This window comes from Gymnodraco acuticeps, unplaced genomic scaffold (assembly GCF_902827175.1).
Source record: "Gymnodraco acuticeps unplaced genomic scaffold, fGymAcu1.1, whole genome shotgun sequence".
Taxonomy (NCBI): Eukaryota; Metazoa; Chordata; class Actinopteri; order Perciformes; family Bathydraconidae; genus Gymnodraco; species Gymnodraco acuticeps.
Window position 1 is genome coordinate 4,283,076 of NW_022990238.1, and position 66,556 is coordinate 4,349,631.

Genomic DNA, 66,556 nt, shown 5'->3' on the forward strand with positions numbered 1-66,556 from the left:
TGCGCAACTTTAACCAAAATGCTCGTTCACATCAAGCACGTCAATTTGCGTACACGTAATAGCACCGTGCGTTCATGACAGCATGGTAATGGATTGTTGTTATCATGGATTTGATATGAACGAGGCGGCAGTTAGCAGCTAGCGGCTAGCTAGTAATGATGCTAATGTACACATCAATCGTTATGTACTTATATTACGCTGTAACAGGATCTAGTGATATCCAACAGAGCTTCATTTAGCATGAAATTATTATTGCACTGTAGGCCTATATATATATATATATATATATTATATACAGTGCAATAAGCTTCTTAGTGCAATACGAAGCTACAGGGACGTTAATAATATCGGTAATATTAACTTTATTTAATACAACATTTACGGTACAAGATTTAATCATACAGCCCATGTATGATAATGAATTACAGCAAACATGTGCAATATATCCATTATTACAGCTCCGTGGGATGGCAGTAAGACGATATGGATCCGTTCTTATTGTGCATCCATGGGTAAAGATAAACGCAACTCACATTGGTTTCTCATACAGCATCTCTGTAAACTACGTGTATTCACTGAATTTCACTCTCTGCCTTTAACGGCTCGTTGTAGCTCCAATAGCTCCAGCCCCACCCTCCCTGGGAGCACAGTGTGGTCTGATTGGTCGGGACACGTAACATGAACGTGCCGGGCGGCGCGGTCCCGTGGGTTAGATGCGCGTTCATAATGCAGAGGGAAATAACTCTCAGAATAACGTTATTAGCTAATTTTTACAACTTGAGGAACGAATGTTTTTAATAAGGGTTATACAAGTGTTCATACTGGGTAGTTTATTTAGTTTTAAAAAAATTATCCAACGAGTTACAGACCACTCTTTCCCCATGTAAGTCAATGGGAACAAGTGTTTCCGGGCCTGGCAACCAAACGGAAGTGTAGTACCGCCGTTTGGCCAGCACGAATATTTTCATCTGAGTCCGGCGCACTTCCTGGGGGCTTGGGCGGGACAGGCTGTGGCCGTTTCTCAATCTCGAGGATACTGGCTTCCAAGCCAATATTAGGATGCTACGTCATCGAGTGCTGCCGAAGGACTGTTCCAATCTCCAGCATACTTGGAATTCCACCGAGGCCGTGTCCTTGGTTTGGGGGAAATTTCGAGGCTGCACATGGGTAGACTTCGCGTCCTTCCCCACAATGCTTTGCGCACGGACCAATTTCAAAAACCCTTGCGGAGAATGGCTGAACTGACGCAGCACACATTTAAATGTAAGTATGTAGTGGCGTAGAACATGTGTTGGTAAATATGTTACTTTGTTACATTTGTTTGTTATCACCAAAAATGTGTTCCGTGAAAGTAAAGCAAGTTCATAATTAGATAGACAATTTAGGATTTTACAGAGAGGGTTATTTGTGAATAAACGACCCTCTGTAACGTTTGCATTCAACGGGAGCACTAGAGGCCGAAAACTTTAAAACGTAATTATAGCAGTGGCGAGCCGTGACTTTTATACCTAGGCCCTCTGACCCCCCTTCCCTCGAAACAACAACAATGTCATCACTATCACTGAAGTTGGCAGTTTGACACTGAAGCTTCGAACGGAGCTTCAACCCTGGACTTCCTATTCCATAGAAGCAGTGCTTCGAAGCTTGCTTCAAATCACGTGACATGTGACGTCCGAAGCAGCAACTGCTTCATTTCCTGAATGAATCACTTGACTGGTTCGCGGTCCATTCACGCGATTCAATGCACTGCCTCGTCTCGATTCTGACAGGTGACAGGTTGAAACAGTTTCAAATTTGAGCGCTTCAACACTTTATGACCGCTCTAAACAATGCGCAATGTGTGGGTTGTTGTCATAGTTTGCGTTGTTGCTGTTGAGTTGTTGTTGGTATTGCATTTGAATTGTAGTATCATTATAGAGCAAGCCAGGAAGAAAGATAGGTCGTTCTGGCTCGGGAACAAAAAGACAATTATCAGTAATATAAAAACAGTTCAATATTTCAAGGAATAGATAGCCCAGTGTGTAGAGCCGGGGGCCCGAATGCGGAGATGTCCTCCGTGCAGCTGGTTCAAAGCCCGGAATGGATGTATTTTAATCATTGCTTTTCAACTTTAATAACTGATAAAAGGCCCTCTCCTCCCAAAAAAATGTCCAGCACTCTCTAGTCTCTTCTCAATAACCCAATACACACAATTATCAATCTTTAATTGCAAATAGAACATGATATTCAGTCTTAGTGTGTGTGTGCATCGAATATTTTTCAAGGTAAAGATACGTTAAACCCACTGCAGCCTTGCATTTCGCCAGGAGAGGTCGCTGTAACTGAAGCTTCGAGAAATCAACCTATTTCCGACACAATTGTCCAAGTGGTTCGATGCTTCATTCAAAGCTTCATTTTGCCATCACTAACTGAAGTGAGCCATCATGAACGAACTTATGCTAATCTATCGATCATAAATCTATCGTTTAGATTTATGATTAGAAAATAATAAAAGTAGGATAGACATGTGGATATTATCCGGCTGAACAAAACGTGCATTTATCTAACAGGTTCGTTTTCCACAGACCTTATTTCGAGCTATTTTCCAAAATCCTCTGGAGAAATCCCACTGCTTTCTGTCGAGGGAATCCGAGCGAAGCTTACTTCCGGGTTTTAGGACGCGTCACTGCACCACTTGCATAGACCTCACAGCGGGCGGAACTTGTCATAAAGTCCGCGAAAATAAAGCCCGCCCATTTAGAGGGAAGATATGATTGGTCAATTGTACTGTCATTTGACATTACTCTCTCATTGAGTTACTGTAGCGGGCCCTCTGTGAATCTACAGAGGGACCAACAAGCCCTCCCGTCTTCACATAACTCGCAGAGACGGCATTTAACCCTTCACATTCCAACAGAAACTGAACAGGCAGATTCGAAGGATTTATTTATTTGGAAATATTATTTTAAATACAATTAAATCAAGGTATTTTGGTAAAACTAATGAAAAATGTAACAACAAAAAAATATAAAAAGAAATATTTAAAAAAAAATGTTATTTTTTTAATGTTTTCAAATATTATTTTTTAGAATATCTTAGGCCCTCACAGAGGGCCTAGAGGGCCCTGACGGCTCGCCACTGAATTATAGGTCGTATTAAGCGCTTGAACAAACGACATATTTGGTCGTAATAAGGGCTTGAACAATCGACCCATTTGGTCGTATGAGTTGGAGGACTTGTTGATAGATAGACATCGTGAGGTATTTATTTTCGGTACAGTTTATGTTGAAACCGTTAGAGAGAGTGGCACACTTGTTAGCCTGTTCCATTCTTCATCGTTTTCCGAAGCCGTGGCTTGGAAGTATACTTGCTTAGTTTCTGAAGGAAGTGACTTGGAAGTACGCGACTACCAAGCAAGTATCCTCGAGATTGAGAAACGGCCTGTGGGTGTTTTCTCAATGTCGAGTAAAGCTGCTCTATAGCCACTATGTCAAGCATACTACGTCATCGAGTGCCGCCGAAGGACTGTTTCCAAGTCCAGCATACTTGGAATTCTACCGAGCCCGGCGTACTTCGTAGCGAGAAAGTCTCGAGGCTGTATACTCCGCGGTCTTAAAATCCCCACAATGCTTTGCGCACGACCAATTTCCCCAAATCTTGGCGAGAATGTAAGGCGCACACAAACTCCTCCAGCCAGGCTGCGGATGTTGTGGTGTTTGTGTGTGTGTGTGTGTGTGTGTGTGTGTGTGTGTGTGTGTGTGTGTGTGTGTGTGTGGTGTGTGTGTTGTGTGTGTGTGTGTGTGTGTGTGTGTGTGTGTGTGTGTGTGTGTGTGTGTGTGTGTGTTGTGTGTGTGTGTGTGTGTGTGTGTTGTGTGTTGTGTGTTGTGTGCTGGTTTGGGCTGTGTTCTCTGTCTCCAGCGGCCCTGGGCTCATAGGGAGGGGGGGGGGGCATGGAGCTCCAACAAGCCGTTTAGGACAAGAGAGTGCATACACATACAGAGATGCTGTATGAGAAACCAATGTGATTTTGGAAAATTGCACAATAAAATCTATTTTAGTATACCTCAACCAATGGAATATGATCAGTAGAAATGGCCATGACATTGGACCTTTAAAAGTAGGCCTAGATCCAATTGGGGTGCCTTAGTTCAACCTGGTGGGGGACCACTAAAACATTACTTGTGTTTTAGATGGAGATGCTGAAAGTAACTTTAAAGCCAAAGTCTCTGCTCCATAGTTTCTCTTGGAATAAAATCACACTGTATATTTTACATTTATATATTCAGTTTAATATGTAATATTCCATCTGTCAAATACTCTTGTATATATAATACCTTGCTTTATATCTTGTTATTGTTAATTTGTAAATTCAACATATATATTTTCTACTTTCTTGTTTTTTTCTTGTCTTTTAATTTGTATACAATGCCATGTATTTTTATGCTGCTGCAACAAAACAAAAATCCCAAATTGGGATCAATAAAGTACTATCTTATCTTATCATATCTTATACTTTAAATGTACTCTGTTTACAGTCCATGTCACTGGGATTGACTAGAGAACAAGACATGTAAAATACTTAAATGCATAATTTCTCTATGTTCTTTACTGGACTGAGTAAACATGTCAGAATCAAACATTGGGCTTACTAATACTCTTGCTTTTGAACTGTGCAAGGCTGATATGCAGTGAAAAAAGGACATGTGACGATAACCACTGATCGACTTTCCCTTGTTGTAATGTTGTTTTTGATTGGTTACATGATTCTGACAGTGATGAGGCCTTGGTACAAGTATCTGCTGTGGGGTGATGACTGTCCTCAGTGAAGGTTGCTTTCCCCAACTCCTTTTCACCCTGACCCTGTGTTTTCTGACATCCTTGTAGAGAGAGATTTTGTAGTTATATTGGAAGAGAAAAAAATCCAAACTGCAAACTCCTGTTCATGATGAGTAACATCTTCTTTTTTTAAGGAATGCAAATCTAAATAAAGGCATACAATTGAACTTTAAAACTGTGTCACTATACTTTGATTGTTATTTGCAACCGGAAATGTCACATTAGATATCTTAACTTAAATAAATGTGTTGTTTGGAATATACAAACAATATTTATTTAACCTGAAGTATTTAGCTGTTTGAAATGATAATTATGTGTGAACTAAATGGTCATTTTATTTAAAAAGTAATTTTAAGTATACATTTGTTTTGAGTTACCTAAACTGAAATGTAAGTGTACTACACTAAATAAGCATGTTAGTGAAATAGCTAGATCACTTTAAAAGTAAAACAATTACCTGACTGACTTACCTTCCTTTACCACTTTTTGACAATTTTGAAATGTATAATTTGTTGTTTCCCATGTGTACCATTGTAAGTGCATTGGCACGTAGAAGACACCAGATGGAGCTCTTAGCGAGGCTGAGTTACAGCAGTGAATTCCTTAGCGGGTGTAAGATAACACTGAGAAAATACAACGTTGCCGTAATCTCTCAAAAGCATCTAAAACATACAAATGTCTATATGAAAACATAAATGAAAGACATATATTTGTATCTTTACCATTTACTTTTTTTTAATAGATTTTTAAATATGTATGATTGCAATCCTCCAGTTTCAGACGCATTGGTATTTTCCATACATTATAATTGTATTTGTATCTACTAGAATTTAGCACCATACTACAGCAAATCCCACTGTTGTAGTCAACTGCTGAGATGGAGGCGAATAAATTGTATTTAAACAAGTAGTAAAATAAACGCCTGTGTGATCACGCCTCATAGCCCCTAGATTTGGTTATTTATTGAGCGTCAGCCTTGATTTACTACATTTCCCACACTGCATTGCTGCGCAGCCGCTTCTTGTCACTGCTGTCGCGCTCTGCCCGCGGTGAATTGGTCCAGCATCCCTGCGCAGGCAGTGGGGCAAATGTAGATGTAAAAATATCATTAGAAAATATGTAATCGTGTGGAATAGGTTTTCGGCGTTGGCAGCTTGCGATGAGGGAAGGAAAACAGGGCAGATTGGATTTTGTGTTGCACCTCTGTGGAGCACGGACCGTTATATTGAGAGAAATAATGCGGAATATTTCCCCCAGTAGGTGTTAACGCAGAAAATTCAAGATGAAGAAGCAATTCAATCGGATGCGACAGCTCGCCAACCAAACGGTGGGAAGGTAAGCAAACCCTCTCCGTGCGCTATTCTAGCCGGGCCAAAGGGAAGAGACCCCCTGTTTGGCCCACATAGGATGTGAATCTCATCCATGCAGATATGATTTCTATTACATGTGATTAGGCTGATTATATGGAATAGACAATGGTCAGTACACTCGTTGAAATTCTCAAGAACAATAGAATTCCCCATGTTCATGTTGGTGCGTAATGTCCATTGCAGAGGCTACCGCATAGGCAGCGTGTAGGCGCATTGCCCCAATGCAACCTGCCCACGGAAATACATAAAATAGGCAAAAGACCATCGCATTACCAACATTACGCTGATACAACATCCTCTTTAAGACGAGATTTCCTGTTTCAAGTTGGTAAAACATGTAATTGTGAAGTTACGATGTGATTAAATGTACCTCCTGTCACCGAACCTGTCAATAGGTGAGCGTGATGCAGACTGATGCGGTGTGGGCTGCGACGTGAGGGAAACTGGGAAAAGGCGCAATGTTTTCATTACGCAGTAATATCAGCTGTGAGCAGGGAAGCACCTCGCTCTTAGGCGTGGGTTATCCAGTCCGTGCATTCCTGAAGGTCGTATTTCGCATCTGGTACTTATCTAACATACTTTTGCTTGAATAATGCGATTATATTAGCACCCTTTAAAAAAAAGAAAAAAGGAGGCTATCATGTCTCTATAGTTCCCTAAAACAGATCTATCTGAGGTTAATGTGGGAGGATTTTCCTTTCCTCTCCTCATCTCCTGTACCTGCCCTGCATCTGTGGTCCTGAGTTCCCCTGCCACCTACAGAAATAGATGCGACCTTTTACACAGGTCTTATGCGTTTATCACTCTCCCCCCACCCTGTTCGTTCACCTCACAGGGAGGCAGAGCAGCTTGTGAAGCAGCACTGAGCCAGAGGGTGTTCTCTGCTGAGTGTACAGGGGGGGGGATTAGGAGCAGGAGGTTTGGGTCATTATTATTACAAGGCTGTGTGACTTGCATGCACTCCGAAGGCTAGGAGGGAGGCGACACACCTTGCTGCCTCTGTTTGGGCTATCATTGTCAGCTGGTTCAGGCTGCTTTATCTAGCTCCATTCTTTTTTTAAATAAATGTTCTGTATGACTCATTATAATGTGTGTGGGTTTGATTCTGGATATGTGTGTGGGAAGACACGGTGTTCATGTTAGCAGAGAAGGCAGTTCTTCCTTGCATGTGTTTGTGTATGTATGCACTTATAGCCCTATTTCCATGAACATCCCACATGTACTGAAAGCCATTGCTGTTATGAATATAATATCACTCTCACTCTGTTCTTTTAAGAGATGCAACAGCGAGCTGTTGAGGGGATCTGCCTGTGAGATAATAATCACCAGCAGCATTATGGAGTCAAGATTTTCATTTCTAAACCCTAACTGTGGGAATTCACAGTTATCCACAGTGAGGAACAAAGGGGGTGAAACAACAGTTCATTTGAGTGTTGGATTGTGGCAAGAAGTATCAGATCTGACCCGGTGACCTTGAGCAGTGTCAAACATTGGTGGTGTCACAGGGAAAGATGTTTAAAAAGAAAAGCCAAAGCTGTGCCATAGAAACCTCTGCTGGTTAGTTAAATGAAGCCACAGTTTTCCTGGTATATTTGCGACATAGTATATCGTTGCTGAAACTAACAATTCTGCATCCACATGTGCAAAAATGACACACAATTATGGTATAATAATGTGCTCTTCAAAAACTATGCTGTGCTTGTTCTTTGTCATCTCATCTTGCATTTATTTGAAGACTATCTTCAAATGTAAGACACGTTCCCCTCTTTCGATAAATCGAAGCAGTTCAAGAGGTGCTTTACGTTTTGAAATGGCTGTTTCTTATGTTTTCGCCTGAAACCAACAAGGGCGATAATATCCCTTGATAGTACCACCCACAAAGGAGATTTATGTGAGTGTGTGTTTGCATATATAATGTAATGACAGTGTGTTTAGATCCACACACATTCCATGGTGTGTTAGTGCAGGATCAGCAGGCAGGGGTCGGACAAATGTGTGTAAGTGCAAATTAATGAGGCATTTTATGTAAACATTCAGCAAGCATTCCTATCATGCTACTACTACTACATTTATTTTCCAGGAGGAAGAAAATGCCCTCGTGTTTTTAATCATTACTTAAACCGTCCCATGGGGAGATTGTGTTTAACTGTGGCTTTGGGTTTCAACTTTAACTGTATTTTTATCCTCTGGTCCATAATTGTTCATTAATGGTTTCACTTACGCTCCATTTGTTCTCACTGAGGCTTCAGATAATGTATAGATCCTTCTGCTGACTCAGCCTCACCCATCTTGGGAGTAGAACAGGGGGTTACCCTGTTGGTTAGAGCGTTTGACCCCCCTGAACCTCAGCAGTCTCAGTGCTCAGAGCTGGTAATAACGCTGACCAGTCCTCCTCGCCTTTCAAAACAATTCAACAAGACAAAACTGTCCATGTTGGAAATGCTTTGATAAGAAGAATCTGTTTGTATTAGCAGACGTGTGTCTCTGTTATGAGGTAACAAATAGGACCGTAGTCTTTTAATCTACTCAGGCATGTATTATCACGTCTTAAATGGTGTCCTACCGCATTGACAACATTACCATGAGTCTCTTTTATGTGTGTCTTCTATATGTGATGGAGATTGAAGGTCTTTTCTAGTGGGGGGTTGACGATCAAGTTTGCTGTGTCAGCATCTCTCTGGCTCTCCGGGGCTGATGCTGCTCGCCTGGGTGAGATCCATGTCATGTGACCACCAGCTTGACCAATCGCCTCCGTGAAGCAAGACTCCATACTGGAGGATGTGCAGCCATGCATACTCTATAGCTAAAAGAAATGTGTTATGGCACAGTAAGAGACAACAGAGTGTAACAGCTCTGTGAAGAGAGAGGTCTTGGGCTTCTGTTTGTGTGCATTTTGTTAGATCTTTGTGAATTAAAGCTATCATTGTTGGTAGTTCAATAATTGGGTTTGTCTTAAATATTCATTGAATTGTTTTTCCAATGCCTTCATACACACCAAACAAACCAGGAAATGGGTGCTTTGTTCCAGCCAGCTCCCACCCTCCATTTCTCTTGACCTATTTATCTATTCCCGACTCACTGCCCTATCTAGGTCTAGGACAGCCTGATATAAAGATCCCTTTAAGAAGTCTCTACATCTGTCAGTGATTTTTACACATGAAAGAAAGGGGAAGAGCACACTTAAAAGGGGAGCCATTGTCTCTGGCATTTACCTTCTGACAAATGAACATCCATTCTCCCACTCCGCACACTCACCTGTGTGATTTTCACCAGTACCACTAGTGTATGATAATAGCATTCTTCCTGCTCATACCTTTAGGTTTCAGCTCCTCATCCACTCTGCATTCATCAGAAAATGGCAGCTATTTGTGGGCTGGCAGATGGGTTAAAAAGGATTTCTCTCTCTCCCGCATTGTCTCACTCTTCCTCCCTTTCCCTTCCATCTGACTATGTGACGCAGTATAGGTGAATGTGTTGCCAATAAGCTTGCATGCCGGCCTCTCATAGAATCTAAGTGTCCATACAAAGTAGTTATATGAGTGGGTGGGATGATGGAAAGAGGAAAAGGACACATAGCAAACATGTGTGTGCATGTTTATGTACACTTAAGTGGGACGTTTGCATTTAAATGTGTATGCACTTAGGTACGTGTAGTACTCCTTCACTCTCATGTTAGCTCAAAGACAGAAAATAAAGATTAATCTTCTAATCTTGTCAACACATTTCTGTATGAACGTCTTTTCTTGTTGTTCCATTGAGCATAGCATTAACATATGCACCTCATGGCAAGAATGTGTGTCACCCTCTAAACGAGCATATGGTAGCTGACAGGTAACATGAGATGTAGGAGGTATCCCTGTTGAATGCCAATGCAGCATCTCATTCTCATCCTCTTCCTCCTCCACCTTGTAGCCTTGAATCGCTGGCGTTGCAAATGACGACAACACTGTGGAGATCTCGGAGCGAGTGGCCTTCACAGAGCTGCTTTTCTGGGTTTACTTTAGTATAGTTTCTGGCTGATTTATACTTTAATGGAACACTTTCAGCATGCAGTTGAACAAGACAAAGCCCATCCGGGGCAAGAGTTTTATGTATTTCTGAGGCAGTATTAATCACAAATCAGATATTACTTGTGTCATTGTATCTTTTATTTTAACCAAGACCATTGCTAAATTGTAGAGTCATTCAGTGATAGTGTCAGAGGTCTTTGTTGATAACTTACCCAAAACCCTGTCAGTGCCTCTCACAGACAGCATATTACAGGATTGAATTAGTGATAGAGCCTTTGTCAGGGGGCCATTTTAGCCATCAAAAGAGAGATGATGTAATATCTGACAGAAGCCCTGTTTCTCCCTTTCTGTCACTCATTCAATCAAAGGACTAACCTCTTAAAGAGCCCCTGTACTGGTAGTCAACTCCAAAATCGGCAAAAGTGAATTGTGCATGTTTGTAATATGATAAACAGCATGGCACACACTGATTTTGTTTTTGATATTTGATTTTGTTGTGTTACAGATGTCGGGGTTGACCTAGTCTGCTGCTCATAATGTCACCTACTGTAGAGCCTGACTGAAATGCAGCAATTGAACCAGATGCCATTCAATCTGCAATGCATTCAGGAGCAAGGCAGCATCTAAAGAGTGTATACATTTACATGTATTATTAGTTTTCCTTTTGATAAATAAATCCAATAATAATACACTTGCTGGTGAGGTAGCTTTATATTTTTTCTTCACCAAAAGAAACATTTTATTAGTATAAAAGCAGTGTTATATAGAGCTGTAAGAGTACTCAGAAATAGGTCATTAGTGAGACATCAGAATGTTATTCGCATAGTGTTTTGTGCTCTGCTTATACTGTAAGGCTTATTATTTCTGTTCTGTACAACCCGAGGCCTTCATTCGGTAAACTGCTGCATTATACACTGCAGTAAGAGAGTGGCATTGTTGTTAGAAATAACTAAGTTCTCCAAAGGAGACGGGCAACTCCCTATCGAAATGCTCACTTCCTTCCATTCAGGAATGCCAATAGGCAGAAAACAGGAAGCACTATTCCATTAATAAGAGTTTCTTATTGTTAATTTAAAGTCTTGCTCTTTGATCAAAGAAGAAAGTACTCCATCTCTCTTTTCTGTGCAGTAAATGTTAAATCTTGTACTTGCGCTTTGGTTGCTTAGATACGCTCATTTGGTATTGGCTGTTTTATCACGTTCGCTCGGCTTTGCCAACCCACATGTTACATTTTCAAAAGGGGAAAAGAATATTTCCTCTTTTTGAGAACTGACGACGACCTATGGCATGGACAATGTTTCCTTGATCATGAAGTAAAACATTGATCTTTTTGCCTCCAACTTAAATGATGCTCTCTTCTGGAGATCTGGCTTGTTGTTCAGGGGCAGCGTGTTTGTGTTGGGGCAGATGCCAAGTGTAAAACACAGTGTAGTCAGTGCTTCTTGTGGAGATTATTCACCATGAGTAAAGTTATTAGAGATAACTCACTGCTTGTGTTTCAAGTGAAACGTTGCTGAATGCTGCAGGCTCTCTCTCTCTCTCTCTCTCTCTCTCTCTCTCTCTGGACATGTGTGTGTCTTGTGTGTGCGCGCATGCTCGTATGCATGTGTGTGTACACTCCTCTCAGTTATTCTTGCATACTTAACATATCTGTGACCTAGTTTGCTGGACAACTACAGTAAGTGGGTTTTTCTGTTTTAGTAACCTTGAGTCCCATTAGCCCTCCGCCTTGTCATTTGGGAGGAAACCGAGTGGGCCTCTCGACGCGTTTGCACGGCAAAGGTCTGGAGGGAAAAAAACAGTAAATGGAGGAATATTTAGAGAGCATATAGCATGAAAATAGTTGTGTATCAGTGTGTGTGTGTCACTGTGTGTATGTGGCTGACTGTGCATCTCATGCCAGTGCTCCAGGCCTCGTGGTGCCCTGCTGAGGCCCAGGGCCACCGTTCTGCTCCACTACCCCCCCTCGCAGCGCCGGATCTAGCATCTATAGCTCAGCTCTAAACCGGCCCAGGAGTTAGCGCTTTTGTTAGCCAGGCTAGCAGTGTGAGCAAACCAGAGCATGACCACTTTCCTATTGTTCTGACGAATCAGGTGGAACTGTGAACGGAAGGTGTTACAGCAAACAGTTGGCAAGCTGCCATGGCGAAATGTTCAAGACTAGGGATGTTATTTAATTCACAGTTTGATTATGTCAACATGGATTATTCATGCTTTCATTAACCATGCACAGTGCTGGGGGGACTGGGCACAAGGGGTTCCAACATTAACATATTACTATACGTGTTTATTAAATAAGGAATATTTGTATAATGTGCAGCTGATCTATAAATGATCAACAGAATATTTGGTATTGTAGTGCCGAGAGATAGGGAGTCGGAGGCGGTGCAATGGAGGTGCAAAAGGGTAATTTATTAGAGTGTAGAAAAGGACATGTTGTCCGGTTGCAGTCCGGGAAGAAGAGAGTGAAGTCAGGAGGGCACACAACATATATAGATAACAACACATATATGTCCGTGTGGGAACAATAGCCCCAACTGTAGTTCCATGTATGAATTATGTCCCAGTGTATTAATAGGTGGTCACCACACAAGCCCCCCCAGAATTCAAACATGGCAAAAAAATCCTCGCGTCCGTGGAGGAAGCACCACAGGGGCCGCAGGTGAGGACCGGGCCATGGAACGGGCCACGAAAGGGGGCCGCAGGAGAGGGCAGGGGCCCTAACGAGGGCGAGGGCACCCACACCGGGGGCGGGCCGTCGTAAGGGGGCCGCAGTAGGTGTCGCGGAGAACCCAGCAGGAAAGAGCGCAACCCGGCCGCAGGCATACGCACAACGGCGGCGGGCACGAAGTCCTCGGCAGGCGTCGAGGTATCCCCGGAAGAGAGGAGCAGTCCCCCCGGGAGGAAGGAGCGCAACCCGGCCGCAGGCAGACGTGCAACGGCGGCGGACACGAAGTCCTCGGCAGGCGTCGAGGCATCCCCGGGAAGCAGGAGAGCAACCCGGCCGCAGGCAGACGTGCCGCGGCGGCGGGCATGAAGTCCTCAGCAGATGTCGAGGTATCCCCGGGAAGCAGGAGAGCAACCCGGCCGCAGGCAGACGTGCCGCGGGCGGCGGGCATGAAGTCCTCAGCAGATGTCGAGGTATCCCCGGAAAGCAGGAGAGCAACCCGGCCGCAGGCAGACGTGCCGCGGCGGCGGGCATGAAGTCCTCAGCAGGCGCTGAGGCATCCCCGGGAAGCAGGAGAGGCCAGACAGGGTCCCGGAGCGCGCCACCCATGGGCCGATGGAGCATGGGCGACGTCCGGAACTGTCGAGGCGAGAGGGGGTCCAGGAGTGCGCCACCCAGGCGCCGATGAACGTGAGTGGCGTCTGGATATCCCCGGAAGGCAGGAGAGCAACCCGGCCGCAGGCAGACGTGCCGCAGCGGCGGGCATGAAGTCCTCAGCAGGCGCTGAGGCATCCCCGGGAAGCAGGAGAGGCCAGACAGGGTCCCGGAGCGCGCCACCCATGGGCCGATGGAGCATGGGCGACGTCCGGAACTGTCGAGGCGAGAGGGGGTCCAGTGGTGCGCCACCCAGGCGCCGATGAACGTGAGTGGCGTCTGGATATCCCCGGAAGGCAGGAGAGGCCAGACAGGCTCCGGAGCGCGCCACCCACGGGCCGATGGCAGCATGGGCGACGTCCAAAACCGTCGAGGTGAGACGGGGTCCAGGAGTGCACCACCCAGGCGTCGATGAAAACGTGAGTGGCGTCTGGAACCACCGTGGAGGTGGTGAAAAATGTGAGAGTGTCCACATGAGGTCAACCGGCTGGTCGAACCTCCTCTCTGGCACCAGAAAAAAAGCAAAAACTCAAAAGGGTCGATAGCCGTTAGCTGTTGCCGTTAGCTGGCAGCCACCGGTAGCTGCTAGCCGTAGTTAGCCAACGTGGTTAGCTGCTAGTTGTCGTTAGCTAGCGCAGCTGGGATGTGCAGCCGCACGCCCCGAAGAAACAACCCCACGAGGTAGCAATCGGGTTGCTGGTCGACCCAGCAGGTCGTGCATGGTCTCCCTGTAGCCGGAAAGCCGATGCGGGAATGGCGAGCAACGTCCCCAGCCATTCCGCGGGGCGCGCACCGAGCCTCAGTCCGCGTGCCTGTAGCAGCTACGGTCGACTCCAAAAAAATCCCCGACATTTCGAGAAAGAAACCTGGGTTTCCTTTGCCGTGTTCGGGTCCGTCTCGGAAACTTCCCAAGACGCTGTCGGGGTCACCAATGTAGTGCCGAGAGATAGGGAGTCGGAGGCGGTGCAATGGAGGTGCAAAAGGGTAATTTATTAGAGTGTAGAAAAGGACATGTTGTCCGGTTGCAGTCCGGGAAGAAGAGAGTGAAGTCAAGAGGGCACACAACATATATAGATAACAACACATATATGTCCGTGTGGGAACAATAGCCCCAACTGTAGTTCCATGTATTAATTATGTCCCAGTGTATTAATAGGTGGTCACCACAGTATTCACATTTCACTTCCAACAATTACTTAGAATGTATTAGGTTCCTCGGAAAATATGCACACAGTATTTTGTGTTTTTTTAGCCAGCTGTAAACACAAAAGCCCAGATGTTGTCAAGATACCTAGACCTTTCTTCTTCTTATCATATCAGCATTTTGTGAATTTCACCAGAGGAGGAGAGGGATTTTATCAAAGTCTGGCCGTACATCTGTATTTGTGAATATTTTCTGTACAAATTCATGTTAATGCAGTTGTCTGTTGTTGCGTTGGTTCGATTTTTTTCCACTGATGTTTCAAAGAAAGCTAGTTTTTGTCTATTTTAATTTGATTATACATTTCAGCTTTTTGACCTGATATAACTAATCTGTATTATAGGAGTGTTGTGTGTGCATATTTGTATTGAGTCATCAGCAGCTCCAGGTAAACGAATGCCTGCAAAGTGGCAGATGGTTGGCATAACACTGGCAAAGTCTTCCTCTCTCTCCATGTGCACACCGCCCACATAGCTGCCAACTCTCCCACGTGTTTACATTCCCCGCAGGACTCATTGTGCACACTATTTGAGGAGGAATTTCACTCCTCACCTCCAAAATCTCCTGCGGCTTAGCTTTACATCAGAGTGTATAGCAGCTCCATCACACCCTGTACTCGATCCAGCCTATGCAATTGCATTTTGTCTCTGTGCCTTCATAGGCTGGTGATGTGGGGTAGTGCTTTCCTAAAAGGAAATACCACTGTCTGAAAATAAACAAGCTCAAAGAACAAGACGGCCTCCTGTCTTTGAAGATCAAATCTGTTTGAAGTCTTCTGGGTCATAATGGCCACGTCAGTTGTGGTTAGCCAGAACACCAGATGCCTGCGTTTAACTTTGAATCTAGTGATGTAAACCAAGACAAGCTGAGAAAAACTGTAATACTTTCAGCACATTTAAAACCAAAGAGGTTGATTAACTTTATAAATTAGCCTCCTATTGACTGAACTAAATGAATAGGAACAATCTCCACATTGCTGACAAGTTGAATGACAATCTCCGGTGTATTAGCAGTCATCTTGAGATTCTGCATCCTAACGTAATGAGAGCTCAACAGTTTGTGTCGCAATCTATATTTCATAACTGTAACGCATCAATTACAATCTCTTATTCTTAACAAAGAATAATAAATAATGTAACATATGCAATCAAATAATTGTATGTTTTACCCACCCTTTAGACATGTACTTTACATGAGTTCAGCGTGGAGTCAAACCTTCAAGGAAACATTCCCACACTTTCCCTGGAGATGGCTGGACGGCCCCCACTATTAAAACTTCTAGCACATTGCTCACTTCTCCACGTCCCTGTCACTGTCTCCTGTCCCATCTGTGCTGTTGGGCCCCTATTAGAGCTCCTCTGCTGCCAGAGTCTCCTATGGGACATCTCGGTCAGGACACTTCAGTGACGAGCTCACAGCTGCATTGCAGACCTGCAGGCTCCACACTCAGCATGGTATACATTTGACAGTCCTGCCTACAAGGTATTTTATGGAACATTGCGTTTTACAGATTTCTAGCGGCTGTTGGAGTGTCGCAGCAAAACTGAGCCAAACTTTAGTGCTTGGGTTATTTGTATCCCTCGTATGTAATCAGCAATCTGCGATCACACTTATCCTTACAAATCATGCCAGACTCCTTGCTCTACCACCATGCTCTCTTTCCCTCTTTAACTTGCACACATTTCCTGTATTCTTTCCTCCTCCCTTAGTGAGCAGAGCAGTTTTCCAGCAGGCAGGCTGTGATTAGATCCATTGGTACATGGTTTGACCCAGTTCCCCTGGCACCACACTCACATCTTGGCACTGAGAGCAGCTAATAACGTTCTTCTTTACTGGAAAGCAGCGTTGTATTGTAGGCCATATTGTATGGAATATGTAAATACACAACATCATGTCAATATTAAACAGACAAACAGTGGTCCATTTATTTTCTGCCATTCTCAAACTGTCATTTCTTGTAAAAAATGTTCCATCAACACTATGCAGGGGGCAACACAGAGCTGCTATGCGATGTGTTGGATTGACTTGGTGACGAGGCATCATACATGAAAAGAGCATTTCAGTATTGTGCTGCTGATGTGTTTTGGTCTGGCTGATGAATAATAGAGCACAAAACAAAGTCTGTTCCATTCTCTTGGGCAACAGAGAGATGAATTCAGATTTATTTTTTTAAATAAATGATTAAAAAACTACTATTCACAACTGGCATTGGCATGGTTGGGGCACAATAGCAGGAAGAGGTTGTACAGACGGGAAGGGAAAGCGTAGAGAGAGAAATGCGCCCCACTGGGTGGTTGCTTGGGGTCTACAGGACCCTACTGGACCTGACCTTTTGAGCAGGAAGTAAATGTTTTCCTCCTTTTTGATAAGGCGGTCCTGATAAGTCTTGGATTGTTGCTTTAGATGTGTGCATTGTTGTGTGTTGTGGAAGTCAAAATGTTTAATGGAATTCCAAAAAACAACCCAAAATGATGTAATTAGTGCTGCTTTAAGACAATTTGTCATTACATTGATATTCATCTCTGTTGATCTGCCTCATGTCTTAAAATATAAGCTGTTTAACTGACTGGACACTTTATATTTATGATATCCAGTGGTTTGCTGTTTTCTAAGCTGGCTCATTCAATAGTCCGGATGAGTAGTTGTATCTGCTTTAGCAGCAGTACCTCTCTGCCCTTTCCTTCAGTCTTTGGCTAAGTCTGCTGGATTCACAGTGGGATGTGATGCTCCTCAGTGGGAACGGCATATTTGTATCAGCGGCCTTTGCTCGCTGCGGTCCTGCTTGTTTTGTTTACGCTTAGAAAACTCCAGCGAGTTTACAACATGAATAGTTCGCCTGATAACTAATGTGTTCCCTTTATGGATCATCTTAAATCATGACTGAGAGAGACAGTCAAACCCATACACTCACATGCACACCCCCACATGCGCTAAAGGGACAAGTGCATGGATGCAGCCCACCAACTTTGGAGCACTGCCACATTGATGATGTGCAAAAAAGCTAATGGAATGAGTCAACATCCAGTGCAATACAGCTGGGACTTTATTTCACAACTTGTGAATATCTTTGGAGAAGACACGCCACCGCTTGTGCCTCAAATGACCTTATTGCAAACGTTTTGTTATGTAATATCATATCTTCATGTTCTCTAGTTGAGAATTTAAGTTTTCCCTTGTGGCAAAACAAGTTGTATGATGATGATAATAGGAAATGGATATTTCAGTCTCCTGATTTTCAATGTTTATAGAGAGAATGTTTTAAAATACCAGCACCAAATAATGCTAATAATGTCTCCCCTAGATAAATACCCTTACTGTTTTACATTTTCATCTTTACAGGGCCGAGAAAACAGAGGTGTTAAGCGAGGACCTTCTACAGGTGAGTGTGTGTGTGTGTGTGTGTGTGTGTGTGTGTGTGTGTGTGTGTGTGTGTGTGTGTGTGTGTGTGTGTGTGTGTGTGTGTGTGTGTGTGTGTGTGTGTGTGTGTGTGTGTGTGTGTGTGTGTGTGTGTGTGTGTGTGTGTGTGTGTGTGTGTGTGTGATCCAAACACCTGCTAACAGGTGCTTGATGAAATGATGGTCTCTAAGCAGTTAGTGCTGTCAGTGTTCATGCTGTGTTCAATTAACGGTGTTAAAGGTGTAAATAATGTGATTATGATGGAGATTGTATTGTCTTTGGGCCCCTTCAAAGGGAAGCAAGGTTTTGTCACAGGGTACATACCTTTGTGTTTTAGTTAATTATAGATTGATTCTCTGGTTGTTTGATTTAAAACGTTTTAAAGGAAGACAGAGCTACTATCCAGTATTTCATAAATCTGTACAAGAAAGTATAATTGGTTTTTTTTAGCAGAAAAGCTTTTTTCTTTTAACCTTTCCTTTGATTATTTACAACCTTCAAATGGGCTCAGTCTGGATCTTCCACACAATCATCCAATATTTGATGATTATTTTAATTAATAAAACGTTATGAATGAAAAAGGCCCATCACAACATCCAGTTATCCTCATTTCAATTGAATATAAATCATTGCCGTTTGTGAATATCCATAACTTTTTCACTGATAAACTTTACCATGTATATAAAAGCAGGTGCAGATGTCTGACGCTGCATAACAAATGTCAGATGTGTTATCGGAGCACAGTGTTGGGTGTGTGTTGTGACTGAAAGACGTTTCTGATGTGTGTGTGTTCTTCCAGGTGGAGAAGCGTCTGGATCTGGTCAAGCAGGTGACACACAGCACTCACAAGAAGCTGACGGCCTGCCTGCAGGGTCAGCAGGGGGCCGATGTCGAGAAGAGATCTGTCAAGTCTCCTTCTGTGAGTAACTGCAGCCATCATCCTCTCAGACACTGAATACTGATGCAAACTGATGTGAACATATGTGCGATGATGCAACATAAAAGTATTCATAACCGTCTATCATTCTCACCAAAGCTTTTGTATTGTTATCTTTTTTTATTAGAAGAAACTACCGCTCACCATCCTTGCACAATGTATGGTAGAAGGAGCTGCTGTGTTGGGGGATGACTCTCTCCTGGGGTAAGTCCCTGTATTTAACAGGACTTTGCTCACACACTTTCCATTGACACACACACATACACACACATGGAGTCATATTTACTTATTGATTCGGCTATTGAATTATCCTCTGTCCTCATTACCCTTGTCTGCATTTTAATTGTGTTTGATGCCTTTGACTTTGTGTTTGGCTGTCATCAAACAGGAAGATGCTGATGATGTGTGGAGAGACGGAGGAGAAGTTGGCCCAGGAGCTCATCCTGTTTGAGTTTCAGATAGAAAGAGATGTGGTGGAGCCTATGTATGTGCTCGCTGAGGTGAGCTTCAATTAAGACATATCAACCTAATAATATTTCTACAAGCTATTTCTCTTTTTTCCAAAAATGACAAGCAGCACATGGTCCTCATTTAGTGCTACACTTATATTACATTAACTGACTTTAATCAAGCACTTTTTTTTTTTTAAAGGTGGACATTCCAAACATCCAGAAACAGAGGAAGCACTTAGCCAAACTTGTTTTGGACATGGACTCAGCTAGAACAAGGTATATGAAATAAAATTAAAATAAATGCACAGGAAGCTATTATATCCAGTACAGTGGTCATTGTTTTTTGCTCTATTCTATAGATTTCATCAATCATCCAAGTCATCTAGTCACCCAAGCACACTGCAGCCCGGCGCCAAGGCAGAGTCTCTCCGAGAGGAGATGGAGGAGGCAGCCAATCGGATGGAGATATGTAGGGTAAGTCTCCAATCAGAGCAATTCTAATATATATCCCTACTCCAGCTCTTCCATTTGATTTATAGCCATTCTGAATGTGTCAGACACAAATGGACCACTATATCAGGATGATATTACAGTTACATTTACCATATATTACATGATTTCTTACTGTATGAGATGGTTGCTCTCTATTTTCTGTTTCAGGATCAGTTGTCAGCAGATATGTACAGTTTTGTGGCCAAAGAAATAGACTATGCAAATTACTTCCAGACAGTAAGTATATATTATCCTTACTTTTTGCAAATAAAATATTTGATCCCATGCTGGCACAGGTTACAATTAACATTGTACATTATACACAATTCATTCATTCATCATGTTGTGTTTGTTATAATCTCTTCTCCTTCCACAGCTAATAGAAACGCAGGCAGAGTATCACAGGAAGTCATTAGAGATTCTTCAGAGTATCCTGCCCCAGATAAAAGCTCACCAAGGTAAGTCTACCGTGTCAAGCTCTCCTTTGAGTGTGTCCAGTTTACTTCTCGTGTGTGTGTGTGTGTGTGTGTGTGTGTGGTGTGTGTGTGTGTGTGTGTGTGTGTGTGTGTGTGTGTGTGTGTGTGTGTGTGTGTGTGTGTGGTGTGTGTGTGTGTGTGTGTGTGTGTGTGAGTGCATGTGTGTGTGTTTGCCCATGCGTGTGTGTGAAGAAATATGCTCCAAATGTGCACTGAAGTAATAACAGCCTTGAAATGTCCTATAACAATCGTATTAAGCTATACCTTCACCTCCCTACTTATGCTACCTGCTATTCTTAAGGTGCTAAATAACAAGAAACATATATGTAATTGCTGTTGTGTCTATGTGCAATTCAAGCGACTGTTTTGTGTTGCAGAAGCGTGGGTGGAGAAGCCGTCGTATGGCAAGTCTCTGGAGGATCACCTGAATATTAGTGGGAGAGAGATTGCCTTCCCCATTGAAGCTTGTGTCACAATGCTGTTAGAGTGTGGCATGCAAGAGGAGGTAGAGGACATACAAACACACACACACACACACACACACACATACACATATACATACAAATTGACAGACACATCGCTTAGGTATTTTTGGTGTAAGTTAATATGCATTTGTCCTCTTGTGTATGTGTCACTTGGTGCTTAAACGTATCAATCTGTCTATTACAAAGATGCCATACTGTATGGGAGTTAATATACATTTTAAAAATACCTTTAAAAGTTTATTGTGTTTTATATTATTTAGTTTAGACTATCTCAACACACAGAGATGTACTTCCACTATTCAGTGCATAGTTTAAACCTGACGTTGTCGGCCTGGAATGACTCATTTTTAAGAGTTTGAATTGGCTCTGATCTTCTTGACCTTTTAATTAAAATTAAAATTGTGAAGTTTAGAGTCCGAGTAGCAACATCTTTGCAACAGGAAACATGTGTGGGAGACTGAGCTCACTAATCATCTTTACGATTTTAATATCTTTGTGCTAACCAATTAAAATCTGACAGCAAGCTATAAAGATGGTTTACATTAAAATATTAATGGCCAAAAGTATGTAAAGCCAACAGTTTGTTTCTGTGTTATTTATCATCAACCAATGTCAAGTGTTCAACAATAATGGCTATGAATTTTGCACAGCATTTATGCACAGGTCATGTTAGATGTGATAATTACACATGATTATGTGTTTCCTGCGTGTGGGTTGCAGGGCCTCTTCAGAATCGCTCCATCAGCCTCCAAGCTGAAGAAGCTGAAAGCCTCCCTGGACTGTGGAATTCTGGATGTGCAGGAGTACTCCTCCGACCCACACGCCATCGCAGGTGAACAACACTCCCACACGAATGCCTTGTTCAAAGTTCATTTCCATAACAACAACCCCTACACACTTTCTTTATCCTTCTATGTTAAACGCAATGATTGTTACTTACATCTGCCAGTTGTTTTATGATGTGGAATCTGCAATTTTGTTAAAGGTCATATCAAAAGTTTTGATTGGTTTTGGACGTGGTTGCCAGAAAATACTGTTATTTGTCTACAAGCGTTGTGCAAACTTCATCAGCTCTAACCCTAGTGCTATGTTCCTGAAGCCTTTCTGTTCTGATATTGCTGTGCATTTCACACTTTAGCATGAAATCTGTGTAGAGCTATCTGAATTTGGCAGTTACACTTGCTGCAAGGGCCTGCTGGAGGGTAGTGGAGATATGGGGCATCGCCTCACCAGTACTCTGAAGAGGGAACAACACCCTCCCTTCCTCTAAAAGAGCAAACTGGTCTTCACTTTCTCCCTGTTTTTCTCACCAAAGGGGCTCTGAAATCATACCTCCGTGAGCTCCCTGAGCCACTGATGACCACTGAACTTTATGATGAATGGATTCAGGCCTCCAAGTGAGTTGCTGTTCTCTTTTTAAATTGGCTTTTCTTCAATTATGTCATTGGCCTAGATAAAACACAGAATAGTCCATTATAAAGGGAGTCTTTACTGCCAAAATGGTGACATTTATTTAGTAATAGAGCAACAGTGTAACCATCATGATTTATGATTTGTATTTCTCCAGCATCCCAGATTTGGAGAAGAGGCTTCAAGCATTAATGGCAGTGTGTGAAAAACTCCCGACAGACAACTTGAACAATTTCAGGTCAGTCACTTTCCCTTATTTTCTGTCCTATAATAATGTTCCCATGTGGCTTTTATACTTTTAAAAAATACAGTAAAGTTTCATTTTATTATTTTGCTTTTATTCAAATCCCACAGATATCTAATCAAATTCTTAGCCAAGCTAACCGACTTCCAAGACGACAATAAGATGACTCCCGGTAACCAGGCCATTGTTCTTGGTCCTAACTTGCTCTGGACACACACTGAACCGTATGTATTTCTTGTTGTAACACATCTACCTTACCTTCACTTATCGCATAAGATTTTACTGCGGTTTAATTATCTATTTTCTTTCCAGGAACATGACGGAGATGATGACCACCCTGTCCCTACAGATTGTTAGCATCGTTGAGCCCATTATTCAGCATGCTGACTGGTTCTTCCCTGGAGGTGGGGATCTCATACTATGTATGTAAAATTGTAGTAAGGCTGGGCGCCATATATATCTATTGATCTTCAATCATTCCTATGGTATAATGGCGTTAAAAAAAATTCAATTATATATATTTTAGGGTATGACCTGCAAGTTGTATAACCCAGTTCGACCTAATTAATATTACAAGCAATTGTAAAAATAGTATTAACTGTACTAGTATGACTACTGTTTGGCTCAGACCTATACAAATAAGATGTTTCTCCTTCATGTGTGTCAGTTCACAAAGAAAAGCACCACATCAAACAACATATACCCAAATGTCACAACAAAAACATACATGAAGCTAAAACTGATCTGATGATGATGTCTTTAAAGCTTCAGCATCATCAACCCCTGACTTCAGGCAGTAGACCATGCAGTCACTTCCTGTTTGCACAAGTCTCATAGTAAAAACACCAGCAATTCTTCTCCATATATATTTGTGTTACTCTTTTGATTAAAGCCATGCAATAATGTTACTCTCTGAAATAATCAAAACATTAACGATCATTATAATACTGTATTTGATACATACATTTTATTTTTTTAAGTGGATTTAAGTAGAGATTGACTAGACTAGTAGTAGTAACTCCCACATAAAAGTGATAGACTCCACAATGACCAACACATTCACACACCAACACCACAATGTCCATAACAGTTATGAATGCTGATGGTGTATCTGCTCCTTCTTCAGAGATTGAATTCAACTTGACAGGGTGCTACGGCAGCCCGATCCACAGCAACCACAACTCCAACTACAGCTCCATGCCCTCACCAGACCTGGACCAATCGGAGCGCAAGCAGCAGCACGACCAGACCCGACGGCCACTGAGCGTTGCCACGGACAACATGATGCTGGAGTTTTACAAGAAGGATGGGTATGATGCCAAGTGCATCCTTCTGCTGCCCACATCTCACTCTCACTCTGTTTTCTCTCTTTCCACCCACACCTCTTCACAGGCATCTAATTAATTTTGTTCTTATATTTGAGGCAGCCATTATAAAGCAATTAACAACTTTAACCTATATTTTAATCCCTGGACCCTCCAAAAGCCACGCAGAGATGTGGATTAGGCCGCATATCTCACTAATTCTGGCACATACAGCCCATACTATTAGGAGCACAGAAGCCTAAGTCTCATTTGAATACATGGCGCTGCATCAAATTGAGTGGCATTGTCTCTATGGCAACGAGTCTCTGATGAAGGGCTGCTGGTTACTTCTTTTTTTTACCATCCTCCCACACCCAGCTCCTCCTTCACAGTCTGGCTAGCACGTCACCTGGCCTGAGTCATTCATCCAGCTGGTGGAAAATCACTGGTAGAATTGGAGCCCTCTGCATCCCAAAATCAAAGGACTATATCCATATTGCTAGATAGAAAATAAAATGACAAAACCTAAATACAAATAAAGTGTTTTTATACTATTTGGAGCAAAGAGCAGCTTGGAATAAAGAGTGTTCCTTGTCTATGTTTTAAGGTGTTTATTAGACCAGCATTAGCCAAAAACACGCCTTTACTTTGGGTTCAGTAAAAGTGCAAACCGGTTCATTATAAGTGCAGGCAGGTTATGTGGGCTGACATATTCTCACCTCTGGAACATCCCTTCTGCTCCTCCCTGCCATTGGTGCTCTCATCTCCCCATCATAAAGTGTAGGGTTAGGGTTAGGGTTAGGGTGTTTGTGAACCCTGTTGTGAACCCTGTCTGCATCACTGACCTCACATTCCTTTTGCCTCTCTTCCCCCTACTAACGCAGCATTAGGAAGATACAAAGGTACCGTATCATGCCCCATTTCCCCACTTCTTTCCTTACCTTTCCCCAACTCAGCCCTTTCTTCATCATTATATATGACCCTTGATGTGTTTGTCTCTAGTATGGGCGTGCGGGTTATGGATACTTCCTGGGTGTCTCGTAAGGGTTCGGCCACTCTGACACGAAAGACCTCCTCCACCCCGCCAGGCCTGCAGGGCTCCGTGGACACGCTCATACCCGAGCAGCCCGGAGAGCTCGCCTGCTCCCCGTCTGCAACCCCCCCCACTGGGAGAAAGGATTTGGTAAGTCACAGTGGAGACCTTGTCCCCCTCTTCCTCACACATCCACTCCTGTTTATTTAATTGTCATCCCCATTATCATCACCATCATCAACTTTCTCAGCTCTGTGTGAACAAGATCCTTGGCTGTTTTAATCATATTTCCATTAAAGTGGCAATGGAACCATGTTCAACTTTCCATCCATACTGCTGCTCGCCGTTTTCCTCAGAGCCTACTAGAAACAAACATATGGCCTTGTTCAGATCATTATAGATAAAACAAGAAATGCATTGCAAATTGTACCCGGTGGTAGGTACAGAAATAGCACATGCTTATATGGAAGCAATCGAAATGCTCATGTTGTAATATATAGCCATTACATTGTGAGGTTAAGATTTATGAATAATAATTCAAATTAAATACGTGCCTATTGCCACTTTAATTTGTATTTTTTGTTTGTGCATCGTGTCAACACCTTAAGGTCTCATTCTGTTATTATAATTTCTCACTCTCTACATCTCTTATATTCACCCTGTGTTTTGTCAGGTTTATGTCCTTGTGGGTTAACCTTTCAAAAGGAAAATGACACTTTTGACTCTAACTCTAAAGGGTTTTAGTCCAACTACTGTTTGGAAGTTTTGATTCTGTACCTGGCACTAAGCTTCAATCTGCAAGTCCTTTGCGAGCATGCTAATATTTCCAATATCCCATTGTTGTGGCTTGGCTTTCTCGGCTTTGGTTGTGAATTATTTCCTTTTCTGTTGACACTGATTTCACCATTTTCTGGTATGATTATCATAGTTAAACACGTGAATAATCACCTCATGGTCGCTGGCTCTGCCTGTGTGGCAGATGAGATAATATGGCTTCTGGCTTGGCTGGCTTTTCCCTCCTATCCTGTGGCTCTTTCAGCCGATGAAAGGGTTTTGTGTCTGTTTCACACTGCCCTGGGCTGACTGCAGGACCTGCCATGCAAACAAGACTTATACTGTCAGATAAGGGCAGATAGGGTTTCCATATGCTGCAGAGAGATATTTAGTCATCAGCTCAGCTGGATAATATTGTAAGCTGCAGACCAGCACTTTGGCTTTAGAGACAGATCCTCACAGCTCCATGCAGTGTGCAGACACAAGGTGAACACAGAGGGAGTCCTATACACGCTATTATTTTCCTTCGGCAATAAAACGTTCTTTTCCTTTGCTGTTTCTTTGTGCTTGTGGTTGTGTTTGCACTAAGCTGACTGTGTGCTAAGCTTGGTGCCCACCGCCAACCCTAAAATGCAGTTTTTGTATTTTTTTATTTTGGCTACGGACACACTAACACACTAACCATCAAAACAGCTTCTGGTATCTCGCTCCAATGCGTCTCCCTGTTCAATCACTAGAGCTGTTTCTTTTGTGCTGTCTATTCTCTTAATATCTGCAGCTCAGACAACGTGTCGCCAAATCGGCCGGACACCTCTCATGCCCACCCACCCCCAGGGGAGGACCGCCCACCCCCCCCTTACCCCATCTCCTCGTGCCACACTGCCCCCCACCTCTTCTATCCCAAACCCCCACCCTGCGCTCGCCCTGTGGCACCGGGTCCAGAGTCCCAGCCCCCTGCCTCCCCCCCGCCCCCACTGCGCTGGTCTGGCTTCACTCCCCCGGCCCCGCCCCCTTCCTCCTCTTCTTCCTCCTCCTCCTCGTCACTTGACATCAATTCGAACCCCAAACCCAGCTGTCTGCATTTCCCCAAGCACAGCCCGCCCAGTGACATGTCGCATGCCCCCCCACTGGACACTAATGCTTCACCACTCTACATCAAAACCCCCTTGGTGTTAACCCGCCATGACCAGTCCCTTGGCAACCCCCCTAGCCTCCCTTCGTCCGCCCCCCCGCCCCCGCCGTGGGCTGCCTGTCCATGTGCCCGAGAGAGAGGACCCCCCAGGCTGACTAGGTAAATACAACACACCCATGGCCACGATGGATGCATCACAGAGTGGCATCTGTATCTCTCCTCTCCTCTAGCTCGCTAGCTCATATTTTCTTTGGCTTTTTCCCCCCCTCCCCCTTCAAATTACATACCTTAGATTCTGTAACATCAGGTTGCCCAGGAATGCCTCTCATGGTGGTTGCCTAGCAACAAGGGATGTTGCAGGCTCATATATAGTGCTCGGTTTCAGGCTTGTATTGAGTAGATGATAAATACATGGACAATGCTGCATATGGCTATCAAAAAGCATATGTATTTATTCTACAGTTTGCAGCTGTTTTCTTTACTAACCAGCAGAATGAAGTTGGAGATTTGTAAGGTTAGTTTTGTAGTACCGTTCTGTTCTGGTAAGCTTCTTCCTGCAGTTTCAACAATCTTTCAGCTGGACCCAAAGTGCTGAGTTTGTATAGAGTGACTGTGGAAGTTTCCTGACGCATATGTCTGTGGTGTTACAAACAGGACAGTGTGAATCATTACTGCAAATCTTTGTCAGCCATCAGAACAAGCTCGCTTGATATCGCTCTGTCTTGAGATCTGTCTTGCTTCCCATTCAGATGGATTCTTTTCGGGGAAAGACATCTCAAAGGGACTGCCCGACATTGCAGTTAATTAGATGTCATATAATCCAAAATGGTTGTCTTTGTGGATGTGAGTTCATATGAGTTTTTGCAACGTTGTGTCTATATTATTGAGGATATCCTTATTACAGCCATGAAATCGCAGAAACACGTTATTTAAAGTGAGAAGATAATACAATACCTTCATTAACTACTCTTTGCTTATAGCACAGAATTTAGATTTAGTTGCTCATATATGTTACATGCAGAATCCCTACCATATTTACGGTGCATCCTCAATACTCTCCGTAAGTAATAATACTGATGTTAATCAAGGTGGTTCCACACAGTGACACACTCATGACTCTGCTTTGTATTTGTTGCTGGGTACAAATATGTACACCTTCTGTTCTGCTCGGTGTCCTTTTTTGTGAGGAATCCAGTGGAAATCTTACACTGTCGTGAGATCCCAGCTGTCTCTGAACATCATTGGTATTTTAGATCATGATAAGCTCCTTTATATACAGACAGGAAGGTAGTTGAACGTTCTTTTTTTATATACTGTATCTTACAATACAGCACATAAATAAATATAATGTATTGATGTTCTATATAACATGCTGAAACTGGAATGTATTGTGCTTTTGTTATACATACACGATTATTATATCAATCTGGATGTAATAATAATAATAATAATAATAGTGGTTAAATAAAGATCGGGTTTGTTAGGCTGCACTTTTCTGATTGAAATGCCAATCCAACACTTTGCTTTACAACATGTTCTGGGTTAATTGTATTAATTAATATTGATTACAGTATATGGTAATATTGGTAACAGTGTTCTTTAACAAAGTGAAACTCATGATGATGGTGATGATGATGATGGTGATGATGATGGTGATGATGGCTGCTGTGGCTCTAAAGTAGTGCACATGAGGTATACTGACAGTTACTGTAATACTATTCACACACTAATGTCTCTCTGTCTTTTTCAGTTCATTCAAGAGTAAAGAGCTCTCCCCTGTAATTGGACACAAAGGCATCCAGGTGGCCGGTCCGACAGTCCCCCTCAGCTGTAGTCCTCAGAGCAGCAGCCAGTCCCCCCACTCCATAGAGCACAGTCCACACACCCTGCGCAAAGGTCAGCACCTCTCTCAGTCCGAGTTTACAATGATTGTGTTAACATGCACATATTCCACTATTCCACAATATTTCTAATGCAGCATTTCCTAATCATGTCATGTGGGATATGGCCTTATTATTCAGGTTTTAGGATCATTCTTTGCACATGTAAACAGCGCAGTTTGCAGTGCTGGGATAGAGATGCATGCCAAAAAGATTCTGGTTGGAAGGAGAAACACGCCTACTTTTAAACATTATGAAAGACTTGGAATCAAGAGGATTTTGGAGATTAAAGTTACTTAAAAGGCTTAAGCTAGGATATACTAACCGGGGGGGTTTATGTAAATCATAGTATGCAGGTCTGCATTTAATGAGGAATATTAGTGGAGTATTCGTTTTGATTAGCCATGTGAACAGCAAAGTAGGACTTTTGTCTTTTTCAGAATAAGGTTAAAAGAAAAAAAGCAATATTTAGTGCTTGCAATCTAAGTCATTGTGTATTTTTACTAATTGATATCTAACAGGAATTTGACTGTGTTGTGTGCTTTCAGGTTCCAAGAAGTTGGCCCCTGTGCCTCCCAAGGTCCCTTACAGCCAGTCTTGCGGGATGTCCGACCAATCAACAGGTCAGCCGTCACCGGTCAGCCTGTCCCCCACACCTCCTAGCACCCCCTCCCCTTATGGACTGGCCTGCCCTCCGGGGCAAGTGCCGCCTTGCTCCCCTGGGCAGACCCTGTTTGGGGCATCCCACTCCCTTTCGTCCCCTCCCTCCCTGACCGGAACGCTCACCAAGTCGCGGCCCGCCCCAAAGCCCAGGCAGAGACCCAGTCTGCCCCCTCCTCAGCCGCCCACAGCCCCCCAGTTGTTCACAGGCTCGGCCATGGCCACAGTCCCCCAGCCCCTGGAGCTGGGCCTCCTGGATGGACTGTCTCCCGGGGAGAGCATGTCTACAGGTAAACACCAGCCATTGGCAACAACACCCCCTCCGCCCCCTCAGGTGGGGCTGCAGCGGCCCTCTCTCAGACTCGCTGTGGCTCTGTCCAATGGAGACGGCGGACGAGTGTAGAACTCTGTAGGACTTGTCATATGTCATGTAGATATAAAAGATCCCCTTACCCTTATTGACTGTTCCCAAGCGAATGTCTGAATGAAAAAAAGTTGCCTTTAGACACAGATGCCTGAAGAATGATGTAAATATAAGCATTTTTGCTGCTACTGTAGTGAGCAAACCTCCTTGACCTATGTATTCATTGCTTGTGTTATGTGATGATGTTTCTGGGTAATGTGTGGAAACATCAGAGAAGCATAGCTCGTCCTGCTTGTATGGAAGTTGCCATTAGATTCATCATGTGCTCTCTGTTTATCTGTGTTACCCAGACCCTCACATGGCAGAGGTAGGTCAGAGGCTTACTTTACAGTCCAGTCTCTCTTACTGCGTAACAGGCGCAGACACCTAGCCAGACAAACCCCACCTTCTATCTACAGTATATGTTCTGATGATGAGGTGTTCTGTCATGATATACCAATCATTCTGTCACTTTGCTATATTTATCATTCTCTTGTTCCCCCCTGCTACTATTGTGTACCTTGCAGCTGTGTGAGGCCAGGGATTCAGTGTGGGCTAAGTGTGAGGGGGACTTTTAGGGTAAGCCAGACCGTCCCCACCCCATGCGCTCCATCTCACTGCCTGGCCTCGTGCTGTGGCTGCCTCTGGGGTCTCCTGCAGCCTGCCTCAAATATCTACCTGTAGCTTTCAATCAGAACACGTTCCCTATTTCCTCTTTGAGCAGGTTGACATTTTTTACTTTTTGCATGGTGTTGCAGTTCAACCGAAAATGCATGGCTTAAGGACTTCCCAGAGTGCACCACACTGCGCTCACATTGCAGACGCCGTCGCTTACAAAGGTCCATCTTAAAGCCCCCCTTCTTTTCGTACCCCATTCCCAGCCCAATGCCAGCAGACATCCCCCTCTAACGCGTCTGCCACTGGTATCGGGGGGGGGCACAGGTAACCCCCAATCCTCCTTTGGCAGATTCATCGCTTTTTATAACCTCTGCTCCCTCTTACTACACTGCCACGCTCCATCTCATTCCTACACAGGAGTAGTCTCTGCTTGGACCTGCTGCTTCTAGTCAATGCAGCAGCACATTAGGATATATTAAGAGCAAGTATCAGGTCCTTATGAGATTGCCATTGTTACTTCAAGCCCACTTGGTGTCTTGGTGCCATTCTTCCACAGAGTTCCACACACATCTTGTTGCCTCTGTGTTGGTTTACCTGACCATTGTTGTAACGTGAAAAGTAATGTCATTGTGCAGTCATTTTTGAGCTGTTATTTTATTTTACCTAGCAAAAATATATGTTGTTGTTGTCTCAAAAGACACAAAAAGCTGTGAAATGCCACACTAGTCATTCAGGTATGACTAGAACACACTGAAACATCCCTGTGTAGAATGTGAAGCACATGTAATCTACTGATTACTTGAATCAGGACAGACATGCCACTTACCATGAGTTCAGTCTCAAAAAGATTAATATTATTTCTGCTCTCTTCCGTTTTTTACACCTCATTATCATCTTCATATGCCCTCTTCTCCTCCTCCTCCTCCTCTTGCTCTTCATCCCCATTCCCACCATTCTGCTCATCATACTCACCTCTCCCACCATGCTCACCATTAGATATCTTCAATTATGAAATCCCCTCCATCAATGTCAATCTGGACAGCCTCATCGATGAGTTCAGCGGTGCCCCTTGCAGGAGGTCCCTGGCAGTGACAGACTCTCCAGAGGGGGACGCTGTGCCTGAGGAGGAGCCACAGAGCACCACTCTATGACCTTTGACACTAAGGCATCACAGCTAACCAGCACCCCTGTGGCTATACATGCTCTTAACTGTCGCCATCAAGGCCTGATGGAAACACCAATTGGCCTCACCAATGCCCACCTGAAACCACGACTCGAACACATCTGCTACAGGCTGCAAAGAAACTCATCTCTTACAATTGCTTGCTAGAACTTAAATGTGACTACAAAGAAAAACACCAAAATGCCATAGCGGAGAAACAGTTGCCTTTAGGAGGAAAGACTGGAATAAGTATAGTAGAATGAGTATTAAGTTAAGAGATTTTATTTATTTATTTAGCTTGTTCATCTATGTTCTTTGATGAAGTGGTCTGTAGTTTTTTCAATGTATGTTTGCCTTATTAAAACATGCAATCATATTGCAATATGATATTCACAAGTTGTGCAACTTTTGGTAAGGGAAACTCAGAGCCTGACATGGTTAGGAGCAAAGCCCCTCCTCAGGGTGTTCCAGAGAGTAGTCGTGTTTTATTGCTCACAGGGTATTTAAGCTTTGTGCACATTAGGATAATGCTGAGCCGTAGAGACAGGTTTTGCATGCAGGATGAAACGTTTAATGCAGTTTACTTCTTATCGTTACACCCAATCTTTACTTCCCCTCTGCTATCACATATTACAACTGTTCTTTATCTGACATTTACCCTCATACAGGTAAGCTCACTTTAACTCACTTTATACCAGCACAGTATGAGAAGAATGTTACTGTAAATTACATTTCTTTGGACGAAAGCACCACAATGTGTTTGCATGACAAGCCACTATAAACAAACTGCTTCTGATCAAGGGCCTCCGAATGGCAGTATGTTATTTTGTGTGAGTGTGTTGGTTGTTGTTGTCCTTGGAGAGTAAATGTAGACCACCCATGTGCTGTTACAGTTTGATGAAAATTGATGGATGACTTCACTGCCTTTAGGTTCGTATGATTCTCTCTTTTAACCTTGTTTCAAGTGCTTCAGGTTCAGTGACCTTTGACCCCTAATGTAAATACAAAGACTGTACATACATTGATGTATATAAATCTGAGAGTAAAAGTATATGTAAAAATGCATATTTCAAATATATATAATGATGATATTAATAATAATATATGTGCTGATATTTATCATGTCTAGAAGATGTAATGATTAAAAATGTGCTGTTATTTTTGTCCCTGCACACAATGAACAGGTTTATTGTGGATTCATAATGTTTCTCTTTAACACCAGGTAACAATGATGCTGCAGCAGAAATGCAGAATGTTATTTCTGCTAGAAATCTATTGTGGCTTTTTCTAATTCTGTCTCCTGAGCTTTGACTTCAAATATACTCTAGTACTAATGAGTTGCACACCATTGCCCTATCTTTTCTTCTGAATCAGTTATTTAATAGATTCCTCTGTAAATAATAAGTTTACTTTGCGAACATTCAGCTCGTTTAATCAATTCATAATGAGGATAACGTAGTCTTTAGCATATATATTGATGGACCGGCTTACATGTTGTGCTCATATAATAGCTAATTTGTCACACTCGCTTTTTCACCATATTAAAATGATTTTGTTGTAATTCTAACTGCAGAGAATTATTCTGATGTTCTTTAAGTTTATCAGATAACCGATGCAGTGTAACTTTATTAATCACCTATACAAATGTTTTAGGACTATCATTTTGTCAATTAAAGTGCAATTACAGTGTTTTGAGCCACCTCAGTCCAAAAAGTGTTACCCTCCCCAACCCTAGAGAAGAAAAAGCCATTTGTTTTATTACAAAGCAAGTATTTTCTTTTTTCAGTTATTAATTCTAGATGAACCTTTCTCCAAAAGTGATGGTATGCTCCGTGTGTGTTCTCGAGGAACTATGTTTATGAAGATTTTGGTGATGTTGATACTTATATTGATAGTTGTGGTGATTATATGAAAACAATTGCAAGTGCCCTCACTCTGGTTGTTATTTTGGAACTATAGGCATAATTACTGTGTATAGAGGTTTTATTTTCTGTGCTGGATCCATACATTTATACGAGAAGGCAGGGTTTCTCTCTCTGTGTGTGCAGACTGAATGTGACTCACTAAGATTTCCAATGGTAGGCTACCTGATTTTGTAATAGCAAAAAGGCAAATGGACATGGTACATCTGGATGAAGGTTCCTTGTTGGCATGTATTATTATGAGTGCAGGGCAGTATTACTGTAATGCTTTTGTGCAACATAACTGGAACATACAGCCACCTAAAAGCATGCATTCCTGTTCATTGTAAGTGTGATTATAATGCTGCTCAAAAGGAAAAAGAACACGTGTACCCTCCCCAAAGCTCAAGTCATAATATCATCACATATCTAATTTCAGATCATCTACCTTTACAACGATTTTCAATAGCATATTCATAGAGTTACCTTTTGCACCAAATGGTACACTGTAGTTTTATCAAGCATTTTAACTACTGTAGAACTACATTTTATAGCTCACCTTACCACCAAGTATGTTGGTCTAAAGTAAAGCTCAACTTGTTTACATCTGGGAGGAATCTGCAATGAAAAAAAATGGGGGAATCTGAAAAAGTGTCATGCATGCGCTTATAGATAGTCTTTTGATAATCCACGTTTTGTGTCAATCACTGTCTTTTTAGGGATTGTAAAAGGGGTGAAATGTAGAGTTTGACTCTTGAGAATGTGGATCATAATGAATGGTCCTATGTGGGGTTCTGAGCAATACGGTAGAGGAGTGGTTGTTGCCTGTGGATGTACTGCCTCCTTCTGCTTTCACTACTAGTGTACAAAAACAAAACCTGCCGCTTGTCAAGCCCACCATGCCCACCCCTCCCTCCTCTGCTTAGCATATCAAGTGGTACACAGTGTGTACTGTGAAGCCTACCTGCAATCCTTATCAGAATGTCAGAAATAAATATATATATTAAACTCTACATTTGTAATATCTCACCTGGTTCATGTGGCTTTTTTGCAGTGTTTTGTTTTCCTAGGAAAATAAAGTTTTGGCAAATTGTACAGTTGATGGTCAACACTACTAACTTTACTGGAGTATTTTCAGTATTTCTAAGCAACCTAAACGTTGCTATATTTAAAGGAAAACATTTTGTACTTTTAATCCACTACATTTGGTGTCATTTGTAAATTAATACATTTACTAATTTTGTGCTAAAGTACACAATCAAGTTGTATTACTTTTATTACTGCTTCATTTGTATACTTCAAGTACATTTTAATGATGATACATATGTCAACTAGTTGAATCCAGGACTTTCACTCAAGCAATTTTCTCTCAATCGGTACTGTCATTATTTTAACCTGAATAAATTACTATTATACTGTTTTCACTCATTATATCTTTGCCTTAAATATTGCATCTGCTTAGCATTTATAACTACAATTAATCCGCTCTAACCACTGCCGTGCAAGCCACCAACAACATTACCATCTTAAAATCTGATTCATCAAATGTAATAATGATTATTCACTTTCTTAGAAACGGGTTTGGCTGCAGAACAGCAGCCAAACAAAGCACTTATATACTAATAAAGGACTGGCTTATCTAAAGCCAGTTGAGTAGCACTTGAAATGTTTTAGCTCTATGAAACCTGATGTGATTCTGTTTTCTTTAAGTTTGTATCTTGTTGGTCGAATGCACTTATTGTAAGTCGCTTTGGATAAAAGCATCAGCTAAATGCAATGCAATGTAACAGACGCCCCTCAGGTGTGTAACCTGTAGGACCAGCCCAGCAGGACGGCTGAGGGATTGCCACAGGAGGAAACTAGGAGTGTACACATGTGTCATGGTGTCACTCTGCCTTTCTCTTTGTTTGACTTCATTGTTTCAAGAGCAAGTATTTTTTCAAAGAAACCAGTGATTGTGTAATTTCTACTTGTTATATAACTTATGTTGTTACTTGTTTCCCCTTTAAGCCATGCTCATATCTTTCTTCTCCATCTTAATCTTGGTTCTTTAGACAGTCAAGTAATCTAATGCCACAGTATAGGCGGCGTATCTTCTTACAGCAAACAGCCAGGCAGAGCTCATTACTACCTGCTACAGTATATCTCCTTCAGACTGCACAGGGTGCATCAATTATTTCTTAAAGGTGTCTCTGTTTACAGCGTCCATACACACTACAATGTGAGCCAGTCTGTATATGTAACTGTGTATCTAACTCCCTTCAATCTTCTTATCAAACATTTTTATTTAGCAGGTGTCAAATTAAAGTCTAAAAATGAAATGTGGAACACAACATTGACTTGAGCTGCTTTAACAACAATGTGATTAGGGTTACATGGTTTTTATTGCACTTTTTCTGGCAGGCCCCATTTTTTCATTCTAAAATGTTCAATCGTTTTGGATTTAGTAACCTTTGAGTGTGCTTTGAAATTGTTAGGATGTATTGCATTTTTTATTCTAATCAAACATGTCGAACATGTCACAGACAGGAATGCAAAACAAAAGACTGTCAAAGCTTCAACCTTGACTTTACTTTACTATACTGTTGCTTGGTAATGCACACAAAGGGGCATACACCTTCTGACTTCTGACCTGAAAACCAGGAGAGGAATCACGATACCTAATTATATCTTAAACCCACTTTTCAACTCAAAATATTCACTTAATTGAACATTTTTTACTTTTTGATTCTGTAAGGAAATGCCTTATTTTCATCAGAAAGACAAACACATTATTCACACACTTCATTGCTTAGCAACCATAAACTTAATTCCATAAGAATATATTCGCTATAATTGTCAATGTATCATCCCCTATTGGCACATCATAATCCATAAACCCACATCACGGTGCTATGCCAACAAAATCCAGGGTAGCGTTGCAGCCACTAGTGCCAATAGAGTAAAAGCTGAGAGCAGAACGATAAGGCATCTTGCAGTGGTGCAAATCCTGCGCCTTCGCCTCTGCCTGCGCTGCGGTGGAACCACAGTCATCACAACACTAAACGCATCGTCTTCTGCCATGGGTCGGCCTTGAGCGCTTATGATAAAAATCTGAGATGCTTTATGGCTGGGGCTGATCAACCTCTGTCGGCGGATTCGTTCAGACATTTCCCTGAAGCAGCGATACATCCAATTAAGTTCTACCGGCAAAGTGGAGCTGCGCCGTGCGCTCTGGGTGTGTCTCGGTGGTGGAGGCAGGGGCACCTCCAGGGTCTGCCCTCCACCTGGATCCTTGTCCATAAGGCACACAAGCGCTTCCTTTTGTTTCTTGATGAATGTAAGATGTCGGCAGATAGGGCAAACAATAGTGTCTCTGATATTTCCATCGCCATTGATGCTGACCAGCGTTTTGACCAGGCAGTCGTGACAGAACACATGTCCGCAGCTCAGAGTCCTCTCTGTGCCCGAGAGACACTCATAACACACCGGACACTCTGGTGCGTCCTCTTGACTATCTTCCTTAGGAAATTCCATTGAATGACAATTAGCCACTGCAGCCAATTGTTGACTACAAGTTGAATCCTTTGAAAATGTAGACTGAATTCCCTCAGCGCATGACAGACTTCCTTTATCTTTGGCTGAGCGAGGCAAGAGCTGCGCCTTGTCAAACAGGGCCAGCCACCTCTGACTGCAGGGCCTTCACTGATTGGGTCCCCGGAAGACACCATGGTTCAAGTGGCCAAGCTGGTTTGCGTTTCATGTTCTTCATACTGCACTGCTTGCTAACGTGCATTTCTTAAATATGAGCAAAACTAGAACATCCTTTTCAGTTGTGTTAATGTGAGTCACTGCAAATTAAAAGATGTTCAAGAAAACAGCAACAACTTATTTTTCTTTCATCAAAATTGTGTTTTTATAGGCTAAGGCTGTTTTGGGGGTTTAGGACCAATGTCAATAGCCCAGAGGTGGGAAGTAACTAAGTAGGCTACATTTACTTTCGAGGTTCTAACTTGACTTGAGTATTTCCATTTGATGCTAGGCTACTTATACTTCTACTCCACTACAATTCATTGGTAAATCGTGTAGCCTACTGTTACTCTATACTACATTTATTTTGTATCCCTTATAGTTAGCTTACAGACTTGGATAAATAATGTGAAATGTAAATAACACTTAAATAAGACTTTAGTTAGACCTGGAGTAAAATTCAAAAGATAATATACAAAGTCATTAAAACTAGCTGAATCTTCAGCTTTGATAACACTCTAATGCATCAATAATCATAATCAAAACATATAATATATTATTCTGAAATTGACCAATTTACACAATAAGTAGGAATACTTTTACTTGAGGCTACGTTATAGCCTATATTTTGAGGCTAATATACTTTTTTACTTTTACTTAAGTAACCTTTTGATTGCAGGACTTTTATTTAAGATCTGTGTACTTCTCCCACCTCTGCAATAGCCTAAATTTAGTCTAGCCTATTTTCAGCTCACAGAAAAAATCGTAAACAGAAAAAGTCATACAAAAATGTAACATGAAGAAATTCTGAGTTCGGAGTCCCTGTTTGGTGGTTTCTGGCAATCATATGCCACCCTGTGGTCACTGTAGTTAAAAGTACACATCTAGTCAGAAAAAAGGTGCGGCGGGTTCTGGTAGTCCTACATCTATTTCTAGAGCAGCCCTGCCCAGTTTCGACGTAAACGTGAATTACGTCAGCACGTTTTCCCGTCAGGATTTACGTCGCTTCCGGGAGACGCGTTGGCAATTTCCTAAACACAGCCCAGTCACTAATATCCGAGGCCAGAGCAGGGGAGAGGTGTGTGTTGGATATAACACCGGCTGGAAGGCGACCCCCTGAAACAAAAGATAGCTGGACACCGATTTGACATGAGCAGGTAACGAATTTAACCGTAAACATGATTTCGTTTTAACGTCTGACATGTTTGATTGTCGCGTTCAGCTGTTTGAAAACCGAGATGACAGCTCGAGCCCGGCTTTAATGTCCAGAGACATTTTCGCCTTGATATTTCGCTTTCTTCGTTTTAACGTTTTGTATGTGGTAATAACCGCATTCTTTTAACAGCATTTAGCGTACAGTTTGGCATTATCCCAAGCTTGTCAAGCAACGCAGTTTTATAAATATCCACACATTGACGACAGCGTTTATTAACTAACATACCTACAGCTAAATGACAACCTGCCGCTATTCAGATACAATTGATAAATCAAATAAATGTCAGTGTAATGATTGTTATTTCGAAAAGGTGTGTATTATCTGTAAATGGCAGTTATTTGTGATCCATGTCAATTGTTATTTGGGGGTTTTTGGTGATGATTCTGATAACAGTATGATTGTTATCCTTTTGATTTTGCTCAGCTAAATGAAGTGTCCTCTCGAAGCTAAAGCATAACACAAAGGACCACACATAGTCAGGGCCAGGGAACACTACCACCACACATGTGAAGCTGTACGTCTGATTATTATTCTCATTAGAGCAAACCAATAACACTACAGTTGGATTTGACTCAGCCCTCTATTAGGCCCCGTTATAAAAAAAATAATACTCCATCTGAGTCAGCAGTTAAACTCTTAGTAAGCACAGAGTCATCTTCAACAAGAGGATGTAGAAACAACAATGTGGGAAAGGAAACTCTCCTTGCTACCTTCCCATGTCTGTAAGTCCCAGATGGCTCCACACAGTAAGTGAGGTTCTCACCTCCATCTTTGCTGGCTGTGAGCCCTGCTGCCTGTGTTGTAACAACAGATAAACAGACCCAGGGGTCAAACTGACACTGCTCCAAAGGATGCTGAAATGAGAGATAACAGGAACTGTCATTTGTTCTCAGCACTTGAGCTTACACTATGTAACTGAACCTTTGTGTTCCAATCTTAGTGGTGTATCGTGTTACCAGTACAGCACCATGGTGTCCACATCTGTGCTAAACATGTGAGACTGCTTCGGTAGCTCCTGTCATGTCAGTGGGCGGACGCAAATAAATAACCAATTTGACTGTTAAGGCCTTTGATCTGAATCACCATGGGAACAGTTGCCTGTCACTCATGCCTTTTTGAAGACTCACAGAGATCAGTAGAAAACACCAGATCCCATTTACACCCATCAGCATCACCACACACGAGTTTGCTAGATTCCCTTATCATATGACACATATCTAACATGTTATATCAGTAGCACCTTGAGGACCCCTCTTGATCCTCTGGGTGTTTTGGTTTCCTTTGTGTTTTCAAAGGACTGACACAGAAGCGGCCTTTTGCAAGTAAATTGTTGATGACGCCACCCCAGAGGAATGTTTAAGGGAAGAGCAGGTGAAGAGTCTGCGTCCCTCTGAGTCAAAACTAACACGCCCTCCTCCTCCTCCTCCTCTTCTTCCTCCTCGCCTAAGCCCAAGACAGGCTTGTCCAGTCAAAAGAATACCTTCCTCAAACTGTTGAGCGTAGTTAGCTTAACTTCAGTCCAGCTGAGAGGTTTCCTGTGCTGCGTTCACTGGCTGTCTGACCTATCAGCAGGAACTCCTTGTAGGTCAGTATCTGTCCGGATTATGAATATTCCTGGAGGTACAGCAATGTGAGTAGCAGCTGTATTCCCCCCCCCCCCCACACAAAACAGCTCCTTCCAGATGTGTTTAATCATTTCCTGCCTTGTTGGTCCACAGAGATCACAGGCAGAGTTTATTAGCTCACCAGAAAAGAGGAACACACTTCTAGTGAAGCGTTGTTTCCGCTAACGGGACGGAAGAGGAGACATTTTAAACATTACAGTAATTTGGACCTCACATGAGCGGTAATGTAATGACACTTCATAAAGAAGACACACTTCTACTATGCACTGCACACATATCGTTGAGTCTATTCAGTTGCAAAAGGAAACACTGTCATGTTTGGCACTTCATCCAAACCCAGCTTCTAAATAATTGGGTGACTTTTCCCTTAAGACACTATACTCAGTGATGCATGAGTAACTGAGGAGGACATGACCTCAGAGCGGCTCGGTGACATGGCCAGGCTGATCTGGCTTGTTTGTTTGCTACTTCCAATCAAAAAAAGAGCCGTCTCTTCTGCAGTGAGGAATGAGGGAATGTTTTAAATCTTGATCTGAGATTAGACGGGAATGTACTGTGCATGTTTCTACATGCACAGTACATTCCCTAATTGTATGGCTGCTCAATTAATCGTATTTTAATCGCGATTGCGATTATGGCTTGCAACGATTACGAAAACAACGTAATCTAAATAAAACGATTATTTTTTTATTATTATTTTTTTTTGGTTTTTCAGTTGAATTATACTTAAAGTTCAGGGTAATCAACTGTTAAAAACATACTGTTCAAAATTTGTTTTTCTCCAATAAATGGATGTTTTCAAAGTCAATGAATAATCGCATTTAATAATCGCAATTACAATTATTGACCTAAATAATCGAGATAATGTTTTTTGCCATAATCGAGCAGCCCTACCTAATAGTGAAATGATTTGACCAGGTTAGAGCCACGCTGGTTTGTTTTGTACACTGTTGTTGTTCCTGTTTTAACCCCATGGCCACTATAGCCTTGCTTGCTTCCATATGTACTTGTGAGTTGCTGTGAGGCTAATACATCTGTCTTTTTGTTCCTCAGGGTTCCCTGACATGGACAAAGAGATGATTCCCAAATTTACGTCAAAGGATGAGGAAGTTGATTACTGGAAGTCCCAAGCCCTCAAATATAAGAAAAGGTAGGCAAGTATGATTTACTTCTCATTTCACAAGTTATCAAATCGAGTTATCTGCTTTTTGTGCTGTGAGAATATGACTGTTTGCCAGCCAAGCTCAATGTTTTATATTTGAATGTGTGACCTGTCTTTCCAAATCTTTGAATCAAATAGAAGATGGCAGCAAACCCAAACTGAAATAAGCAAACTCGGACAACCCTCGAAAACAGCAGGAGATGAATACGTTTGAAAAGAAGTCGCTCAATGTTACATAATAGGCAGATGTTAAAATGCTGAATATGTAGTTTTCCTGATGTGTCACTGTTTAAAGTTTCATCACAAAAAGCCGTGTTGAGCCTTATAAGGCAAATGAAAAGACAGGCTTTTTTTAAAGTCAGCTGTGGCTTGCTCAAGAGGAAATGACAACATCTGCGCAGTCTGTGTTTGGAGTAGGCAGCCGTGGTGCTTTGGGTTGTTGTTTGTAAATCTTTGTTGAACTCAGTCTGTCTGTCTTTTCTATTTATGGACTTGGGGCCCATCATACTCTCAAAGGAAGTGTAAACCGGCGCAGTGAGGGTTAAAGTCCTGCTGGGTTTCTAAGAAATTCCTCATGTGGGTACAAAGCGGAAAAACTCCAGCCCACGGAAAAAGAACTCCATGTTTACTGTGGCGTGTCTCACACATGTTTTGGTTCATGCCGTTTCTCAGGATCACGTTAACAGCAATCCGCTCACAGCGTTTATTAGTAACCTATTGAAAGGTTATCTCCCAGAAGAGATGTTTCACTTTTCCGCTTTACCTCGACAAGGACACTTGGACATAATACAGTTTATAATTAAACTGAACACTGACATCTTTTATTTTTTCATTTTTATTAATTTATCACATTTACAAGCACACACAGAAGACACCATACAAACAACCCAAAAAACAATTACAAAAAACTGACATGTAGCACTTAAATTAAGGTAAGTACAATTAATACTAATAACAATAATAAATTATAAAATAAAACATTTAAATTGTTAAAAGAAATAGAAAAAAAGGTGAGTCTTTCCCTCTGTTCATCCCTTGAAAGATTTGATTTGAAATGCTTGCCCAGCATGCATGCATTTAATGCTGTTCTGCGTCACGCGTCCAGAGTGCTGTGGGTTGTTGGAAACCATGAAAGGCGTATGAAAGTTATGCTGCAGGACGCAGCGTGCTGATGAAGCAGCAGCCGCTGTGGCGTTGGTATGTGTGGAACGACCCCGCCACAACAACTGATTCATGGATTCCAGAGTAGAGCCACTGTGAGGCCATTATCCCAGCACAAATCAGCTGATCTGAGAACAGTGTTAACCACAGTGTCATCATAGGAAAAAGGTTAGGATACATTTGCATTACATTAATCACCACGACATTTATTTTTACTTTATTTTCTATTTGAAATGTGTACTTCCACACGTGTTCCATTATGAGTTATTGTGTGTGTTTTGAAGATGCTCTGCATGGGGTCATCCCTGCCTGACCACGGTGTCCTCTTCCTGTTCCTGCACCCTCTCATTTTCTCCCCACCTTTTAACCTCTCCCACAGCTGAGGACTCTTTGACAGCAGGCCTGTTTTTCAAGCTACCTCTGAACCTCCTACTGTCAGCTGTCTCTTTAGGGCTGTATATTTAGAATGCTTAACTCGACAGCACTGAGATTCCTGTTTGGCAGCGGCAAGGTTGAAGGTTACAAATCTACAAATGTCTGACGGGGCTTTTATGCAGGTTTATTCCTGGCTATTGGAGACGAAGCTGCGAGAACATGCCTGAGCCTGGCTCATCTTGCGGGACAAAAGCCAGCCCGTTTCTAGAGCTCAGGCCTGTGGTCATTCAGCCAGTCAGCGATACAGAGCTGAATGGTGGCAGTGAACAGGGCAGCTGGTAATTGACAGTGATTGTTTACGTGTGTCCTCACAGCTGCTACGATGCCCAGGAGGAGCTGCAGGAGTTCCAGGAGGGGAGCCGGGAGCTGGAGGCCGAGCTGGAGGCGCAGCTGAGTCAGGCCGAATACCGCCTTCGAGACCTCCAGATCGAAAATGAGAGACTGAAGAACGAGGTGGTCAACCTCAAGGTAACTGGGCCTGGTGACTTGCCATGTGGTTCATATTTTAGGATTTGGCTTGGGTTGTTATGATCTATTGACCAATAAAGTCATTTGCGGACTTAGGAGGTTATCTGATCTCTGTTGGATCCGGAGGTCTTATTTTAATGTAGGCGTTAACAAGTCGTGAGGTAATCCTCCGGCACTCTTTAATTGGATTGGAAGAAAATAGAGAACTGCAAAGACAAGTCTGGTTCTAAATCAATGCAGGCATGAACAGTGGTCAGATGTATTCAATGTGCTGTAGTCATGCTCACATGTTTATAGGTAAACCAATGGCTGTGTATGCATTCAGGATAAATACCCTATCCACCACAGAGCAGAACAGTATTGTGATGTTTCCCATGGCCCCATCATGTGCGTGTGATTACAGCAGCTCATGCTGAAAACAGACGGTGTAAATCAACCAGAAAATACTGTGAATCATGCTTTGTGCCTCAGGGGCCACAACACTAGCATGCTAACTGTACTGTAAAGTGCCACGGGCAAATAAGAGGCTCTATAACCATAACATAATGTGTGGGAGTTCATCTTTACTAACTGTCTTGTGATTCACCAGGTTGTCATCATAACAGTAGGAGTACTGATGATTACTGTTTAGTATATAATATGCTACTTTCACACTGCATGACCCATAAACATTTAATGAAAGTACAGTTTTCTCCACACATTCACTCCCATGTCTTTTTCTTTCCCCCTCACACAGGAGAAGCTGGAGCATCAGCATGCCCAGAGTTATAAGCAGGTTTCTATGCTGGAGGACGACCTGGGCCAGACACGCAGCATCAAAGATCAGCTCAACAAATACGTCCGAGAGCTGGAGCAGAATAACGACGACCTGGAGAGAGCCAAGAGGTCAGACTGACACTTCTTGCTCAATATGGGGGGGGGGGGGGGACACTGAGGAGATGACTTCTAGCTGTATTTAGATGTTTTCAAGCTATTGGACCTTAAATGACAAAACATGTTTTATCAATTTCCCCCTCCAATCTCTACGTATGTGCAGAGCAACGATTGTTTCTCTCGAGGACTTCGAGGGCCGTCTAAACCAGGCCATTGAGAGAAATGCCTTCCTGGAAAGTGAGCTGGACGAGAAGGAGACTCTCCTCGAGTCGGTCCAGCGGCTGAAAGACGAAGCACGAGGTAAAGACACGACTCTATTCAACCCTTTGGCAGGCACAGCATCGTGAGTCAGGGTTAGTGGAGGAGCTGAAATGGTTGTACATGCCTTTATTACTAGTCGCTTGGACTATTGCAATTCTCTTTTTACTGGTCTCCGTAAAAAGTCCATAAAGAAATCGCATTAGTTCAGAATGTTGCGGCCAGGATTTTAACAAACACAAAAGAAAAAGACCACATTTGGCCCGTGCTGGGATCGATGCAGTGGTTACCGGTGTCCTTCAGAAGTTATTTTAAAGTGCTTTTAATGCTTTACAAGGCTTTCCATAACCTTGCCCCAACATATGTAAGGGACTGTCTCTCATTTTATCAACCTGCAAGGACACTAAGATCCTCCAATATTTTACTTTTAGAAGTACCTAGAGTGCATTACAAGAAAACAGCAACCTCAATTGGAATTTTCTTTAAGTAAATTAAAGACCTATCTTTTTTATTTGGCTTAATTTTTGTTAGTAGTATCACGGCCCGTCCACGCTACTTCCCATTCACTTTGAATGGGGTGACGTCACGCTTTGCTGAACTGCATTGTGGTTCCATCGCTTCGCTTTGCCTCCGTTGCTCGCTTGAAAAGTAGAAAAAATGTCAACTTTTCAAGCTTCAACGGAAGCGTCAGCCAATCAAATCATATGCCAGTACAAGCTCTAGCCAATCAAACCGCGTGCTTGTGTGTCCAGGGCGGGAGATTCATGTGATTGGTTGTTGGTCGAGCTTCAGACACGCCCGCCGGCAAGCTTCAACGCACGCTGCCTTGTGGACGCTGCGTCACTGTTTGTTTTATTGTTCTATGGTTCAGGGATATTACGCTTTCTGTTTGTTTATACCTTGTTTTTAATTGTGTTCCTCATTTGTTATTGTCATACTCTGTAAAGCACTTTGGGCTGCATCAAGCATGAAAGGTGCTATTTTTAATAAAGTGTATTATTATTATTATCTCTTGAGTTTGACTTTGTGTTCTGCAGACCTGAGACAGGAGCTGGCCGTACGGGAGCGGACCACCGACAGGATGTCAGCACCCAGCTCCCCCACCTCTGACATCGACAAGATGGACTCAGCAGTTCCGGCCTCTTTATCCCTCCCAGCCACACCCGTAGGAAAGAGCATAGAGCACCCCTTCATCACGCAAAAAGGTCAGGGTTGGAAAGGAATCTCACTCGTTATGACTCATGTAAAATGAGAAATTGTCTGATCTGTATTCTGACATGGGATTGTGTCTTTTGCAGCACTGTCCAACGGCTGCAACGGCAACTCGTCCCTCACTCCTTCTGCTCGAATCTCTGCTCTTAATATTGTTGGCGACCTTTTGAGGAAGGTTGGGGTAAGTCTTATCGCTTTGTAACACATAAGAAGGATACATACCTGGATAGAACACTGATGTCCTCCACAGCAACAGAAACAGAAATGTGTTTATGATTGGACTAAAGACTGATGGTATCTCCGGTTTTGTGATTAGGCTCTGGAGTCCAAAATCGCCGCCTGCAGGAACTTTGCCAAAGACCAAGCAGCTAGAAAAAATTATTCCACAGACAACGGCAAACTCATCAACAGCAATGCCACAAAGTTCTCACACTCTCTTCACACGACCTACTTTGACAAAACGTGAGTCTTTTATCAAGTGGTTCAGTTATTGCAGAGAATTCCCTCTGGTTTTATAAACCTTTCTGTCTGCCCTGCACTTATACGTGTCTGCGTTTGCTAATATTGTCCATGTGGCTTCTGCAGGACTGTAAACGGGTTGGACCCCAGCTCCTTGACCTCCGTCGCCACATCCAGAGCCGTGTCTCCACCAGCTCTGCTGCCTCTGAGTGTGTGAGGCGAACCCCCACCACCTGAACCTCTACTGTCACTGTGGGAACCCAGAGGACACTTGAATGACCTTTACATTGTGTGCTAGGTGTGTGTATGCGAGAGAAAGAGTTTGAAAGGAAACCGATGCCGCGTGTGTTTGCCTGTTTGGGATTGTGCATTTTTTGACGTGTGGAAGAGAGGCTGGACTTCACAATGAACTTGCCTCCAGTTTGCAGCTCTGAATGCATCTGTGAGTAGGTGCACAGTCGTGTGTGCACACGTTCCTACCACACACTTGCATGTGCCTAAAGCTGTGCTTTACTGTGCTTGTATGAATGTCGTTACAAATGTGTTGCTTTCTAGACGTCAACTCTGAAGTGGCACCGTTATATTCTTAGTTCCACTGTTCTTCTGAAACCCCGACAAACGGTCTTACCAGACCAAAGCATCCTCTTGACTTCTTTTGCTCCTGTATTTTCACTCAAAATTGCACAGTTAAGCTAATTTCAATTTAGAATGTATTATATTTAAAAAGGGATGTGTTCATTTTAACTAATTTATCTCACAGTATGCTTTAAAATGCAATATGTTCTTGCATGTGTGCATTTGTAATGTGGGGTCTGAGAGGTGTGGTCGGACCCCATATTCACGACTGAAGTGAATGTTGATCGTTCAAAGCCATGTAGCCATAGTGCAGTCGTTCCTTTTGTTACCGGCTACTTCCTGTGATTAACCTGGAAGTAGTCGCCATGTTGAAGCTTGGAGAAAGCTGCTGGTCAAACCTGCACTTAAACAAACTGCTCCTCAAATGTTTCGCTGCAGTCGAGTGTTTTTTCTGTTGAAATTTCAAGGGAACAGTTTTGCCTTTTTTACGTTTTATGTACACATTTCTTTTTTTTTTAATCTTGTGACAGGCTCATTTACCTCGTTCTGATATAAGGGAAATTATCCAGTAGGTGAATTTGGCTCCATAAAACTTAAACAAAGGATACTCATTTCATTTTGGCTGGTGTATTATTTATGGTCTAGTGGCCTTTGTGTCATGCAGCATATTTAATGATTCTCTGTTAACTTGTGACCTAAATGTTTCTTTGACTTTTCATTGGATTTTAAGCAGGTTGGATTTAACAAATCATTTTACATGCCAAAACACATTTCCCCTGATATCCCTTTCATAAGTCTTTGGGTCTCCGTCTAGAAGAATAATTTAAAGTTCAGTATTTGTTTTATTTAATAATATAATATGTCATTTTGGGCACTCAATGAGCCTGTTACTAACGTGTGTTCTTCAGTCAGTGTATATAGCTTGTATGGATGGTAATTTGTACATACTGACATTTGGCATTAAAAGCCCTATTTATTTCAGATACTGTATGGCATGTTCAGCTAATGAATGGTTAAAGCCATTGTTCTATGATATCAGATTGTTTAAGTAAATAAAGATTGAGATGACAAATAACCTTGTGGTGTTTGGGTCATTTACTATACTGAAATTACAGAGGATAAAGCACAAAATACACTTATTGGACATTTATTAAAGCTTGCAGTCACATTGTATGGCTTGTATCAGTGGGTTGTCATTACATATCATGAAGCTGAGGTAATGAGGTGTGAAGTACAATTTCAGGGAGTGGCGAGCCAGCAGCTGATCAGTGATATAGTCCCAGTCCAGCTGTTGGTAAAGAAAGTCTTTACTCAACACTGCTCAGTGTCTGACTCCCTCAGCTGTCCACCAGGGGCCACACAATTAAAGGCCTAATTCCTTCTCCATTTCCTCCTTTAACATGTTCTTTTTGATCTAGAAAACAAATGAAATAGCAAGCGTTTCAGTCCCATTATCCATTTTAAATCTTGGTAGTTCAGTGATGTTGGTGAACTGTACCTTTCCAGAGGCTGTCAGAGGGTAGCTGTCTACAAACATCACATAGTGCGGGATCTTGAAGTGAGATATCTAGTGGGAGAAAACACAAACTGTAAAGCTGTGCTGATTTCTTTTTGAGTATGTTGAGTCATTTTGTCGTCACCCACTCTCACCTGGCCTTTGCAGAACGCTCTAATCTCCTCTGCACTGGAGGTGTGGCCCTCCTTCAGCTTGATGCAGGCACACACCTGCTCACCCAGCCTCTCGTCTTTCACTCCAACCACCTGGACAGAGAAATACAACATCTCAGATCACTGTAATATCTTTATTATGTTATTTATGTTTAGTTATGTCCAACATTCAGAGAGACAAGTATGGCTTCAATGCTTAGCTGTTAGCTGCATGTATCTGACCTCTGCTGCCCTCTAGTGGGTTTCAGTCTCACCTGCACCTCTTTTACTTTCGAGTGTGTATAGAGAAATTGCTCTATCTCAGCAGGATAGATGTTCTCCCCTCCTCGGATGATCAAATCCTTCATACGTCCTTCAATGCGAAGGTATCCCAAACTGTTTAGACTGGCTGTGTCACTGTGTAGAAGGAAAAATCATAAATGATGTAGCATCTGACATCAAACCCTGTTAAAGTATGCCTTTGTATCTTCTGTATACATTGTACATACTAGTCTCTTACCCAGTCCTGTACCAGCGGTCCTGGGAGATAGCTTCACTGGTTTTCTGAGGGTCGTCCCAGTATCCTTGCATCACACAGCTGCCTCTGACCATCAGCTCCCCCGAGGCCCCCAGAGGGACAATCTCCCCGGTACAAGGGTCGATCACTTTGGCCTATAGTAAAGACACACAGGCACAAGTCACAGGGGGGTTATGGCACGAATAAATAAGGTTTTTCTGGCAAATAATGAGGCATACCTCAGTGTGGTTCATGATACATCCAACAGTATTCATCTTCAGGTCCTCATTGTCTTGTGGGAATCCAAGGAATGTGATGGGGCTGTTCTCAGTGGTTCCATAGCCTATCTGTTAGAAAATGATGAACCTATGATGTTATATGATGAAGAAGCATATGCTTATAGTTATAATAAATACGTTTTATAGGCAAAATTATTATTCAGAATATGTTACCGTTATATCTTTCATGTTCATTTCTGTTATCAGTCTTCTCACAATCTCAGGAGGGCACGGAGAACCAGCAATGATGCCTTAAACACAGCAGCACATACGCAAGGATGCCTTCAATGCTTGCTAACAATTACACCAAGTTCAATACAACAGATGTTTTAGTCTTTTATATCTATTACCAGCTTCAAGTGATGACAAATCGTACTTGTGTAAATCCTGTTGGCTTAGCATGTCGGTGAACATTGTGGGAGTGCCGTACACATATTTGCACCTCGAGTGAAAAAAACACAAATTAACTTGAGTGTAATATATTTTATATTTAAAGTTAATTTGCGTGATGAGCAGGGTGCCATACCTTTCACTCTGAATGGCCTCCAGGTTGGCTCGGCTGTTGTAGGCAGTGGAAGGGAAGACCAGTGTGATGCCATGCAGTGCCATAGCCATCCCTCCCAACACTGAGCCAAAGCAGTGGTACATAGGTACGGGCACACACACTCGCACCTGAGGCTGATGGGGAAATGAAAATACAATTACTTACATTTTACTGTCTGCATGTTTTTAATGATCAAGAGACCAATATAGACTTACTTTTTCTCTAAAACCTATTCTGAGTCCCAAAAAGTAGGCATTGTTTACAATATTGTGGTGTGAAAGACTGACTCCCTTTGGACTCCCTGTAGTCCCCTGAAACAAAGAAGCATGATCTTTATAGTGTCAGTCCAAGATATATAAAATACATGAGTGACAGTGTGACTGAGGGTTACCGATGTGAACTGGATGTTGATGGGATCATCGAAGGACAGCTTTCTATGCAGCTCCATCAGCTGTTGGTAGTGCTGACTCTCACCTGCTTGCATCACATCGTCTACGTGGAGCATCCCTGGCTGTCTGCTGTCCGTCACAATCACCATACGCAGCTCTGGCACCCTGGCACAACCGAGACAGGATATTTATTTAAATCAACGGAAAATGATTAAGCATTTAATGTCGGTTACTCCCATAATGGTAACAGAAGAAGACAACATTTATTAAATCTGATATCTGACATTGACTCTGTCAAACCTGGAGCTTTTGATCATTCCTGCTGACGACGAGTCAATCTCTGGACAGAGCTCCCTCAGCATCTCACAGAAATGTTGGCTTTTAAAGCTGGTAGGGCAGAGCACAGCTTTACACTGGACCTGCAAATGACATATATTTGGTGTTTGATTTTTTTTTTTTTAAAGTGTTGCAGAAGGTTAAGGTGGGGCTTCCTTTTCTTACTATATACTTCCAAGTAGCTTGTGAATTTCACTATAAAGATCAATCAAGTCTTATCTTCATCAATAATATTCATAATAACATACTATATCTACCTAATGTACTTTTGGATTGGAATGGAAGCTTAAAGTAGCATAAAATAGAAAGTCTCAAGTAAAAGTACCTGCCAACTGTGTAGAGGTATTTTTACTATATGCACATTATAACAGCTAATGATAGTAATACTCTGTAACACAACTCACTGTACCTTCGTTAGAGTAAACTCCACTTCCTTCACCTGATAGGCCGGGTTCAATGAAACCTGCATTGATAAAAAAAAATATATATATATATTATACACCTGATTTGAAACACATACAGAAATGAATTAAAAAGCTACAGTGACCTAGTAGATATTCAGATGGTACAGAATAACTTTCCAGGGTCAATATCCTGCTCACTCATACTTGGCAGCAGAATGTTTGACAACAATGAGCAGACTGTCTTTCTAACCACAAGGCTACATTGTAAATGCATTTGTAAATCTGAAACTGACCATTATAATTCCAGTTTTGGCTGAGGCAAACTGGAAGAGGATCCACTCGTACGTGTTGGGTCCCCAAATTCCCAGTCTGTCGCCTCGCTGCAGGCCCAAAGCGAGCAGACCTGCAGCCGCCTTGTCAACCTGCACCAAAGAATGTTACAGATAACTCAGATAATCATTTAATACTGCGACTGCTTGATAGATTTGTCTGATGCAATCAAGTATTCCTGTGATTCAGAGAAGCTTGGTGATGAGTTCTCCCAAAGAGGAGACCAATTATTAAATTACATTTAATGGGGGTTGCTTCATGTGCCACCATTTCATTGGGATTCAAAAGGTCTAACACAGGGGTGCCCAACCAGTCGATCGCGATCGACCGGTCGATCGCGGGGAGATTCCCAGTCGATCGCGAGATGTGTCTAAAAATAGAACAACAATATTCTGTTTTATCGTTAATGTCCTATAACATAATCTTCCTGTGCCAGAATAATGCACTTGAACGCATCAAAGCTTTGTGATTGGCCGGCTAGACCCCATGTGTCGGGGCGTGGCTGGTCGGCAGTGGGCACTATTTCGCTGAGGTTGTCCGTGTCAACAGGAGTGACAGTCCGCACACACACAAGACCGCAATTATGGCAGAAGCAAAAAAGCCCAAAATATATAATTTTCACTCCGAGTGGAAGGATGATTATTTGTGTATCTATTCCAATTCAAAGTCCATCTGTCTCATCTGCAATGCGAGCGTGGCTTTATCGAAGAAGGGTAATTTAGGAGCGGCATTTCAAAACAGTGCACAAACGCTACGAGACGGAATTCCCTCCTAATTCCGCCCTACGCTCCAAAAGGGGAGGGGCCTGAAAGGACAGCTAAATGCACAGCAGTCCATTTTCACCAGGCCCAACAACAAGAGCAAGGCTGCTACCGACGCGCATTTGGGGGACAGTACAAATAACAGTAGCATTTCAACAGGTTTTTGATATAATAAAAACTCAAGTTAGATACCGTTATTAATCAGCTGTAAGTTTTAGTTTGTTTGAACTTATTCATTATAATTATTGTACAAAATGGTATAAGAATGCAAACTTAAATTGATTATAGTCTATTATCAATTCAGGTTAAGAAACTAGTGTTGCTTGCATCCTATTTTAAAGGCATTTATTTTTATACTCTACTAAAATGCAACAAAAAAAGGGTTTGATTCTATTAATTTTGTCTTTTTTATTGCACTTTGGCAGCAGATTCCTGTGTAGCTTCAGATCTGAGTTGTCTTATTACTATAGTAAGCCTAATTTTAATGGCAAAGAAAGGGTTCAGAGTCTTTTCTTTTTCCTGTGTCATATGTGGCAGCACTGTTCAATGTTTCTTGAAAACATTACCCACTGTAGTATGTGACGTGTGAATAAACTCCAACTCTGTATCAACAACACTGTTGTGTAACTTCAGTTAAATACTTGTATGTGTGTAGATTAGAAAGAGCAGGTAAGATAAAGGATCTGCAGTATTTTATGGAGTATTAATCGTACAAAAGTCAGTTTTATACAAGTAGAAGTGTGTATTTACCTGGTAGTTTACCTGGTCAGTAATGGCTACGTCTCTCTATTTGGACTGGTAGATCTCGGCAGACTGGCAACTTTAAAAGTAGCTCTCGGTTCAAAAAAGGTTGGGCACCCCTGGTCTAACAAGTATCCTACTAACATAACAAGTTAACATTTGTAATGATTTGAGAAGTTGTTCTCGAAGTGTTGGTATTGGAACAGGAGACTCTTAACATATCATGAATAGTGTTTGAGGGTTAATAAATGCATGAAAGCTCTTGATAACAGAAGCTGAAGACCTACATCTTGATGAAACTGTGCAAAGGTTTTCCGGATGCCGTCCTGCAAGAAGACCACAGCTTCACGGTCGGGCCAGCGCTGAACGGTGGAGTCCAGACTCTGGCCCACGGTCAGGGGGAGCAGAGGGATGGTGGAGGTGCCGTGCACATAGCTGCTGCTCAGTGCGGGTGTGTGAGGACGGCTGTCCACATGGAGGGACCTCACATTCAAAGGTTTAGCAAAAAGAGCATGGGTTTAATGCAGTAGTTACAATGTGATTGGAACATCAGCATTTACTGCAGATTTGAAATAAGATGATGAATCTTTTTTCTCTATTTGAGTAATTCAAAATATCAGGGTCACAACCCCCAGCAAAAGCATTTTGGGGGGTCTTGAGGCATTCTTGGGTAATCATATATAGCTGTGTATGTCTCAGAATTTCATTCATTTGTTTGGAGACAAATTGATGAAATTCTTATTTTTTTGTTAGGATTATTAATTAATTAATAAGCTGTTATTTCATTGATATTGAAAATAATATTAAATACCCTAGTCAATTTGATTTATTTGTTTTTTGTGTTTTGCTTGCAGTCTGTACTATATGTTAGGACCCCCTTGAAAACGAAATGGTTCATCTCAATGGGATTATCCTAAATACATTACAAATACATTTAAAAAAGATATCACTTCACATGAAGAGTGGTCAGTTTAATGAATGATTGAAACGGGTCCCATAGGGTTAAAGGTTTGGTACCTTCTCTATCACAGTCAAAATACATAAGTGTTTTAAAAGTTAACCTTTGTCAGGCCTAATGAATTAGAGATACAAACATAAATCATGACAAGAAGAGTAGACCCAATATCAGTGTTAATGGCACAGAACAACTTGGATAGTACAAATTTCCCGCATGATGTGTAATTACGATATTCAAATCAAATCAAGTTTTATTTATATAGCACATTTATAAACGATTTTTGGTCGAGCCAAAGTGCTGTACATATAATAAAAATAGCCTACAGTAGAGACACTTTACAGCAAATACAACAGCACAGATTTTTCAGAATATCAGTATGAGAAAAACGACACCCTCTATCCCAGTGGTTCTCAAACTTTTTTCAATAATGTACCCCCTTTGAAAAAAAAATTCAGCCAAGTACCCCCTGATCAGCGCAAAAACAATTTGTTAGGGAAGAAATGCCTATATAAAGAGGTACAGTGCAGCGCTGCACCATCAGTGTCTGATTTATTAAAACAACAACCAACTGAGAAACACTTATGCTATATTTCAAATGTTTACAATCCATCACTAAATTCATGGCAAACCAATTTTAACATCATGCAATAACACTAAGATGACATTAGTTGCATTGAACTGATCTTTTTAATAAGTTGTACTTACATAGTGAGAAACATGGGCTTGTGTTCACTGAGGATCTTTGTCATTCTGACAGGGAGGCCACTGCAGTTATTATACTTCGCGTTTTGAAATATGTGTAACTCTGTTAATATAAAACCCACACTGCTCAAACTTCCTTACTTTTCCTAAAATTGGTATATTTGTATATTTTGGGGCGTGGGGAATGAAGAGAAAAAAATATATGAGCATTTTATGAGCATGGGATTTTGACCCCTCATATAAACCAACACAAGTAATGCATTTAAACAAACTACTAATAGTAGATTAACTACTTTATTCAAAGGTTTACAGTAATTCTGGACAATAAAATGGGAAAAATAAACGGGGTGCTCTCTTTTCCTCTCCCTCTCCTGACAGCCCGTCAGTCCAACACACTCTCACTCCATAATCGTCCAGGAGCGATGTTTGGTCAGTGTCCGTGGCGTGCAGTTGTGACGCTCCTAGGCTCCTTCAGCTTCATAAAGGGACGCAAATAGCTGTCAACTGATTGCAATGTATTCCCATCTGCGGCGGGATTTGACGCTCATGGAAGCACGGCATTCGTTAGGTTAGGGTAATGTTGTGAATCGAGTGGCCCATGGTGGTGGTGGGGTTATGGTATGGGCAGGCGTATGTAATGGATGACGAACACAGGCCACTCGATTCACAACATTACCCTAACCCTACTTCTACCCCTCACACCAGATACTGCCTGGTTTTCGGACCCCCCCAATAAAGCAAAACTGCACGTTTCAGAGTGGCCTTTTATTGTGGCCAGCCTAAGCCACACCTGTGCAATAATCATGCTGTCTAATCAGCATCTTGATATGCCACACCTGTGCGGTGGGATGGATTATCTCGGCAAAGGAGAAGTGCTCACTATCACAGATTTTTTCAGATTTGTGAACAATATTTGAGAGAAATGGTTATTTTGTGTATATAGAAAATGTGTTAGATCTTTGAGTTCATCTCATGAAAAATGGGAGCAAAAACAAAAGTGTTGCGTTTATATTTTTTGTTAATGCTGCCCATTATGGGCACAAGCAATTTTCACCCATTTATTAATTATATGTTTTAAATTTGAGTGTTTCCTATCCCCTAAACCTCCAGGGATGTACACAGTTTTATACTGGCAACTTCTTATGGGAAATACGAAAACGTCTTTGAAAACTACAACTCCCAGTAGAGACGTGCCGTAGATAGAGAACATGTTGCGAAACACAATAGCCAGCATGTGTAGTTCTGGGGACGGGGTGGGGGAGGGGGGGACGCGGTGGACCCGTTCAAATCCAGTTTTGGACAGTCTGCCGTGGTTCCATCCCATTTCAAGTGCTGTTCGACGCTCGGCGTAACCCTCGGAGCACACTCTCCAATCACAGAGCTTGAGGACTATCACGGGGTTTGTAAAACAGAGCACATGATGTAGTCCTAAACGATAGCTGGGGATTCTGGGTAGTGTAGTGTCTTCTGCCATCCTTTACTCCGAAAAAATATTTGTTTCTCCGAATCGAAGGGGAAAAATACAAAAGCATTGCACACAATTTAAACCAATCAATGTTGTGTAATTAACAAGGATAATCTGGTGTTTTTTAGTCGATGAGTAGTGCAGATATCACTGTAAAATCAATCGACAGTAAGGGGAATACTTACTTCCGGGTGTACAATTCTCCGTTATCCAATGAGAATGGACGCTCACATTGCCTTTAAGGGCAGCCGACACAAACGAATGCCGTGCTTCCATGAGCGTCAAATCCCGCTGCAGATGGGAATACATTGCAATCAGTTGAAAGCTATTTGCATCCCTTTATGAAGCTGAAGGAGCCTAGGAGCGTCACAACTGCACGCCACGGACACTAACCAAACATCGCTCCTGGACGATTATGGAGTGAGAGTGTGTTGTATAAACATATGCATAATGCTGCGCTATACTTTGCCACACGCCGTTGTCAAGCAACGCTTATTGTTTAGGTCCTTTGATAAGCAGGCAGTCAAATAAGTAGCTAGAACTAGCTAGATCTGATGGATTTGGACATAAACGCGAGTGAAGTATAACCGGACGCGAGACAGAGATCGGAGAGCAGATCAGTTGCTGCTGAAGGAGAACACGCAGCTCTGCATGATCACAGCTCCGCCGCTGTGACGGATCGTTGAGCCGAGCAAAATACACTAAGAGTTAGACCTAACACACTTAGCTAGTTTATCTACTCTGGAACTAGCTAAACTAGTTATAAATATATTTATTCTTTACTGTCGGGTCACTTATTACAGGTTCAGAGAGCTGCACGAGCCTGACGGGCTGTCAGGAGAGGGAGAGGAAAAGAGAGCACCCCGTTTATTTTTCCCATTTTATTATCCAGAATTTCTGTAAACTTTTGAAGAAAGTAGTTAATCTACTAGCAGTTTTTTTTTAAATGCATTACTTATGTTTTTTTTCTTTCATTAACATACAATAAATCTCACGTACCCCCTGCAGTACCCCAACGTACCCCTAGGGGTCCGCGTACCCCCATTTGAGAACATGTTGAGAATATTACATATTCAGCTAGGAATAGCATAGAAAACGATAATAGAACATTTATTCAGAAAAAACCCATCAGATTTTTTTAAAAGGGAAAGTACTTCAATTCCAATACTGCTGACTCTACATAACACACTTTACAACCTTAGCACCAGGGAGCTGCACGATCTGTGGTCACTTGATTTAAAAGCCATGTGCTTTCTATATATTTACAATAAACCCTTATAGGAATACAAACATCATTACATTTCTGAGTGACATGTTGTTGCCATCTGACCAGTGAACATGAAGAGTATAAACTTACCGGCATCGCTCGAGCAAACTTGTGCTGCATAATTTCCAAGCCTTGTGTTTGAGTTCATCGAAAGATCTGATTCTGTGAGCACAGGACCTTAGCAGTGCTGACATTTGTCTAAAATATCTTAAACTCTGTTTCAAATGTGTCTAAATAGTATATTTGCTGGACGATATGCTGGGTCTAACAACAAATGAACTGGTTCTTACCTGTCTATCTTTACACAGCTTGGAGTTTATCTCCCCATGTGTAATCTTTAACTTTCACTCACCCTGATTGGCTGAGAGCCCATTGACCATTCCAAAGACATTTGAGCAAGAGGCTATTCTAATAAAACATTAACTACAAATAACTAATATCATTCATTAACCAAGAGGATCACCCTGCCTACAGAATACAGAGATGAAATACATTGATTATCCAGCTACAGTAGTGGTGTGAACAACAAAAGATATATCATATCTGAACTCAAAAAGCAAGAGCAGCTGCAAAAGGGCTCATGTGTGGGTTGCCATGGTAGTGGAAATCCAAGCTAGCAGCTAACATGCTTGGCGTGTTGTTCATTCCTATTTCTGGGCTGGGTTTTGATGAGTAAAAGGGGACACAAGTATTTTATTTTATTTTTGTTTACCTTCAATTTTCTATGAAAAATGCTGATGAAAAGTGTCATTTTGGTGCCAAAAATGTAAATGTATTTTAAATAGCTACATTTTGTTTATAAAACAAAAACTGCATATTTGTTACTTTTATCTCATGTGACCTAATGATTTTGAATGCAGGCATAACTTCATAACTGCATTGGACAAGCAGGACACAACTCTTTATGGTTGTAGTGCTTTTTCTATTTTATGAATATTGCTATGACTATTTGTATGAAAATGTGTATGAATTATGTTTTGATGTCATGTAATCGAATGACCCTGAATCAATGAATAATTGAAGTGTCTATTTTAATTATTATTCTTTAATACAAGTAATTTGGTGTTTCATTGATTTGCATAGATGTTTAAAATGGCTTCCCTTTCCTGTGATATAATTACTCCAAATCAATGCAGAAGTGCATTACCACATTGGAGAAGTAGGACACCCCGCCTTGAATAATGGATTATATTCCACCTTCTGAAAGAAAATACTGTCAGAACTTTTGTGAAAGATAATAAAGTGTTTCCTCAACGTAAAACCTGAAAATATGGTCCAACTTTCTTATTTTTTGTGATCAGTAAAATGAGTTAAAGGTTGTCTATGTTCACAAGCCCATTATAAACGAACTATGGACCCCTCGCAGGCCAACATCTGTTATTTTATTAATGGATTTCTTCCCAAGAGTTATACACTGAACATGATCTGATGGACTGTTTTCTTTTTATATATAGCATGAAATACCCTCCAACACTCACTGAAAATCGAACCCTTGTGGATACACTGATGAGTTACACTCTACAAAATCACTCTCAGCAGAGAGCAGAGTAAGGTTTCCTTCCCTCCTGGGGTCTCTGTTGTGTTTGGGACAGTGACTTGTGACTGTCAGTTTTCTGCATCAGCAGGGCATCAGCACTCATCTCTTTGTGTATTTACTCATGTCTGCAGGTAGGCCTAGCTTGGTTATGTTGAATACATACACTTTTTCTGTGACATACTCAAACCAGCCATCAGTGTGTGGATGGCAGGTCAGCAGTATAACTGATCATACTGTAGCTCCAGCCATTATTTTATGCATTGTCAGACATGTTCAGGCTTTGTTTTGACTGCAGTATAAATATACATTTCACCACGTCTGGAAATCTGAACAGCCTCTCCGGTATTTAAACATAAAGCCTACTTTCTGTGCTATTATTACACTGTTATTATGGGTTTGGATTTGGTCTAATACTGTACATAACTGTGTCTATTGGTGCAGACAGAATGGTGATACGTATGAGATGCACTCTGGTTTAAACACTGTCAATGTGTCAGGATTTAACACACACAGCAGCGGCTAAAGACTGTTGTCCTGCAGGGGGCAGTGTCTGTCTTACGAAGAGACATGAGTAAACCTTGTGTTTCCAGTCTAAATGCTATGTTCAACTATTGTATTACTGTCAACTCTTTTTGGATATAGCATTTACTTTGGAAAGTGTTTTTCTAAGCAGTTTGAATTTGTCTGTTTTTTCACAGTGGAAAAATGTGACACATTCAAACACTAGACAGTAGCCAACTAACAGTAAAGGGTGTGTTTGAAGGTGTTCACTTGTTTCTTTTTTTGTGCAGATTTTTTATTTAGAAGATGATGGTGTTGAAATGGGGGAGAGAGAGGGTTGTGACATGCAACAAAGGTCCCAAGGTTTAAATTAAACAAAGAAGAATGCTGATATATGGTAAGGTGACCAGATTTTCAAAATTAAAACCGGGGACATTTTGAGTTTTGCGGTCAATATCTCATTAACATATCCAATTTTCTTCACTGTTAAAGAAACAAGGGGGACAATTTTTGTTCAATGTAATTCGAACATTTGAACTGTTGGATACAAACAGAAGGACGATAGCTCATATGAGACTTCAAAGGTCTTTTATTTTGAAACTCTACACTGAAAAAAAGGGGAAAGTGGGGTTGTTCAATTAGCAAATATGCATTTAATATATGAAACATAATTTATTCATGTTTCTCGTCGAAACATGAATCAATCATGTAGAACTATGTTAATCTTGAGGGGTGTGCGTTCTATAAGTCTCAATCATGTTAAGAAATAAGAAAAAAGTTATGTTTGTCTCTGTAACTCCGCCCACTGAGCACATACTTCAGCAGCTTGCTCAGCTTCTAATTATTATTTACAAATATTTTATTCACAAATTAATATGGTCGGACTCAAACCCGTACTTTAATAGTTTTGTAATTTAACCTGAACAATATGGCACTTTAATGGACAAGATGTAAAGCAGAAAAAAATTGCAAAATATATTTATTTTTAAAAATGTGAAGCTTTTTCTTTTTTAAACAATAGGAGGGGGGGAGGGGTTTTACAATTTTTTCTTCCCGCATCGGAGGAGTAAGCTGGTTCTGTCCCGAGAACATCTCTACTAGGTAAAAGTTAATTAAAGTTATTTAATGTCATCAAATGTTCGTCATAGTTACAGGTTATCACAAGACGCATTGTTTGCAAAAAGCAGAGTTCACATTTGCTGTTACAACGAGCAACGTAAATACAGCTGTCAATTTGTAAACATTGTCATTCACTGGTGTTAGCTAGAATAAAGCCATGAAAATCATAAGGTGAGTTTATATTGATTGACTTGTGTTTAGCGTGTTTTTTTTATACTGTGAGTATTTGTAGAGCGTAAGTCCGACAGTTGCTTGATTTACAATATTTAAAACTATGAACCTTGCCCAAAGTTATGCACATTAAATCGAGCTCAGTGGGGAGGGGGGAGTCATAGATGATGGATGAGCTTGCGGCATGTTTGCATGTCTATACGTCTTGTTTTAAATGATTGTTTCATGTCTGTCAGGCGGTGTAGAACTTTACTGCGTCGGTCCGGCTACTCTTGTGCCGACTTTTAAGGGCGCTGATGCAGGTTGTAGGCCTACCTTACGTTAAGCGACCATCTTTACCCATTTAAGGTGTTGATTGTTAAAGATACAATATTATCTGTGGGACCGCAGTGTTTTCCCTAAAAAACTGTGTTTATGTCTCTGCTTTGATCCGCTCTGTGTTCATGTAAATACCGTAAATACACACAGATGAAAACAGAGACACAATATTGTGTGTGGGGGTGTGTCCCGGAAAGCGACACACAAAAAAAAATGCTGGGTTAAAAACAACCCCATTTGGGTCGTTTTTTAACCCAACGCCAGGATCAATATTGGACCAACCCAGCAGTAGTTAATTTGACCCAACGAAATGGGTTGTGTATTTTAACCCAGCAGATGGGTTATACATTTAATCCAAATGCTGGGTCAAATTAATTACAGCCCTGGGTTAATTATACCATGAATTGGGTTAAATATTACACCCAAATGCTGGGTCAAATTAATTACAGCCCTGGGTAAATTCTACCATGAATTGGGTTAAATATTACACCCAAATGCTGGTTCATAATAGCTGCGATGGGTTAATTCTACAAGTTATTATCGTCATGTTTTTAATGCAATACCCATGTCTCTTAAACATTTAAATTACAAACCCTTTTAAAATATATCCTATATTTGGTCATGCAAATAATATAATATGCAATAAACGCTTTTAAACAATGTTGGAATCTTAGAAAAATATTCATTTTATTGTTATAACAATTGACAATTCAATAAAGTGCAAAAGATTCAGTTCACAATAAAGTGCAAAACTTTCTTTAAACAAAACTTAACATTTATGCATGTACAGTACAGCCTGTAAACAACACACATTAGCAGATCTACAAGCTCATAGCGTGGCACGAAGTGACATGCTATGAGCTTGTAGATCTGCTAGGATGCGTTTGTTCTAATGTGTGTTGTTTACAGGCTGTATTGTACATAACACATTAGAACAAACACATCCTAACAGCATCCTAGCAGATCTACAAGCTCATAGCTTGTAGATCTGCCATTTCTAAATCTCAAAATCTTTGCTTCTGGAGAACCACTAATAGCAACATACGTTTTTTCAGAAATTACTGGTTCATATACTGGCTATGCGTTACAAAGAAAATCCTCCAACATGATCACAAAAATGTACTGCTCCTTTAGGTGATCCGAACTACAGGAAACTAAGATGTGCAAATAAACATTTTAACAATTTATGCTTCCACCATTTAGCTCTTTTAACTCAAAGTATTTAAAAATACTTTGAGCATTATGTAGTATTTTGAACATCACACACACACACTTCACAAATCCAGCAATATTTGATTTAACCAGATAGAACCCTACTCTGAGCCAAGCAGCAGAAGAGAGAATAGAACAGGAGGACCAGCAGAAGAAAAGAAAAGGATCAAGACCACAAGTCTACTTGCAAGCAAGTATTGCTGCACGCAAGGATGTAGCATGTTTTGACTCCTCTCCTCCCTTGATTTCGTACACTGCATTTTGGAGGAATTTCCATACAGCTTCACACTGCTTTGTGTAGTCGATGTCAAAGATATAGAATACCTTGAAACAGACATCTACTGCCTGAAGCAATGTGTTTTGTTCCAACGCCTCCCCATCAAGAATAACGAACGCCTGAGAGGTGTGCCAAATATTGTTTCCCAGGGACAGGACATATGGGTAAGGTCTTGACACCTTCGCCTCATGTTCCACCAAGTTTGTTTAAACCTGAGAAAGAAATAAAGAACAAAAGACAAGATAAATCAAACAAAGTAAAAGATTGTGCAAAAGCAAAGAGTAAGCAAGATTTGGCAGTGGCTGATACAATGCATATTCAGAAACAATGTTCTGAATTATTCTTGAGCCCAGGAATAACAGGCAGTCAGGCACATTCTTAACCACTTAAACTGGACCTGGGTTGGCTCTGTACTTTAGACCACTGTTTTCCATCTTCACCAAATCTCTTCGCCAAAAATAGCCGATCTAGCTGCCATTTTTGGCTAATGTCCCCGCCACCCCCCCAAGAATATGGATGCTGGGTTCAAGTGATTAAAAGAATAACATTTCCCTTTAGATATGCAGAGGGACTTACAGGCTTATGATCGATGAAGGCCAACTTAGACTCCTCGATAGTGTACCGGAACACTTTTCGGCCAACCCTGTAGACAGTTGGTGGAAGCAGTGTTGGTAACTGGCTCAGAGCAAGTTCCCCCAAACAATCTGTAGGAAGACAATTTTATAGGTATCAATATGTGGCATGGCATATCTGTGAATTGGTCATTTAGTAGCAAAATAAAGTCTGCTGTACAATATAACAATGTATTACCGGGTGTTAATCCATCAAGCGACGAGATAGGTTTCCCTTCCCGTCTCGCCAGGTGCAGGATCTTGTCTTTAACCCTCTGGAGTCGGTGGACGCGCCGGCGCGTCCAGGTGCGCATAATTGTACGTAATTAAATCATATATTTTCGATTATAAGAAGTAGAAATATGATTCAGATATCCGCGGAATCGCTGGAAGTAGCTTTCCAGCGGTATCTCCTGTGAGACTGTAACCAGGGCACAGCAGCCAATATGGCCGCTCAAAGCAGCTTGACTTTACACTGTGTGGGATTGGTGGATTCATGTGTCCGTCAAGGAAATCTCGGCCGGCAGCCATCATGGTCTGAAATGACCAATGGACATCGAAAAATCACTAAGGACCTACCCACCAAGTAAACAAAACATAAACTACGTGTCTCCCATCAGTTTACGTCTGTGAGGAGAGAGAGAGAGACAGAGAAAATGGCTAAAAAAAAAACTTTACAGTTGCCGACTTCGCTAGAGATTTTTTTCGCTAGCAGCAGTGAAGATAGAGCCTCAGAACCTGAAGTCTTCGACTCTTCTGAAGAAGAAGAAGAAGAAGAATACAAAGACAACAACAAGGATCCAATTGGACATGAGTAAGTGTAAATATTACAGTAATAGTGTACTGGCAATGTGTGGGGAATACCGCAAAAATGAACAATAGGTTTATTGATATATACTTTTTATCGATAGTCATGAACTTTTTATTGGACAAAATAGACTCTCCATTAGCAAATGTTTACTCTGTGTTAACGTTATTTTGGTGTGTAAAAGTGAGATTACATGTGTAGTAGTGCTGTGGCGACGCGTCGACTTCAAAATATCGTCGACGACATATTTCCGCGTCGACGCGTCGCCACCATAGACTGTATATATGGTCGCCACACACACGTGGGTCACCCAAAGCAACAAGCAGTTCGCAATCGCACTTCTAACACAATGGAGACTGAAACGGCTACCACCTCCTCCTCACAGGATTGCGCACAAAGCCCTCAAACGAAAACATCTCGCCCTAGGTCTTCAAAAGCATGGGAATATTTTAAAGTTAGTCCAAAACGCAAAGATATTTATATATTTAAATCTCACTGAGACTGCTGCTTGACCGGAAGCAGCAGCTAGCTGTGGTGGCAACCATTAGCAGCTAGCATTTGCTCTCCGATTTTTACATTAAAATGGAATTATGGATTATAAATTCAATAATTTGTTTATACATGGACGTTAAAAACCTATGGATTAACCGATTCAGCCGCGTTTTTTCTCATTTGAATGCCATTGAACACGTATTTTGATCAGATTGACAGCTACGGCGGTGAGACGATCTCCCTAGAAGCTCTGTGAAGGTACGTGTTGTGATGACTGTATTTGCTTCCCCTGTCGCGAGTCCGGATCACTCAGTGATGATACTATATACCTACATAATCTGTGGAGTCTCAGCTTTAATCGGATATCTTGTATGTGCAGCTACGATAAGTAATAAGGGTACTTTTATCTTGAGTTCTGTGCCAATGTCCGTTAGCATTTTTCGCTCAGGGGTCATTTAGATAGCATTTTAGTTTGCTTCTTATGAGACTTGTGTTTTGTTTTGTGTTGGTAAACATGGTTTGTATCGTCAGTTAGCTGAGATTATTTCCGTTAATCTGGTATAACACATTAATAGGTTCTTAAATATTAAGATCCCCTGAGACACAGTATCGTGAAAAAAAATTTTTTTTTACATTACGTTTTTTATGAATTGAACAACAGAAAAATAATCGTTCGATTAGTCGACTAATCGATCAAATAATCGCCCGATTAATCGTTTTCAAAATAATCGTTTCCCCCCAGCACTAATGTGTAGATGATTAAATTAATCATTTATTCGTCCCACAACAGAGACATTTACAGTTACATGTTTTTGCCATAGATTATTTTATCATACTGTTCTGTACAGATGAGACTTTGTCATAGATTTATTTATGTGTGCCTGTTATTATTTTTACCGTCCTGTACAGATGAGACTTTGTAATCAGATGTATGTGTGTCTGTGATTTTATACTGAATGTAAAGTAACTGGAAATACCAGTGTGTGTGTGTGTGTGTGTGTGTGTGTGAGATCGAGAGAGACTCCTCCAACCTCCCAAACTTTCTTTTTATGTGTGCATTGTTATTTGTGCTTGAGCAACATTTTACTTGAACTTTATTTCAATGAAATTAGTTGTAATTATTGTCCTACATTTTAATTTGTTTTACAGAGATGTTTCACAGCTGCCTGGGCCTAGTGGCCCACAGGCGGCGTTTATCCAGCAGCTAGAACATCCATCTGTGCCGGCCCCCAGGTCAAGATCTACAGTGGCTCAAGGGCCTTCACCAGAGCCATCACCACCAAGGACCAGCAGACCAGCATCACTACAGCTGCCTCCACCTCCATCTGCGGCTGCCACCAGGTCAAGATACACCTCAGCACAAAGGCTCCACCACAGCCATCACCTTCAACCCAGCCAGCAAGGAGGTCTCGTGGAGATCTCGTATAGCACTTGTACACCCCACCTACACAGCAGCCCATGCACCATCACCCCCATCTTCACAGCAGCCAGACCCACTGTCTTGGAAGACAGACAAAGACCTGGCTTCACGGCCGCACACCATTTACGTCACAGCCAAGCATGAGTTAGGGAGCGCTAAAATTATCTTAACTAAATAACAAATTAACTATCAACGTTACCACAATATCGCTCATGGACTAGCAGTTGATGACATTTATTAACAGCTTCACAGTTAGATGACAATGTTTTCTGCTTACCTCCTCCAACTTTCGCCAACGGTCTTTCTTGTCTCAATGATCCTCTCTCGCGATGATGATGGTTAAGTTTACGGTTATGCCCAAATATCGCGAGTGCACACAGGATGCAGGGGAAAACCTTTCCCGCCAGATCGCGGTCAAAATCAAACAATGGCAGAGTCTGGCAGAGTTCTCTTAATACATCCATGGAAGTGTCCAAGAGCAGTCAATAATGTAGCATGCCTTATTGTTCAAGCCGTGTTTGTTGTTTCACATCTTTACAACCGTGAACACTTAAAAGTAGATTGATTTGTGTCTCTGTTTACATTAGTTGGTATCATAAGAGGCTTCTCAATACTCAAATTTCCCCTCCTCGACTCCTCGGTCCTCGGTCCTCCGGTAGTGACCCGGAAATGAATTTCAGCGCGCCATTTTGAAGGACGTCTCATTTCTCTAAATGCACACCGAGGACCGAGCATCGAGCGTCGAGGAGGCTCTCTGGAGGAGCTATAACCGAGGATACACTGATGGTTCCTCCACGGCTCCTCCACGGATGCATTTCCGGGAACGGTGGAGGCGTGACGCACGGCCGGACTTATCTCAGCCAATGACAGCTATGCATGCATCCCCTGGATATTATTTTAGAAACTGCTTTCATCGCGTCGCGATGTTTCCAGAGAGAACAGCTGTACGGTCCATGCAGAAACAGAGCAGTGTGTATAATATATATCACTCAGTATAACAGGCCTACTCTCTTTATTTGCTTTAGTTTAGTAGATATATACAAACAAAGAGTCGATATTTTTCTAAGACCATTGCTTCACATAATAAAATACACAACGGC

At 41.8% G+C, this 66,556-nt stretch overlaps 4 protein-coding genes across 4 annotated transcripts; 2 read left to right on the plus strand and 2 right to left on the minus strand.

The window, feature by feature from the left end:
• Positions 1-5,845: 5,845 nt before the first annotated feature.
• si:ch211-114m9.1 (rho GTPase-activating protein 44) lies at positions 5,846-34,574 on the plus strand. The gene is given in 20 exon segments (XM_034219720.1): positions 5,846-6,150; positions 18,058-18,097; positions 18,914-19,033; positions 19,179-19,255; positions 19,440-19,551; positions 19,703-19,779; positions 19,863-19,977; positions 20,164-20,232; positions 20,372-20,453; positions 20,849-20,976; positions 21,677-21,788; positions 22,272-22,353; positions 22,524-22,604; positions 22,721-22,834; positions 22,923-23,014; positions 23,737-23,920; positions 24,917-25,082; positions 25,084-25,097; positions 28,604-28,749; positions 29,282-34,574. Coding segments are annotated over 20 exon segments (2,379 nt in total). The 5' UTR covers positions 5,846-6,097; the 3' UTR covers positions 29,797-34,574.
• Positions 34,575-35,950: 1,376 nt separating this feature from the next.
• LOC117548424 (RING finger protein 222) lies at positions 35,951-37,122 on the minus strand. Its single transcript, XM_034219721.1, has one exon. It carries the CDS (start codon positions 36,991-36,993, stop codon positions 36,370-36,372), a length of 624 nt encoding a protein of 207 aa, XP_034075612.1. The 5' UTR covers positions 36,994-37,122; the 3' UTR covers positions 35,951-36,369.
• Positions 37,123-38,228: 1,106 nt separating this feature from the next.
• LOC117548763 (nuclear distribution protein nudE-like 1-B) lies at positions 38,229-47,726 on the plus strand. Its single transcript, XM_034220214.1, has 9 exons — positions 38,229-38,363; positions 41,101-41,197; positions 43,120-43,273; positions 44,010-44,158; positions 44,310-44,446; positions 45,442-45,609; positions 45,703-45,797; positions 45,933-46,078; positions 46,202-47,726. The coding sequence occupies exons 2-9, from the start codon at positions 41,112-41,114 to the stop codon at positions 46,290-46,292; spliced, it is 1,026 nt and encodes a 341-aa protein (XP_034076105.1). The 5' UTR covers positions 38,229-38,363; positions 41,101-41,111; the 3' UTR covers positions 46,293-47,726.
• Positions 47,727-47,782: 56 nt separating this feature from the next.
• On the minus strand, positions 47,783-57,281 carry LOC117548762 (medium-chain acyl-CoA ligase ACSF2, mitochondrial-like). The gene is made up of 16 exons (XM_034220213.1): positions 57,081-57,281; positions 52,886-53,081; positions 51,060-51,188; positions 50,772-50,825; positions 50,327-50,445; positions 50,029-50,191; positions 49,853-49,948; positions 49,620-49,771; positions 49,444-49,535; positions 49,268-49,344; positions 49,055-49,162; positions 48,819-48,970; positions 48,574-48,715; positions 48,302-48,412; positions 48,150-48,218; positions 47,783-48,065 (listed from the first exon to the last, which is right to left on the minus strand). Exons 1-16 carry the CDS (start codon positions 57,182-57,184, stop codon positions 48,015-48,017), a joined length of 1,815 nt encoding a protein of 604 aa, XP_034076104.1. The 5' UTR covers positions 57,185-57,281; the 3' UTR covers positions 47,783-48,014.
• Positions 57,282-66,556: the final 9,275 nt, after the last annotated feature.

Coding starts and splice junctions, on each gene's coding strand:
- LOC117548424 (XM_034219721.1), bottom strand. CDS start 36,993: ATGGAATTTCCTAAGGAAGATAGTCAAGAGGACGCACCAGAGTGTCCG.
- LOC117548763 (XM_034220214.1), top strand. CDS start 41,112: ATGGACAAAGAGATGATTCCCAAATTTACGTCAAAGGATGAGGAAGTT. Junction 41,198..43,119: donor GCCCTCAAATATAAGAAAAG/GTAGGCAAGTAT, acceptor GTGTCCTCACAG/CTGCTACGATGCCCAGGAGG. Junction 43,274..44,009: donor ACGAGGTGGTCAACCTCAAG/GTAACTGGGCCT, acceptor CCCCTCACACAG/GAGAAGCTGGAGCATCAGCA.
- LOC117548762 (XM_034220213.1), bottom strand. CDS start 57,184: ATGTCAGCACTGCTAAGGTCCTGTGCTCACAGAATCAGATCTTTCGAT. Junction 51,189..52,885: donor TTGCACAGTTTCATCAAGAT/GTAGGTCTTCAG, acceptor TCTTTGGTGCAG/GTTGACAAGGCGGCTGCAGG. Junction 49,949..50,028: donor TCAACATCCAGTTCACATCG/GTAACCCTCAGT, acceptor TCTTTGTTTCAG/GGGACTACAGGGAGTCCAAA.